This window comes from Nannobrachium achirus, assembly GCF_963921795.1.
Source record: "Nannobrachium achirus genome assembly, chromosome: 15".
In the NCBI taxonomy this organism is placed as follows: Eukaryota; Metazoa; Chordata; class Actinopteri; order Myctophiformes; family Myctophidae; genus Nannobrachium; species Nannobrachium achirus.
The window spans coordinates 57,989,315-58,061,403 of record NC_137822.1 but is presented as its reverse complement, the minus strand read 5'-3'; the positions used below and the strand labels follow the sequence as shown (position 1 = coordinate 58,061,403).

Below are 72,089 nucleotides of genomic sequence, written 5' to 3'. Positions count from 1 at the left end.
GTGGACAGACTTGTGTGTCTTCAAGGAACGTGAATGTCTGAAACTCTTGTTACAATGTTTACACTTGAAAGGTTTTTCTCCAGTGTGGACACGCTGGTGTGTCTTCAGGGAACCAGAATCACTGAAACTCTTGCCACAATGTTTACACTTGAAAGGTTTTTCTCCAGTGTGGACACGGTGGTGTGCCTTCAGGGAACTTGAGTGACTGAAACTCTTGCCACAATGTTTACATTTGAAAGGCTTTTCTCCAGTGTGGACACGCCGGTGTTTCTCCAGGTAACGTGACTGACTGAAACTCTTGCCGCAATATTCACAGCAGAAAGGTTTTTCTCCAGTGTGGACACGCTGGTGACGCTCCAGGCAACCTGACTGACTGAAACTCTTGTCGCAATGTTTACATTTAAAAGGTTTTTCTCCAGTGTGGACATACTGGTGTCTCTTCATGGAACCAGACTCACTGAAACTCTTGTCACAATGTTTACACTTGAACGGTTTTTCTCCAGTGTGAACACGCTGGTGTGTCTTCAGGGAACCAGACTCACTAAAACTCTTGTCGCAATGTTCACAGAGGAAAGGTTTTTCTCCAGTGTGGACACGCTGGTGTTTCTTCAGGTCATATCGTTTACTGAAACTCTTGTCACAATCTTTACACTGGAAAGGTTTTTCTCCAGTGTGGACAAACTGGTGTGCCTTCAGGGAACCTGACTGTCTGAAACTCTTGTTACAATGTTTACATTTGAAAGGTTTTTCTCCAGTGTGGACGCTCTGGTGTGTCTTCAGGGAACTTGACTGACTGAAATTCTTGCCGCAATATTCACAGTAGAAAGGTTTTTCTCCAATGTGGACATTCTTGTGTTTCTTCAGTTCATCTGATGAAATGAAACTCTTGTCACAATGTTTACATTTAAAAGATTTTTCTCCAGTGTGGACATGCTGGTGTCTTTTCAGGTCAGATGGTTTACTGAAACTCTTGTCACAATGTTTACACTGGAAAGATTTTTCTCCAGTGTGAACATACTGGTGTGCCTTCAGGGAACCTGACTGAGTGAAACTCTTGTCACAATGTTTACACTTGAAAGGTTTTTCTCCAGTGTGGACACGCTGGTGTGTCTTCAGGTTATATGATGAAAGTCCATCAGTGTCTCCTCGTTTCTGGCTGGTTGTTGAGCTGGTGGTTTTCTCACAGGCTGCTGGGTTGATGTGTCCATTCCTCTGCATTTGGCAGTGGAGGTCGTTGTGTTTATGGAGGAAGACCTGAGATGTGAGGGTGTATGGACTCTCAGAACATGAGAAGACCTTGGTCTGAGAAGGCTGGGACGTCACTCCTGAGAGAGAGAGACAGAGAGGGAGGGGAGGGGGAGGTTAAAATGGCGTGTTTTAAAAGATTCCATCATCAAAGAGGTCCCTTATTTAGGAGCCATACAGCTTCCCTGTTGATATTTCTCTTCTCTCTCGCTCTCTTATTTAAAGGGGAGAACCACCCCCCTCCCCTCCCTTCTGTGTTGCCTAGAACTGCAGGATTGATTTCGGAGTTTGGCTCGCAAAGTATACCGTGATGACATCATCACAGTGTACTTTGCAAGCCATTTCCACATAACTCAAACAAGTGCATACGCAGCGTTAGGCGGACAAAGGCCGCCTACCAACTGAGATCTGATCTAGCCGCAATTAGAAAATAGATGAGCTTTGCCGGATGTCACTCCCCATCTTCCCCCCCCCCCCACCCCATTTCCTGTCAGTCTACTGTCCTGTCAAATAAAGGCATAAAAGCCCAAAAGTCAAATAAAGGCATAAAAGCCCCAAAAAACAAATATTTAGAGAAATGGGTGGTTCTCCCCTTTAAGGCCAATTTTCCCCACACAAGTAGGTCATGTGTTTAACACTGACTAACCTCCACAGGTCTCCTCGCAATGATCACTGTCATCAGTGAATTCAGTGTCAGATTCAAGTTTAACTTCAACTTCAGCACAGTGTGAAGAGATGTCTTCGACATCGACTTGACTTTTCACTGCTAGTAATGTCAACATTGACCCATCAGGCTCCTCTGGTCCTTGAAGTAGCTCCTCTTGTTCTTCTTTAATGTGTGGAGGCACAGTCAGGATATCTAGGAGCATAAAAACAACATGACAGTCATCTCTGGATTCCTGAGTTTAAATACCATTTTCCATCCTCCATGTTCCGTAATCCGTGCACAAAATGAGGTATCATCTACTTAAGGTGCAATGCCACCAAAATATAAAATATCTTTCTAGAGCTTGAATCGTGTCATATTGGTTGCTGGGTGTTGTGATGGCAAAAAAACGTCTTCATTTGCGTGATCACCTAATCACCTCTCCATGCTGTCAATTACTAAACATACTATGCATGAAAACAGTAAAGTATTCTAATAAAGTTTTAATATAGCAGTTGTATGCCTGAAAATAAGAAAGCTTCAGCAAGAATAAAATATATACCGGTAGATTATTTCTTTACAACTTTAATGTGGAAAGGCTGAAGTGATGGAGAAGCGAACATTGCCTCAGTTGCCATTTTTCAGTTAGAGTGAAGAGTATCGAAGCGACAAAACGCTTCCTTCACCTCATTTGTACCACTTGATGCAACGCCACGCCGAGTCGCATATTTGCATTGACAGAACAACAATTTTAAAATCTGGCTTTAACATTTTAGGATGATTTTTAACTAAATACATCGAGTGTCAACACATCAAGAATTCAATTTCAATCATGAAATTATAAAACAATATTAAAACCAAATTTTTGACACGATGTTCCCCCCTGCATAGGGATGCTAGGGTTCAAGTGGTTAAACTTACTGAAGTGTTGGTGGTCTTCAGGTTCTTCCTGTTTAATAGAAATGTCCCTGGCTGAGTCTGGAGAGTTCATCTTCACCTGCAGTCTGGTCTCCACACACTGGTCTGAAATGAACAGAAGGAATTGAAATTGGACTTTTAATAACTTCACACAAGTGCTGTTAAGAATAAGCAAATAAGGATCTAAACTAAAAGTGAATGAGTTGAAAGTAGCCCATCTACTTTTAATGTTTCTGCAGCCATACAATCTTATATGTCCATACCACCCCACCAAAATATATACCCCCTACCCTTCTACCAAGTGTATATTACTATAAGGCTGTATTGACTTAAGTGCACTTTTAACCAAACCGATTCGGCCGCGAATCGGCGGCGGAAAGTGTCTGTTGCCGACAGGGAGCTCATTGTCAGGTTTTCGGCAGCGGGTCGGGAACGCTATCGACCAGTATCGACGGAAAACTGGAAAACTGGACTTGCTCAGTTTTGTTGAGTCGCCCCTGGCCGTCGGTAGGATTGAGGGAGTTGTAGAATGGACCATTACTTTGCTACAGCTGAAAAACCAAGCCAAGATAAGCCAGAGACATGTTCCTGTCACATATTTTTACTAAATACCATATTCTCAACTCTCAATTCCTATTCCAATCTGATCCAAAGCAAAGCTAGTAGTAGGCTAGTAATAGTGCTGCTGCTGTGAAGCAGCCTGTGTTGTTTGTTTTTTTTTTTTTTTTTTCTGCACGAACACGGAGTTTCTCCGGTGCCAGATTCTGTGAGTGAAATAAGCGACCAGGTCTATGAAAATAAGCCCAAAAGCAGTGACCAGTTTCACCTATCGAGCTCTATTACATTAGTTATTTTACAAAATAATGTTGAAAGCAAGGCCAAATAAGCAACTACACTTCAGAAACAAGCCCAAACAAAAGCAACACACAATAGCAACATTAAAGGAAGGCTGTTTGGTGTGAAGACACCTTTAGTAAAAGACCAACTTATTGATTACGGAAGTTGGTCGTTTGACGTGTCATTTGTTTTAGAAAGTATGTAAAACAGAGGAAGCATTGCAAGTAAGCATTACATTGCAAGTAAGTGTAGTTCAAACACCAGGCTGTGATCCAAAAAATATCCTCAAACTAACAAGTGTGGATAAAATATCATAATCGATCTCATACTGTAGCCAGCCTTTTTTGACCTGGCTGAAAAAAAAAGAAAAGAAAAAAATCCTATAAACTAAAACTCCATTTCAGCTGTGAGATATTTAGTTCTGAAGACAAAAGGTAAAACGAATGCATCTGTTTGTCAACACTTTGGTTTCAAAGAATAAATAATAATATAAACCAAAAGTAGTTCAGATCATTTATGCCATAATCGAGCAGCTCCAACCTTGTGTGAAACGTCATTATTTTTTATCTCATGGCGGCGCTAGATGGTAGGTCATTGGAACAGGTTAGGGTTAATCTTCCAGGAAGCATTAAAGCTTTCATGATGATCTGAATCTGCCCTTTACCCAGTGCCTATTTTTGAGACACCCTGTGTGAAAGTGGAGAGTTTGGCCAACAGATGGCGCCAGAGGAAAGGCCATTTGGGCATCCTCCATAAACACATTGCTACAGGAACAAAGCATGTTTATAGCACAGTTTAGCAGCTGTAATGTATAAACCAGGATTTCCCAAAGTGGGTGCAGAGATGCCAGTCCAGGGGTGCAGCAGAATAATTTGATAACATTTGGAATTCATCATTATCACTTCACTATGCTGTAAAACAGACCTGATTTGCACTGCACTTGATGAGTTCTTTTTCCATCTACAGCAAACTCTCTTCACCAAAATAAATTGCAGATCTACAAAGCTCACAACGTGTCACGCTGAGACGTGTTGTGAGCTTGTAGATCAGCTATTTTTGGTGAACCATCCCTGCAGAATAGGGATGCAGGGGTTCAAGCGGTTAAACGTCAAATATAAATATATTTTCAGTCAGTTCTGATGGAAACGGAAATGTCTCTGTGACATAGCCTACCGTATCTCAGGTGGATTGATTGATTGAATAATTTATTAGAAGTTTGCATAGAAAAAGTACAGTTTCATGACAAATCACTGGTACAAGGTCAACTAAAAGGAGATCCTAGTAGGCTTTTCAGCTTATTTACTCAGGAACCACTTATGCATCTCATATAACATTGAAAGACAAATGGATAGAACACAGTAGGTAAATTATCAGTAACAAAAGGGAAAAAATAAATAATAGAGAAATAGGAGATGTAAAAGGGGAGGTATAGGTATGGGCTTAGTCTATTACGAGGTTCGAGAAGCAGCCGTCTGATTTGCTTTAAGGCATGCGGTAGGGCGTTCCACATGTTGGTGGTATAGCAGACTGCAGGAGAACACATTATAGCCTTTTTTAGTTTTAAATCTGGGCTGAACATGATTTGTGGAGCTGCCTCTGGTCTGGTGTTGTGAAAAGAAAGATGTGCATATTTGCGTCATGTAACAATGTGAGCTAAAACATAAAATAAAACATTTACAGAATACTTCAGCCCTAACTCTGGATGAAAAGGTTTGAAAATCCCTGGTATAAACACCTTTGGAAAAAAGGGAAGAAGGAGAGAGACAGTGAAACTTACTGAGCTCTGGCTGGTGTTCAGGTTCCTCTTGTCTCACTTGCAGTCTGGACTCCACAGACTCTGGAATGAAACTAATAGAATAGAATACCAGAGTTTATCATCAGGATTTGTTAAGAAGAATAACACTTAAACTCAACTTCAACAATAACAGTATTCTTTTCTTCTTCTTTTTAATTTCAATGTGTGTTGCACAGTCTTTAATAGTAATTAATTTAAAATCGCCCTGAAAAAAAGAAGAAAAAAAAAAACACTTGTAACTGGTAAAAAAAAAACAAAAAAAACCTAGCCCAGTTTTATGTTCCCACTGACACTTCTTTGTAATTATCTACTGTATAGATATATTTTTTGCACTGTTAATTTATTTCATTATTTTTTTTCCTGACTAATCTACTGCATAGTAGGCTACTGTGTCCTATACGTCATTTAATGTTACTAGCCCTTACCCGTTCAAAGATATGAGCTCCAAAATGATGTGCAGTGTGTGGGTTATGGGATGTACACTGTGCACACAGTATATGAGGGATGGAAAGTAACTTTAACTGGTGCTTGCATGATGTAGGAGCATCAATGTAAGAAACCCGTTTCGTTTAATGGCTACAGAGATACTGTCCCCCCCCCCCCCCCCCCCCCAGCATACGATTTGTGAAAGTGACAAACGGGCTTCACAGTTATGTCAGGTGTGTTCATATGCTTATGGTGATGCGATTTCAGATCAATTGCTCCAGCCACTGAGGAGAAACGCTGTTTCAGACAGACAGACAGACAGACAGACACTCACTCACTCAGACAGACGTGAAAGTGACAAACGGGCTTCACAGTTATGTCAGGTGTGTTCATATGCTTATGGTGATGCGATTTCAGATCAATTGCTCCAGCCACTGAGGAGAAACGCTGTTTCAGACAGACAGACAGACACTCACTCACTCAGACAGACATTCGCAAAATTATAGTATAGATATGAGATACTTAAATCATTTCCTGCAAATATGCCAAGTGCTTTCTGTAGGATCTCCTTTTAGTTGACCTTACGTCATGAAGCTGTACCTTTTCCTAAGCAAACATCTAATAAAGTCTTCAATCAATCAATTAAGGAGCAAATATATAATTCTAGGTTCCTTAGCTTAGCATTAGCATTAGCCCGCACAAATCGGCACAATCAAACTGTCTTTAAACGTTCGTGGATTTCTCCCGTTTTCACAACGAGACAGCCTGTCACTCTTTACTCTCCGACACAAGTTACACAAAGGTTTGTGCACCGCAAACGTATAACACATACCTTTACTGTATCGTCGTGTTTGATACACGCTGTTCGTTCACCCCGCTGTTTGTGTTTTCGGTGTTTCAATCCGGACGAGAGAGGAGGACGGAAACGGTCCTCGTCCTTCTTCTTCTTCTTCTTCTGTTGGTTTCCGGCAGGCTGTACGCTGAAGCGTAATGCTGCCCTCCACAGGCCGACGATAGCTCATATTTATATTTTTACATATAGCCCAATTGAGTGAAGATATTTGAGCACTGCTTTACCCACAAGTTCTCTGTTCTGCTCTGTTCCGAATATTGTTTGTAAAGAAAATCTTGATAACCCCAGGTCAGACAACTCTAAAAACAGCTGTTGCCGTTCTGTTGTATAGTTCTTGCATGATAACATGACATGCCGTACCGTTTCTGGGCTGCCACACTGACATAAGCCATCTGGGTGTTTCCCAACCATCTTTAACCCAATGGCGAGCCCACAATGCCCGAGCCTCAGTCTTGTTAGGACAATGTCGTCCCTGCGACCTGAATTTAATCTACACCTCTTAGTTTTAATCGAGGTTTGTAAAGAGAAGAAATGACGGCCCTTATGCCCTTCTGCCCACTCTATTTGCCACTGGTATTCAAGCTTGTCTTTGCATACACTATAACATTCACATTTTCCAAATGGAATGTTCAGATCTATGGTTTCCCTCAACAGAGACTCCTTAGCTAGTATATCAGCTCTTTCATTACCCTCAACTCCTGAGTGACTGGGTACCCACACAAAACCCACGTGACCCCCTGACCTTTCAATTCTGAGCAGACAGCACAGACATTCCAACACAATGTCAGGCCGGGCCCTGGACATCCCATCTCTTAATGCCAGCAGAGCAGCCGCAGAATCAGAACATATAATGCTATTTAAAGGTTTTGCACTCTCCACCCACTCTAGTGCACACTGAATTGCCTTAAGCTCTGCAGTGAACACAGACAACTTGTCTGAAATGCGGATGCTCTCCTGGAATTGCCCCCCGGCCACATACACCCCTAAGCCTGTCTTGCCAGACTCTGGGTCCTTAGAGCCGTCTGTGAAAATATGCACATGCTCATTAAACTCATTAAGGAAAGTGTCCACCTGTTCTTTCGAGATGGTTTTGCTGTTCTCGAGGAGAGACAATTCAACCTCCGGCTCAGGGAGCTGCCAAAACGGCAGTGGGGACCAGACATGTCCACACACCCCAATATTACCCAGCCCAATGTCACCTGCTTTTTGTTTTATCAGGTGGAAGAAGTTGGTCTTCTTATCTTTTCCTGAGAACTCCCATGACTCCTCCAAAATACATTTAACTGCTGAGCTGTAAATGATGCCCCTTAACTTTGCCCAGTAGTGGAGCCCCAGTTTGTCTCTCCGGATTCTTAGAGGCATCTCCCCCATCTCGACCAAAAGAGCTGGGATAGGGGTCGTTCTAAAAGCTCCACAGCATACTCTCAAGGCCTTAGCCTGGATCTGATCAAGTTTCGAGAGAGTAGTCTTTGCAGCTGCCCCGAATATAACACACCCGTAGTCAAGGTTAGATCTTATCATGGCTTGGTAAATCATAAGTAGAGTATCCCTCTCAGCACCCCAGTCACTCCCAGCTAAACTCCGGAGGATATTAATTACTTTCTCACATTTGCCTGCGATTTTACCGACATGATGGCTCCATGTGAGCCTCTCATCCATCCATAAACCCAGGAATTTAAATTCCTTAACTCTCTCTAAGGGGCACCCATACATAGAGATACTTAGCTCTGGGATTTTCCTCTTGTACCCAAATATCATATAGTTGCTTTTGGCAGTGGATATCCTAAATCCCCATTTATTCGCCCACATGACCACCTGATCCACTGCCTCTTGCATCTGCCTAAACAGAAAGTGAATATTTCTCCCTCTCTTCCATACTGCTCCATCGTCTGCAAATAGTGACTTCCCAAAACTTGAGGGGACTTGTTGGAAAATGTCATTTATCATTACATTAAAGAGAACGGGTGAAATAACAGAGCCTTGAGGTGTACCATTTTCAATACCTACTGCCATAGAGAACTCCCCTCCCACTCTGACTTGAATGGACCTATTGTTAAGAAAATCTTTTATCCAGTGAAACATTCGGCCTCTAATACCTGCATCATGAAGCTTAATGAGCAGGCCATCCTTCCACATAGAATCATATGCTTTTTCTATGTCTAGAAACACACTTATCACACTTTCTTTGTTAATGATAGCTTTCCTAATGTCCTGATCCAACACTGCAATAGAGTCCATTGTATTTCTTCCTATTCGGAACCCATTTTGATAATTCACAAAGTAATTATTTGTTTCCAGAACATAAACTAACCTATTAGTGACCATTCTTTCCATCACTTTACATAGGACTGCTGTTAAAGCTATAGGCCGATAAGATGATGGAGCAGACGGGTCTTTCCCTGGCTTCAGGATTGGGATGACAACAGCATGTTTCCATTTTTCAGGCAATTTTCCTTCCTCCCAAATATAATTAAACATGAACAGAATTTCCAGTAAGGTAACCTCATCTAGGTGTTTGAGCATTTCATAGCTTATCCTATCCTGGCCAGGGGTAGTATTTGCTCCAGCGTGTATAGCACTCCTTAGCTCTTTTAAGGAAAAAAATAAATTATAAGAATGGTTTCCCTCATCTGTATCATTTAACTTCCACCCTTCTGCCCTCAGAGCTTCTTCTCTAGTTCTTATTCCCTCTTCCCCAAGAGACTTTGAATTATGAACCTCCTGAAAAACCCTAACACATATGTTTGCCTTTTCTATATTACTTACTGCCTCAATATCTTTGTCCTCGTCCTTCCCTCTATGTTGTCCGAGTTGAAACACACACTAAGCATGACATACGGCCGCCATGGATGAGAATTCACCTGCGTTGGCGGAGGCGATTTCGAAAGCCGATACAAACTACACAAACATTCAGATTTCGCAAAGAAGGTGTTTTTTAAAGTCTCAAACCTGTCTAAATACTGGCCGGCATTGTATAATTACCCGGAAACTCTGTGTTCTTTAATAAGAAGCCTTTTTATCCATTATTTTTCAGTTTTCCCATGCATTTCCCATGTATTTCCCCATCTCAGTGAACACTGAGATGTGGGCGTGGCCTTGCAAAAATGTGTCCGGAAATACATGGGAAAACAGAAAAATATCGGATAAAAGGGCTTCTTATTAATAACGGCCAGTATTTAGACAGGTTTGAGACTTTAGAAAGCACTTCGTTTGTGAAATCTGAATGTTTGTGTAGTTTGTATAGGCTGCCGAATTCGCCTCCACCAATGCAGGTGAATCCTCATCCATGACGTTCTTACGTCATGTATGTTATCAGCGACCCTCATGTTTTTGATTGATTGATTGATTGAAGACTTTATTAGAAGTTTGCATAGGAAAAGGTACAGTTTCATGACGGTACAGTTCACTGGTACAAGGTCTACTAAAAGGAGATCCATGAAAAGACTAAGCTTATTTCCACTGGAAACCATTGAAGTATCTCATATACCTAACATTGAATGACAGACAAATAGAACACAGTAGGCTACTATGCAGTAGATATGTAAAGAAAAACAAAAAAGAAGTCTAAACAAACAGTATAAAGAAGGGGCAGGGGAGGGTAGGTTTACCAGTTGCGAACGGCTGCTGCCTGTAAGTGGTTTTTCAGGGCAATTTTAAAGGATGCTAGTGATCCACACTCCTTTATGGCCTTCGGTAAGGCTTGCCACATTTTGGTGGTAGGCCTATAGCAGAAAAAAGAGTTTGACCCTTTGTTGGTTTTGACTCTGGGTTGAAAGTGATCTGTGGCGCTGCCTCTGGTGTTGTAATTATGGACATCCTTAATGTTTATAAAGTATTTTGACAGGTAGGTCTACTTGGGTATCATAGTGGTGTAGTGTATCTTGTACACCAGGCCCATTGCAAGTTGCTGTACTCTGTCATCTTCAGGGCTAATTTATATTATATGAGGACAACACAACAACAATCTATACTAATCAACATGGTGTCAGTTATCCACAGGGAAGCCACCCGTTACGATGAATTGAGTACAAACAAAGGACCAATTTGGATCTGATTTTTCATTAAAATCCTCTTAGCAGACCTTGTATTAAAACAAATATATTTCCTGTACTTTTTTTTTGTTGCAAAATACTAATAAATTATTCAATTAACCATTCATTACACTCCATTCTGTTTAATCTCATGTTCCGTTTACAATATATTGAGTGAAAGTGAGAGTAGGCCTACAGTAAGAGCGTCACATTCACATCAGTGATTTCAGTGAAGGTCTGGCCTCCTGAAGTCAGCTTGGTAGAAGGAAAGGTCGACCTAAAACAAAGTCGACCTCATTCGCAAGACCGCACGTTTCCCAACGGTTCTGTGGCCTTAAAGGACCAGGTCACCTCTGGGACAATCAGATCTTATTTTATTGTTGTTTGGGATATGATCAACACAATCCTATTAGTTGTAGCATGCTACAAGCATGCTGAAATCCTAAAATATCTAAAAACACAGATTGAACACAAAAAATACTTAGGATTGTGTTGATCGTGTCCCAAACAACAATAAAAAAAGATCTGGTTGTCCCAGAAGTGACCCGGTCCTTTAAGCTAGATGCAGAATAGACCAAAATCTAATCTTTGCTTCTGGGGGTCCCTGGAACAAAATAGGCCTATTTTGCGATGGGGGTCAGTGGCCAAATAGGCTACATATCATTCTGGGTTTGAGAAAAAATGATAGCAACATATATATATATTTTTTTTTTCAGAAAACTGTTAGGATTTAAAGACATTTGTAGAATGTGCCTATCAGTGGTTATTAAGGACGCCCAAAAGTGTTTTTGGCCGCAGACCCCCATCTCAGAATATTTTGTTTCACGGATGGACCTAGCCTAGCTCAGCTAGACACAATCCAACCATGTTAAAACAGTTATTTAGCTGCATTAGTACAGAGTCGGACTAAGCCAGGCTAGGATATGGACCCCATAATATTTTGTTCAAGGGACCCCCAGTAGCAAAGATTAGATTTTGGTCTATTCTGCATCTATCTTTAGGCCACAGACTCGTTGGGAAACGAGTTTGGGTCGAGTTTATATTAGGTTGATTTTAGCGTGGATGCTTAACAGTCACATACGTTGACTACCTGGTGTTGTAGTCGATGACGCCATTCACAGGTCTGACAAAGGTGTCGTAGAGAACCTGAAGGCTGGAGTTGACCAATGTTAAGGTCCATTCCCACTGAGCCAGATAACAAATAAAAAAACTCTTTCTCCAGATAAAAAAATATATTTCATATAAAAAAAAAAAAAAAAAAATATATATATATATATATATATATATATATATATATATATATATATATATATATATATCCACGAGTTTCCAACGCCCCATAGTGCATTGTGCAGACGTCTGTACCGAGCTTCCGGCGCCGATTTACAAGCTCACAGCGGGTTGCATCTGCGACGCGAGCTTGTATGTCTGCTGTTAATCCTGGAAGTTTGGTCCCGATAGTCTCCAGTAAGCTCCCGTGGAGATATCTGTCACAGATAAAAAAAATAAAAATAAAATATCTGGCTATCTTGCCATCCACTTGAATGGATTTTTTTCATCTGTTATCTGGCCCAGTGGGCATGGGCCTTTACGCTGGACAGCTCCACACCACGAGTGGTGTAACGCTGCAATTGGACAACACACACACAAGTAACCGGTAGAGTCGCCGGAATGAAGGTCGCCAGAAATCGTGGAAGAGTCGCCGAGGAAGTCTCACCAATTTCGGTGGAATTCTCGCCTGCCAGACTTGGTATTGTCGCCGACAGCTTTTACATGTCGCTGACAGTGTCGCCGATGTGTTTGGAATACTCGCCTATAAATCATAGCATGCCCGGAGGTCAAATGCCCTGAGGTCAGATGCCCAAAATAGACAACAAAGGGAGTGAGTGAGTAAGGTATTTATAGGTTACTGGTAATGTACATTCACCCTTAAAATCAGAGATGGGCACAAAATACAAAAAGGTATTTTGAAGAAAAAAAAAGAAGAAAAAAAGGATACTGTCACCACTATCCTGGTGACAGTATCCTGGTATTTTTTTCACATAGCATTTTTGAGCGGCATTAACCGCTCCTATAGACCGCTTTTTTACCAAAATTATGTCACAAATGATGACACAAGTCCGTGAAACACTTCGATTCTGTTGATCTGTCCATGATGTCATAGTTACATAGGCACCCGATTGGTTAACTCTGATTTAGAACGAGTTTAGGCCGCCTAATTACGTCATAAAAAATTATTGAGCGGTGCTAACCTTGAATTTCAAAATTGTATTAGATGAATATTCACTTATAAGCGATAAAATAACCACACTTTTAGACAGACTGTGGAAAATGTTACAGGTTATAAATGATAGCCAAATAATACAAGTTTAAAAAATACAAATAAACACAATATCCACTGGGTATCCACTGATTGCCCAGTTCTTCGGGCTCTTCGGGCCTAGCTTCTTGAAAGATTCAGTCAAGTCAGTGGTCTTGAACATAGCTGACAGCTGTTGTACTTGGCTGACAGCTGTTGTACTTGGTTGTATAGTTGTTGCTGCAAGGTTCCAAAAAAATTAAGATACAAATAAACAGCTTTTGGAAAAAAGAATTATGCTGTCACTAATGAGGGTAACATTATGTAGCAGGGGGGACTTTTAAGGGTAATAATATAAAATGCCTACTAGACAACGCCACCTTTTTCTAGAGGGAAGGTCCTCTTTAACAATACCATATACAATGCACAGGTTCGTGTAACCAAGTATGAGCATGGGAATAAGACAAGGAAGTTACAAAAAGGCTCTTTATTCTTTTGCCTTCAGTATTCATGTAGCATTATAAAAGCAATACACATTTATACATTCAAGTCTAAAACCCAACTATCATAAACAACATACAATACCATATGGGTTGTCGTGACAGAGGAGGAGAAGGAGCACCAGGATGGTATAAGGGCATCATTCTTACCATACATACTAAATCACCAGGCCAATATGCAGACAAATTTAGATAAGCCATGCCTTCCAGCTCTTGTCCTCCTCAGGCACGCCAACCTTACAGCAGCTAGGGGATCCCCTGAATGAAAGTCACACAGCCCTTTTAAACCCTCTCTGCCAATAAACCCCACCCTAAATTGAAACAAGGAGCACCTGGCTGGTGCTGCCATAGTAACAGGTCCACCTGGTTACACTTGCATCAAAGTGAATGATTCTTATGAAATTTGCCATTAATCTGCTCCGACTATATGCTGTATCACAAGAACCGTAATAGATATAGACATGTACTTGGTACCAAAACATCCGCAATATCCATCTTTATATTCAACTTCAATACATATATGGGTCTTAAAATTAATGCAACTCGAGTTATAAAGGAAAAACAAGATTTTTGGACAGACATCTTGGATTTCGGGGGCCGCCATATTGGAATTTTGCGTGGCCAGCGCTATTTTTGAAAAGAGAGGGATGTACCAAGTTTCACGCTTGTATCACAAAGTGAACGATTCTGATGAAATGACCCATTAATCTGCTTAGCTATATGCCCAAGGTTGGGCGATAGGCGTAAGTAAGTAAGTAAGAAAGTCTGGTTCCTCCTGTTCCTCTTTAATCTGTTGGGGCTCTGGTTCCTCCTGTTCCTCTTTAATGTGTGGAGGCTCTGGTTCCTCCTGTTCCTCTTTAATCTGTTGGGGCTCTGGTTCCTCCAGGAGCAGACTGGGGCTCCTCTCCTGTTCAGGAGAAACCTCCTCTTTACACACAACCATGTGCAGGATGTCTAGGAGCAGAAAAAGAACATGATAGTCAACAGGGCTTTTCCAGATCAGTTTTTACCTGTGGGCAGGCCAGAGTGGAATGGGCATGGGAGCTCAATTTGTTATTTTACCTTCATAAGTGACAAATCCACTGAGAAACGGACCTTTGCTCTCCACGGTCACGGAATTATCGGAAATGACCCAACTATGCATGCTTAAGAATAAACTAAATGTTTTGGAAAATAAACCTTCCGTAAAGGCTTAATTTGATGGCGTGACTAGTGTCACGCTAACTCTTGTCACAATGTTTACTGTGGAATGTTTTTTCCCCAGTGTGGACAAACAGACATAGTGGTCTGATTGCAATTAATCCAATATTAAATAGGTCTGTATGGTTGAAACCCCAAATAATTGATGGAAGAGATTTTTCAATGAATTATGTTAAAATTGGGTATGCTAAAAAGCTTAGGAAAAACAAACTACTGGAAAGGCATGATTTTCACGATGGTGTCCACAGGTTACCTGACTTTCGCCAGATGGTGGCAGCATTGCGTTGCATTGCTTTACCATCTGGGCTCGGTCCGCCAGAGTTCATAACACTTGTAAAGTCCCGGGCCGGACCAATCAGCGGCAGCTATGGGCGGGCTCTGAGCGGCTCTGAGCCAATAGAGTCTGATTGCAGCCCACGTGGAAACCCAGGAGGCGGATTCTGGGTGCAACGTCATGCAGACAGGCCAATATGAGTGGTTGGAGTTGGCACTCCCAGACTGTGATAGAAACGGCCACATCCAATCACCTGCTACAGAAATTCAAAAAATGGCCCGCCCCTTACATAGAGTCTGGCCGAGAGATCCCAGATGTAAGGCAGAGCGTTACGCACTGCTGCAACTATCTGGCGAAAGTCAGGTTAGTCCACAGGAGCTTAAAAAGCAAATAAATTGTCTTTCCAGTAGTTTGTTTTTCCTTAGCTTTTAGTATGTTATTTAACACTTTGTAAGCCACGGGGAGCCCCTTAATATTAAAACCGTACTATATCGGACTTCCTAGGGGGGGAGGGGCAGCCAATCGTCTTTTCCCGTACTTTCCCGTATTTACCGAAATAAATGATTTTCATCCGAAAATCGGCGATCGTCTAACCTTCCCTAGTCACCACTCGTGCATCGATAGCTCATAGCTGCCCTGACATGAAGCAGAGGTGACGTCAGCTCCTTTCCTTCTCCAAGGCACCTTCCAGCCATCCGTTTGCTGTCTGTACACTAGTACTGCTTCTACCGCAGCCATGCTTGGGGCTATGCTAGCGAAAATTTTCAGTTCTGCTCTTGAGTCACACATGGATTATTTGAGGGGACATTTACGTGAACGGATCGCGCACGCGAAACGCACGGGAACATGATGCGTTAGCCGAATCTCCCACTCTAAGCCAATGCAGATTGAGAATTTCACTGGGAACTGGGGTGAGTACAACAACAGCGATCGCGGAATGGTAATGGGGGATGAAGACCACGTGATATAGCGCTGGATGTCTGGTAAAATGAATGCGGTTCAGATGATAATATGTGTCCCAGCACCCCCAGCAGCCAGTCATCTCGGGGACTGTCATTATTCCCTGTAGCCAAAATGTTTTTTGTTTTTTTTTGCTCTCTAAAAAGATAATGCCACAACAGCATCTCATAATATCTAGGCTACATTTCACTTAAACGCCAGAGCTTAACTCTGCATGTAAATAAGACTTTTTTTAATTAATGTGAGAGATCGGTACATAATTCTGTTAGTCCTCCCAGTTTATATTAGCTAAAATGCTAACTAGCCAGCCTTTGTTAGCCGTTTGTAGCCAAATGCGGTAATATCGGGACTCCATTACTTAGCGATGCAACGCACAGTATTTATCCCATTAATTTAATGCCACGTGTGTTCCAAATGAACAATTATTAACCACGTAATGTATGATTTTGTGTATTATTATTTATTATTCTTCCGCCGTTCTTGACTTCCGCTGTTTCTTCTTCTACGCTGGTGAAATGATCCTGGAGCGGCCTGGAGACGTCTGTGACGTATGCTCCGGTGCGGAAGCTTCCTTTGTCACTGAGTTAGCTTAGCATTGAATAGATCAGTGTCGTCCTAAACTATCTAATTCTAACGTTCAGGGCGTTTGTTTTTTTGGACAATAAATTGACAGCCAAGAAAACATGGATGGAATGCAATCGTTCACTCGTTCATTCTGGTTGACTGGCTATGAGTGGCTAACGGCTAACGCTAGCTAGCGTTAGCTAGCGCTAGCTGCAGCGCTAGCTGCAGGCTATAAACAAATAAAACGTGACCCAACTCTATTGTTGCTCTCTTCTACAAGCTCACAACGCGAGGCGGTTAAGCCTGTAGATTGTGTTTTATTATCAGGTCAGATAATTCTTCTGACTGAAGTTACACAAACACTGATTATGCTACATTTAGCACAGTTAGCCCTGTTGCGCACGTAATACATTCACTTCAACCCCTATGCTTCACCCTCGTGTTGAGCAGTTAATCCTATTTGCTACGTACGTCTACAAAAACCTTCATATTTCAAAGATAACGTGCTTACTGAAGTCTCACAGATGTCACAGTATGGTACGCTCAAGCAGAATTACCCGTATCTTTCGTATTGTTTAATAAACTGCATTTTAATCCGATCAGATGCCATTTTCTGTTGTTTTTCAGCCATGCGACCCCATCGGTTGCGAGGTGTACTGCACTTAGATACATTAATACCTTTTTAAGGAAACGACGACCGATCGGATTAAAATGCTCCTCATACGGGACATTCTGCTGGAGCGTACCCTATGGTGACATCTGTGAGCCTTCACTAAGCAATTTATCTTTGTAATCTGACCGTTTGTGTAGACGTATGTAGCAAATTGGTTAAACTGCGTAACAGCAGATTGTGTTGAATTCACGGTTGGCGCAGCGTAGCGTCTTTACATTTAGCCCAATAATGCTTGAGATGCTGTTGTGGCATTATCTTTTTAGAGAGCAATAACTACATTTTAAAACATACATAAACCACTTTAGCCCTATGTTATACCAAGGCTATTTGAAAATAGCCGATCTACAAGCTCACAACGCATTGCGGTGCGACGCGTTGTGAGCTTGTAGATCTGCTATTTTCAAACATTTTGTACTTTTACTTTTGGTACTTTAAGTACATTTGGATACCAATACTTTTGTACTTTTACTCAAGTACATTTTTAATTCTGGACTTTTACTTGTAACAGAGTGATTCTACATTGCAGAATTGATACTTTTACTTAATTATAAAATGTTGGTACTTTTTCCACCACTGTGTAAACGTTTGTGTTCTCATGCCAATAAAGCTTCTTTGAATTGAAGATTGAATTGAAGATTGCTCCCCATGTGGCGGAGTCAGGTCATTGCAGGTTAGAAATGTATTTAAAACTTGAATATCTCAAAAGTCCTATTTCAGCATGGCATCATTCTATAAGCCATATCTTCAAAACTGTTGGGTCAATCTCCACAACCAATATATCATTTTGTAGCTATGATCCCCAGCTTTCAAATGAAATGAAAAAATGAAAATGAAAAAAATTGCAATGACTGCTGGGGGTGCTGGGACACATATAATAATAGAAATTTCACGGCTAATCTACCAACAACCATTCTATTTCGGACAGGGCAAAGGGTTAATATACCCAATAGTAAGATAATCCATTGCAAATTATCTTCAGACCCCTGGGGGGTGAGCCCAATTTAGAATGTTTTTTTTTTTTTTTAAACCTTATGCCTGGCCCCAGACCTAACACCATGCCTATCAAAACCTATCACAGAGTGCACAATTGCTGTTTTTTCCCCCATATTAAATCCCAGTGTATAGGCATTTTAAGGTCCCAGCAGCCATCATGGAAAATGCCATCTTGCCATCTTGAAAATGAAGCCTTTCCGGAAGGTTTATTTTCCTAGAACTTTAGTATGTTCTTAAGTAGCCTCGCGTAGCCAAGCTTACTCATCTCTGAAGAGAAAAGCCTGGTCAAGATATGAAGCAGAGAAAATTCAAAGAGGTGTCCCTGCAAACATATTCCCTGCTGAGAAAAAAAATCTGTTCTACTTCTCCCACTCCGTTGGTTGTGCTCGCAATAAACACAGACAAAAACACCAATTCGAACAACGTTACACCTATTAACCCTCTAAGGCCCGCATTAAGAAATACTTGAAATAAAAAATTGAAAAAAATCAGATGGCGTTGTAGGAGTCCTATTAACTCATTTAATGCCACCCTTTCACCACTAGAGGGGGCCAAGTGTGCCACAGACAATCCCATAGAGATATGCTGGTATATGCAGAAGCCCTGCAGCCATGACTTGCCTAAACACTTTCCTTTGTGCATGTACAGGAAGAGGATGAAGTTAGCTTGAAGTTAGCTATTGGCTACCAAGCATTTTAAAAGCCTTATTTTCGTCAACTTAGCCATGATTAAACCTTGCACACCTCATGCATGGGAAAAAAACAGAGAAGAATGAGCTCTAAAAAATCCAATGCAATCCTGGATTGCATTGTTGTGGGTTTGTGCAGTTTGTTCACAGCTTTCAAACAAAAAAATCTGATTGGAAATCCGTTCAGGCATTCTTGAGATAATAGCCATTATGTTTTACACTGTTGTGAGCTTGGAGGTCTGCTACCTGAGTTGTATGGGGGTTGTATGGGGGTTAAACATGCAAAATCGCGATTGAAATCATGTTCACTAGTTTTGATGGGGTCCAAAAAAAAAAATTCAAAAAAAAAATTTCAAAATTTTTTTTTTTCTGTGGGATGCGCTAATATATCACGTGTATACTCGTGATTGGCACAGAATGAGTTAAGAGGAAAATGTAATGTTTTTAAAAAAAAAATGTTTTTGTAAGATTTTATAGCCATAAATCAAAAATCATAAATCATGCTCTAATTTACATATGGGGGATATTTTTCACAATAATAACATATGTACATGTTCTAGACATTCTAATGATCACCAAAAAAAAATAGTACAGGCATTTTACTTATGTTTTTGTGAGGTATAGCTTCCATGAAAAAGTGAGATGTTGTTCGTCAAAACTCTGGAATTTCAGCGGGTGTGGCGGGTGTGAATGTCAGCCCCTGTGGGGGGTATTTATATGCAAATATTGTGGCCAATGGCATTGTAATACTAAACAATAGAATCCAATGGTGGTGTTTAGGTGGTAGGGGGAGCTAAAATAAAATGATTTAAACCTTTTTTTGGATAAAATACAAACGTTGTAATATTACAACCGTGGGCCTTAGAGGGTTAAGAGCAAGTTAAAAGCTAGGCTTGTGTTTGTTTCGCTGGGCAGTGTTAACACGCCGCGGGGGGCTGAAGCCATATCGAGCGCTACTCCCCGCCCGTTTGCATACATGCAATTGATGCAAATAGGCTATAGGAGCGCTCCGCGGGGTGCTGAAACCCCGTGGCACCCACAGACTTGGCGCCTATGCACTGCATGACGTAACTTCTGTTAATCGCAGCACTTCCGCCACTTCCGCTAGAAACAACCGCAAGTCATATCTTGCCCAGGGTGGTTCTTAAGCATGTCCAGAAGTACCAGAATCAGTTGAAAAGTCATTTGCAAAAAAAAAAAAATCATTCAGGAATCAGGATATAGCCATTTTAAGATCCCCGCAGGACGTGATCTTGAAAATGATGGCTTTCTGGGAGGTAGATTTTGGTAGACTTATGTTATAGAGTGTTATAGAGTATGTTATTTAGCATGCCGAATACTACCAGAATCCATTGAAAACCCTTTTGTGTAAATTTCTTTGGAGTTAAAGGCATATTTCACGTTGAAAAATGTTTTGGTCATTTTATCGTCTAATCTGGCTATTATGAACACCCTGAACAGTTTCTAATTTGCTTGATTCAATATTTAGATATTTGATGTAAATGGTACCAGGCCCTCCTCCTCCTCCAGGGCCTCTCCCCATACACACCCATTGTAACTTCAAGCTCCATTTTAACCGTGACTGATGATAGACGCCCATTATTTTTCCTGGTTGTCTCGTAATTACCGCTAAAATATAACGTTGCGTGATCCCGATCAAAGACGAGCAAAGTTGCCTTCTGTCACACACAGCAGAGCAGCCAGCCTGCTACTTAGAGATGGGACGTTCGTGAACGAATCGAGTCTTTTGAACGGCTCTTTGAAATGAACGTAACTATAGTAACTAGAATGAGCCAGTCTTTTGAACGGCTCTTTAAAAGGAACGGATCCCAGAGATCCGGCTCACTTCAAAGAGCCATAAATCCTACTGTAGCTGTTGATGCTGCTAACAGCGTTAGCTTCCAGAGATTGTTGACAACGGAGCGGAGCGCTGTTGCCCTGCCGTTCAGTATCCAATGTCACCCCGTGTCAGAATCAGAAAGTACAATAGACAAGTTATGTTCTTGAAGTTGGGGAAAGGTCCATTACTATACTGAGAGAAGGAGAGAAGACCCTGTCGGCTGTCGCTGTGTGTGTGTCTAGTGAACGAGAGAGAGGGGGGGCGGTCCTGTGTGTGTGTGTGTGCGTGCGTGCGTGCGTGTGTGCGTGCGTGCATGCGTGCGTGCGGAACGCATTCGGCAAATTTGTTTGTTGTAGATATTTAGAATCAACGTGTACTGTAGCCTATTGAGAATATGTATATCAAATGAGAAGCTGAGAATGGAGTGTCTCAGTGTCAGAGATGGATGGATTAGGGACCGACAGCTTAGCTAGCATGTAGTGGGCACTTCGATGTCAAATTTGGCAATTATTTTCCTAAATGTTGCATACATGATTAGAACATGATTGAACATTCCACAGTTAAGGTCTAATATTTCTATAATTGCTGTCCTATGCTTCTATCTTCTGTATAACTGACTAGCTGGAGCACGAATGTATACACAGTTTATAAATATGATGCAATTATGCCAGAATAAACCATTAGCCTTGGACCAAGAATATCATAGATGTATTTTATTTACATGTTTATATCATCTATAAAATACAGCTTTGATAGCCTTGATCCTATGCTAATTAACCCCAAATTAGGAGATCCTGGGAAGGCAGACAGACAGCTGTCAATCTGAGCTGGGGCCCTCACCAGTTAAACAGGCTACAGCTGGTGTTAAGAGTAGGCCTACATGTTATTGAATCAAATGAGTTGTTTTTATGGGGAATGATATTTTGAATGGCGAAAGGGACAGGACAGTACAGTTCACTCCTATGTCCTATGTACTCCATTCATAAAAAAAAAGAAAAGATGCTAGTATCGAGGATGAAGGAGGACGCAAGTTTTGCGCGCACACGCGTGTCAGGGCCAGTGATCATCAAAATCCAGGGCCAGTAGTAAATTTCCCTTAATGTCTACCCCTGCACGTATAGGAGACGGTGTGACCACCGCTCAAAAATAAATGAAAAATGTTATCGAAAGAACACGACCTGCTCATGTATTAGGAGGGTAGTACGAGTCACCAGAAAAAATAATGGGTGTTTTTAATGAATCTATCATCACTCTCCTCACCCGGCTTCCGAACATTTGCCAATTGTGTTCATATGAACTGAGCATCCATACGAACACAATTGGCCCATGTTCGAGGAAAGCCGGATGCACCACGGTCGATTCGAATCCACTACCTCCGGGGCTGCAGGTACTATACCACTGTGCCACCAGAGTGCCCTAAAAGATTAATTTTCTGAGATATTGTAATGATGGATATAGATATTATCATGATTATCCTATAGATAAGATATAGTGTCAGCCCTTGAGCCCTACAACAGAACTAAAAATGAGAAAGAGTGAGCACATGGAACTTACTGAGATGCTGGTGGTCTTCAGGTTCCTCCTGTTTAATAGAAATGTCCCTGGCTGAGTCTGGAGAGTTCATCTTCACCTGCATTCTGGACTCCACACACTGGTCTGAAATGAAGTAATTGAATAAGGGCTTTAATAACTGAAGACCCGACGGTGTAAAGAATAACAATAATATTTGAAAACATGCAAAGGCAAAATAGCCCATCTTGTTGCCACCATTTTGGCCTGATGAAGAATCAGGTCATTTGGACTCTGTTAGGATTCATTTCAAAATACTGTCCTGGATCTTTTTCTTAACATGTATTTACATTACTTTATTTTGATAACTACTGTTTCCTTTATATCCTACTACTACTTACTCCACAATGATGAAGCACTAGTGTGGACACGCTGGTGTGTCTTCAGGGAACGTGACTGACTGAAACTCTTGTCACAATGTTTACACTTGAATGTTTTTTCTCCAGTGTGGATACACCACTTGTGTGCCATCAGGTTACCTAACGTTCTGAAATTCTTGTTGCAATGTTGACAGTGGAAAGGTTTTTCTCCAGTGTGGATACGCTGGTGTGTCTTCAGGTTACCTAACGTTCTGAAATTCTTGTTGCAATGTTGACAGTGGAAAGGTTTTTCTGCAATGTGGACAAGCTGATGTTTCTTCAGTTCATCTGATGAAATGAAACTCTTGTCACAATGTTTACACTTGAAAGGTTTTTCTCCAGTGTGGACATGCTGGTGTGCCTTCAGGTCAGATGGTTTACTGAAACTCTTGTCACAATGTTTACACTGGAAAGGTGTTTCTCCAGTGTGGACAAACTGGTGTGTCTTCAGGGAACGTGACTGACTGAAACTCTTGTCACAATGTTTACACTTGAAAGGTTTTTCTCCAGTGTGGACAAGTTGGTGTCTCTCCAGGTTATTTGAGCAAGTGAAACTTTTGTCACAATGTTTACACTTGAAAGGTTTTTCTCCAGTGTGGGTACGCTGGTGTGTCTTCAGGTTACCTAACGTTCTGAAATTCTTGTTGCAATGTTCACAGTGGAAAGGTTTTTCTCCAGTGTGGACAAGCTGGTGTGCCTTCATGTGAATTGACTGAGTGAAACTCTTGTCACAATGTTTACACTTGAATGGTTTTTCTCCAGTGTGGGTACGCTGGTGTGTCTTCAGGTTACCTAACGTTCTGAAATTCTTGTTGCAATGTTCACAGTGGAAATGTTTTTCTGCAATGTGGACAAGCTGATGTTTCTTCAGTTCATATGGTGAAATGAAACTCTTGTTGCAATGTTTACATTGAAAAGGTTTTTCTCCAGTGTGGACAAACTGGTGTGTCTTCAGGGAACGAGACTCACTGAAACTCTTGTTACAATGTTTACACTTGAAAGGTTTTTCTCCAGTGTGGACACGTTGGTGTAACTTCAGGTCAGATGGCCAACGGAATCTCTTGTCACAGTTCAGGCAGTCTATGTAAGCCTTGAGTTCTTCAGGTTGCTTATGTCGATGATGACCAGAGGATCTCAGTCCATTAGTGTCTCCTTGTTTCTGTCTGGTTGTTGAGCTGGTGGTTTTCTCACAGGCTGCTGGGTTGATGTGTCCATTCCTCTGCATTTGGCCGTGGAGGTCGTTGTGTTTATGGAGGAGGATCTGAGATGTGAGGGTGTATGGACTCTCAGAACAGGAGAAGACCTTGGTCTGAGAAGGCTGGGACGTCACTCCTGAGAGAGAGAGAGAGACAGAGAGGGAGGGGAAGTTAAAATGATGTGTACAGATAGAGATTTAAAAGATTCCATCATCAAAGAAGTCCCTTATTGAGGAGCCATACAGTTTCCCTGTTGATATTTTTCTCTCTCTCTCTCTCTCTCTCAAAGGGGAGAACCACCCATTTTCAATGTTGACCCCCCCCCCCCCCCCCCCCTCCCTTCTGTGTTGACTAGAACTGCAGGATTGATTTTGGGGTTTGGCTCGCAAAGTATAGCGTGATGACATCATCACAGGGTACTTTGCAAGCCATTTCCACATAACTCAAACAGGTGCGTACGCAGCATTAGGCGGACTAGGTGACCGCCTACCAACTGAGATCTGATCTAGCCGAAATTAGAAAATAGATGACCTTTGCCGGATGTCACTCCCCATCTTTCCCCCCATTTGCTGTCAGTCTACTGTCCTATCAAATAAAGGCATAAAAGCCCAAAAAACAAATCTTTAGAAAATGGGTGGTTCTCCCCTTTAAGGCCAATTTTCCCCACACAAGTAGGTCATGTGTTTAACAGTGACTAACCTCCACAGGTCTCCTCACAATGATCACTGTCATCAGTGAATTCAGTGTCAGATTCAAGTTTTACTTCAACTTCAGCACAGTGTGAAGAGATGTCTTCAACATCGCCTTCACTTTTCACTGCTAGTGTCAACATTGACCCATCAGGCTCCTCTGGTCCTTGCAGTAGCTCCTCCTGTTCTTCTTTAATGTGTGGAGGCACAATCAGGATATCTAGGAGCATAAAAACAACATGACAGTCAACTCTGGATTCCTGAGTTTAAATACCATTTTCCATCCTCCATGTTCCGTAATCCGTGCACAAAATGAGGCATCGTCTACTTAAGGTGCACTGCCACCGAAATGTAAAATATCTTTCTAGAGCTTGAATCGTGTCATATTAGTCGCTGGGTTTTGTGATGGCAAAAAACGTCTTCATTTGCGTAATCACCTGTCAATTACTACACATGCAATGCATGAAAACTGTAAAGTATTCTAATAAAGTTTTAATACCAGTAAGACTCCCTAGAAGCGAACATTGCCTCAGTTGCCATTTTTCAGTTGGCGTGAATAGTACCGAAGCGACAAAACGCTTCCTTCGCCTCAATTGTACCACTTGATGCAACGCCACGCCAAGTCGCGTCTACTATTTCATTTTCTGTGGGAACGCACCTTTAGAATGACTAAACAAGTAAAGTTACTAGTTAAAGGTTATTACGGGTGTTTTTAAAATTGGGCTTTAACGTTTTAGGATGATTTTTTAACTAAATACATATAATGTCAACACAGCAAGAATTCAATTTCAATCATGAAATTATAAAACAGTATTAAAACAATTTTTGACACGTTGTGAGCTTGTGACACAATGTTCCCCCCTGCATAGGGATGCTAGGGTTCAAGTGGTTAAACTTACTGAAGTGTTGGTGGTCTTCAGGGTCTTCCTGTTTAATAGAAATGTCCCTGGCTGAGTCTGGAGAGTTCATCTTCACCTGCAGTCTGGACTCTGGTCTGAAATGAACAGAAGGAATTGAATTTGGACTTTTAATAACTTCACACAAGCGGTGTTAAGAATAAGCAAATAATGATCTAAACTAAAGTGAATGAGGTGAAAGTAGCCCATCTGCTTTTAATGTTTCTGCAGCCATACTTTCTTATATGTCTATCCCACCCCACCAAAATATACCCCCCTACCCTTCTACCAAGTGTATATTACTACCAGTAAGACTCCCTAATCGGGAGATAAGCGACCGTTGGTCGCTTATCTCCACAGGCCAAAAATGTGTAGATGGGACAGATGCGTTTTGATTACATGACTGTAGAGATACTGTGCGATTTGCGTGATTTTAGGGCAAAATCTGTAGGAGCAGTGTCCAAAGATGTGTTTAAAAAAATCGGCCTGAAGGTGGCGCTAAATGGGACAGATCCATGTTGATGAGATGTGTGTAGACATACTGTGTACCGATTTGCGTGATTTTAGGGCAGAATCTGTAGGAGCAGTGTCCAAAAATATATTAAAAAAAATCGGCCTGAAGGTGGCGCTATATGGGACAGATCCATGTTGATGAGATGAGTGTACATACTGTGTAGCGATTTGCGTGATTTTAGGGCAAAAATTGTAGGAGCAGTGTCCAAAAATGCGTTTTAAAAAATCGGCCTGAAGGTGGCGCTATATGGGACAGATCCAAGTTGATGACATGAGTGTAGACATACTGTGTACCGATTTGCGTGATTTTAGGGCAGAAATTGTAGGAGCAGTGTCCAAAAATGTGTTTTGCAAGAATTGGCCTCATGGTGGCGCTAGAAGAGGGCCATGTGAGAAATGAGGGGTGGGGTCTCCGCACCGCCGAGGCGGACGAATAGGTCCTGGCCCCGGCTCTCCCGGTCGCTCCTAGCCCGAGTTACGGCATTTTATGTGCGCTGCAGTGTGGGGGGTCCTCCACTGGGGGCGCCACCACTTTGCATCCGTTCTGGAGCACCAGGAGTCGGTGGTCCCCGGGAATTCCCCGTGAGCAGCCCAGTTGGGGTGGTCATTTGGTCATTGTTGCACATTTGGTAATTTTTTTACACCTGGGGGTCCCCCAGGGACCTGGGGGTCCCTGGAACTCCGGGGGTCCTTGGAGGTTGTAGTTTGGCAGGCAAGGAGTTTGTGTGGAAATGTTGGCATGGATCGGGCCAACGGTGGCCGAGATATGAGTAGGGGGAAAGTGTGACGTGTGACGAGTGACGTGACGGAGGGACAGACGGACTGACGGACTGACAGCCGGTGGAGGTTTGGATAGTATAGAAGTAACTGCGACCTACGGTCGCAATAAGGCTGTATAGACTTCGTAAAAGACCAACTTCTGGATTACGGAAGTTGGTTGTTTGGCGTGTCATTAGTTTTAGAAATTATGTAAAACAGAGGAAACATTGCAAGTACAGTATTTTCTGGACTATAAGGCGCACCTGACTATAAGGCGCACTGTCAATGAATGGTCTATTTTCAAACTGTTTTCATATATAAGGCGCACCTGACTATAAGGCGCACATAATAGACGCTACCGTTGCGTTATGCATCCAAAAGATGGAGCTGTGCTAAAGGGAATGTCAATGTCAATGAATGATCCATATATAAGGCGCACTGGACTATAAGGCGCACTGTAGTTTTTTGAGAAAATTAAAGGCTTTTAAGTGCGCCTTATAGTCCGGAAAATACGGTAAGCATTATATTGCAATTAAGAGCAGTTCAAACTAGAGCATTAACGAAAAAGTCGACAAGTCGACTTCATTACACAAGTCGACTCCCACCAGAGAAAGTCTAAGTTGAAAAAAAGAAAAAAACTTTCTATTGTGAAAATAGCAGAGCTACATGCTCACAGCGCCTCACAATGTGAGGCGTTGCATGTAGATCGGCTATTTTCACAATTTCTGCCTCTATATATTTGACAATTTGGACAATGTTTAATTTGCCATTTTAGAGGTATTAAAAAGTCCTTAAATTGGCACTTTTGAAATGTGAAGATAAGATACCCTAGTCTATACACTTAAACTTTATGTTGGTTGGTTTACAGTTGAGTGAGAAAACAATGTTTGACATTAAGTTATTCATCTGGGGACCCCCCAAAATAATTGGGGGGTCGTGTGTGATGTGATAACGTCATCAAACGATAAAGTCGACTTCAACTCAACTTTTTACTGAGTCGAGTCGACTTCCAAAAAGAACAAGTCGTTAATGCCCAAGTTCAAACACCAGGCTGTGATCCAAAAAATATCCTAAAACTAACAAGTGTGGATAAAATATCGTAATCGATCTCATACTGTAGCCAGCCTTTTTTTACCTGGCACTTCCACTTACTAAAATCCTAAAAAACTAAAATATCTCAGCTGTGAGATATTTAGTTCTGAAGAAAAAAGCTAAAACCAATGCATCAGTTTGTCAACACTTTTGGTTTCAAGGAGTAAATAATCATATAAACCAAGTAGTTTGGATCATTTATGCCATAATCGAGCAGCCCCAACCTTGTGTGAAACGTCATTATTTTTTATCTGATGGTGGTGCTAGATGGTAGGTCATTGGAACAGGTTAGGGTTAATCTTCCAGGAAGCATTAAAGCCCTGATCAAGTTTCATAATGATCTGAATCTGCCCATTCCATTTTTGAGACACCCTGTGTGCAAGTGGAGAGTTTGGGCAAAAGATGGCGCCAGAGGAAAGGCCATTTGGGCATCAGATCAGTAGTAAGTATTAAATAGCTCCCTATAGTAATTGCCTTCATGCCCTCTTGTCTCAGGTATTGCTTCCTAAACACATTGCTACAGGAACAAAGCATGTTTATAGCACAGTATAGCAGCTGTAATGTATAAACCAGGATTTCCCAAAGAGGGTGCAGAGATGCCAGTCCAGGGGTGCAGCAGAATAATTTGATAACATTTGGAATTCATCACTATCACTTCACTATGCTGTAAAACAGACCTGATTTGCACTGCACTTGATGAGTTATTTTTCTATCTACAGCAAACTCTCTTCACCCAAAAAAAAAATGCAGATCTACAAAGCTCACAACGTGTCACCTTGAGACGCGTTGTGAGCTTGTAGATCAGCTATTTTTTGGTGGACCTTCTCCACAGAATAGGGATGCAGGGGTTCAAGTGGTTAAACAAAGATATTTTCAGTCAGTTCTGATGGAAACATAAATGTCTCTGTGACATAGCCTACCGTATCTCAGGTGGATTGATTGATTTCCAGAATTTATTAGAAGTTTGCATAGAAAAAGTACAGTTTCATGACAAATCACTGGTACAAGGTCAACTAAAAGGAGATCCTAGACAGATAGATATCCGTAACAAGAGGGGGGAAAAAGCAGGCATAAAAAATCAACAAGGGGAAAAAGAAATAATAGAGAAATAGGAGATATTTACAATGGAAAGCAGCCGGGGCTGAACATAATTTGTGGAGCTGCCTCTGGTGTTGTGAAAAGAATGATGTGCATATTTGCGTCATGTAAGGATGTGAGCTAGAAAATTAAATTAAACATGTGCAGAATACTTCAGCCCTAGCCGCAAATTGCAACACTAGATTTTTTTATACTCGGATGAATCTAGGGTTGCAATACCACCCATAGGGATTCAATGCATGAAAACAGTTTTTTTGCTAACTGATTGTATTAAACGACTTCAAACTCACCAATATTGTGGCTCTATGGAAAGCTTGGAATTTACTCTTGCTAACTGCAAAGTGTTTGTTTCTGAAAAATCCACCGAAGAATTGTTATGATTTATTTTCTGTTAATAAAATCCGAGCAGCCATGTTTTTTTTCTAAGTCTTGAATTTAGGAAGCGCTAGTCTTCTATAACACCACGTCCCGCTGCCTCCTGCATTAGGCTATGTGACAGAACCAGCTGGTACACAGGACTGCTGAGTGACTTCCCAGGAGCGCTTCCAAACTCCAGCACTTAGAAAAAATAATCACCCGAACTGAACTTCTTGACAGAAAATAAAATCATAACAATTCCACGGTGGAATTTTCAGAAACAAACACTTTGCAGTTAGCAAGAGTAAATTCCAAGCTTTCCATAGAGCCACAATATTGGTGAGTTTGAAGTCGTTTAATACAATCAGTTAGCAAAAAACTGTTTTCATGCATTGAATCCCTATGGGTGGTATTGCAACCCTAGATTCATCCGAGTATAAAAAAATCTAGTGTTGCAATTTGCGGCTACTTCAGCCCTAACTCTGGATGAAAACGTTAGCCTATTTACAGGGGTGCCCGGAGTAAAACAAAAGTTTGAAAATCCTTATAAACACCTTTGGAAAAAAGGTAAGGAGGAGAGATGAAACAATTAACTTACTCAGCTCTGGCTGGTGTCCAGGTTCCTCTTTTTTCACCGTTTCTAGGATAATAATTCGAGAGAGGGAAAAGGAAGGAAAAATAGGGTTTTATCTCTGGCTCCTGCCTCCTATAAACAATATTTGTCCCCAAATCACCAGAAAAAGTAGCTAGATTTGTCTCTAGAAGCTTTTCACTAATTAAGTCTCTAGGGGGGTCAGGAAAGTAGCTAAATCTAGCTACAAATCGCCTATTTTGGCAACACTGGACTGCAGGTGTTCACTCTGTGGTCAGTACAATGAAACCACGACTCCCTTCATACACATCTATATAAAACAAACGTTAAAATTAATTAGATATGCCTACGTCACGTCAGAAATCAAACAGAGTGAGCTAATATTTAATGAGTGGCGCCAAATATTTTCTACCCTGAAAACTGTCTGGAAGAACACAGAAATCGCTACAGAGACAGCAGAAAGCTCTGAATCAACAAGCCTATGGGCAAACTGAACCATATCATATTGGTCCCTATCACAAGTGACTCAGTGATATAACATATATTTATAGAAAAAGTGAATTTGTATTTCATGACTCTTTAAGGGGAAACTATATAATTATAGGTTCCATAGCTTAGCATTAGCCCGCACAAACAAACTGTCTTTAAACTTTCGTGAATTTCTCCCGTTTTCACAACGAGACAGCCTGTCACTCTTTACTCTCCGACACAAGTTACACAAAGGTTTGTGCACAGCAAACTTATAACACAGACCTTTACTGTATTGTCATGTTCGTTACCCTGCTGTTTTCTTTTCGGTGTTTCAATCCGGACGAGAGAGAAGGATAGAAACGGTCCGGCTATGTTCCGTGAACAAATTTAGTGTCAGCAAATACAAGACTTCCGGTGTCGATCTCTTCAGAATAAGAGTACCCCGAACGCCATTGAAAAACGATTAATTTGTATATGATATACACATTAAAAATATAGATTAAGCATTTAATTGAAGCTATACAACGAAAATTATGTTTCTGTGTAAAAATAACGTTTTAATGACAAAAAATATATGTGGGTCAGTGACGTGACGCCCCAAAAAACATGTTTTTAAAAAAACTTTAAATAGCAGGCATAAAAATTATTTACTTTTGTTCTACTCACTCTCAACTTTATGGAAACACATTTTGTTTTTAGATATTTTATTGGAATCAGACTTTATTGAGCAGTTTGTTGTAGGCCTACTTGTGCCTAAAACCGTCATCTGGTGTGACATGACAATAATTGTTCATAAAATGAAAATGGAGTACACCTTTCTTAAGTTACTCACTTTATCAAAGTCCTTTATCATAACTAACCTGTGATCCACTATAGTTTTGTGAAAATTAATTTAATCTGTATATTTTTTTCATAATCAACACTCTGTGTGAGGCCCATGTTGTCGATCTTTCAACATATTTTAATTTTATTCTGACAAAAACCTTCTTTAAAATTACACAAATATTTGTGACTCTTCCTGATACTATTTTCTATGTAAACCATACACATTTTTTCGGTTTCATCATTAATAAAGGTATGATTTCTCACTATTTGGAATGTCACACCAGATGACTTAGTGTCACACCAGATGACCATATCTTCATGTGTCAAAGCAAACTGTGTTTTAACCTACCTATTAGTGAGTACTGAACTTTACTGATTGATTAAACAATTACCCAGGAAAAACAGCAACAGTAAAATTGCTTTAACATTAAATAACATGGCCTTAATATTTCTGAACAGGATAGTATTGTTGGGCCTTAACATAGGATAACAAAGAATTGTAGTAGTAGATGGATGATGAGGATGTGCACAGGAATGCTACGCACACCTAAGTCTTCTGCCGGCCCACGGCAGAAGGATCTTAAAGAGACAATAAGGTGCATAGCCACACTGGGAGCCAAGGCAACATTTTATTAACACCAACTAGAAAAAAGCCCCCTGCGGGGGCCTGGCCCCTTTCCTATGTGAAAGTCCCCTGTACCCAGAGATGGATACAGTCCAGTGGGCAGCTAAGCAATACAAATGTAGGATAGCTCAACATTAAATATGCTGTTTTTTCCAAAATGCAAAATAGTGTAAATGGCAATCCATCCATCCATCCACATCCATCCATCCATCCATCCATCCATCCACATCCATCCATCCATCCACATCCATCCATCCATCCATCCATGCATCCATCCATCCACATCCATCCATCCATCCATCCATCCATCCATCCACATCCATCCATCCATCCATCCACATCCATCCATCCATCCATCCATCCATCCATCCATCCATGCATCCATCCATCCACATCCATCCATCCATCCACATCCATCCATCCATCCATCCACATCCATCCATCCACATCCATCCATCCATCCATCCATCCATCCATCCATCCATCCACATGCATCAATCCATCCATCCATCCACATCCATCCATCCATCCATCCATCCATCCATCCATCCACATCCATCCACATCCATCCATCCATCCATCCACATCCATCCATCCATCCATCCATCCATGCATCCATCCACATCCATCCATCCATCCATCCATCCATCCATCCACATCCATCCATCCATCCATCCATCCACATCCATCCATCCACATCCATCCATCCACATCCATCCACATCCATCCATCCTCTACTGTACCTTACCGTACCTTACTGTACTGTACTCTACTGTAATCTACTGTACTTTACCTTACTGTACTGTACTTTGCTGTACTCTACTGTACCTTGCTGTACTCTACTGTACCTTGCTGTACTCTACCTTGCTGTACTGTACTGTACATATTCTGTGTTCTATATCTATGAATTCTATGTGTTCTAGAACTATGAATTCTGTGTTCTAGATCTATGTTTTTGATTCTTGTTCTAGATCCCCCCCCCCCCTCTCTCTCTCTCTCTCTCTCTCTCTCTCTCTCTCTCTCTCTCTCTTGTGTGTGTGTGTGTGTGTGTGCGTGCATCTGCCCCCCCCCCCTTCCCTCTTGTAACCTGAGACCTGGTGATGATAATGACACTTCGCTCCCAACTATGGATTGCGCAATATGCCGCCTACAGGCCAAAATGTGGGGAAAAATTGTAAACATTTTGGGATTATGAGAAGTAGAGACACATCTGAAGGTGATAAAGTTGATGTTGGGCAAGGTACATGCGTTATTGATTTTTGTATTATGTTTTTTAGACAATTGAACAACTGCTGAACGTGGAGTTACAGATGGAAACACACACACGCATTTTTTTGGGGCGATTCTGATTATGTAGTGGGATTATTGGAAACAACTCAGCATTAATTCAGGTGTATTACTTTTTTCCGAAGTCTCCTGAACTTGAACACAGCATTTTGAGTTGAACAAATTTATTTACGAATCATGTCGTTACACCACATCTCCACTAGCTAAAGAGTGCTGGGTTGTGCAACTCCGAAAATAGCTGATCTACAAGCTCTCGCAGCACAATGCGTTGAGAGCTTGTAGATCAGCTATTTTCGCTATGTTTGTCTCGGGTCCTACCTTACCTCATTGTCCAGTCCAGTGAGTGAAAGTACAAAAGTATTAGATTAGATTAGAATAGACATTTAGACTGCATTGTACATCAGCCAGTCACATTTGGTGAGGGTATAGACATTTAGACTGTATTGTACATCAGCCAGTCACATTTGGTATTGTATTTTGGAAATAATAAAATCACATTTTCTGTACCACCCATTTTCTGTTGTCAAGTGTCTTATATTAACTGCTTATAACGGATAGTTATTATAAAGTGTTACCACAATATAAGGTTTAGGTTTCTGTGAAGGGGTTTCTGCTCTGTCTGATGAATTTGCTGTATCACCGAATGAAGCTAAATTAAATTATGTAAAAATGTTCAAAACGTTGTTTTAAACATGTTAAAATGTTTTAAATGGACAAAAGAAACATGGGACTTGTTATTTATTGTTATGTCTGTAGGAAAATACAGTATATATCATCTGGTGTGACAATCAAGTCATCTGGCGTGACAAGCAGATATGTCACACCAGATGACGAAGTGTCACACCAGATGACGTTTTCTGCATTTAGGACTACCTTGAGGCTACCAGGTACACATTAGCATGCTAACAACATGCTAGCTATAACAAAACAACCTAGATTTACATGTAATTATGACCAAAGTTTCAAATAACTTTTGCTTTATTAATGAAAAAGGTGTCACACCAGATGACATCCAGAAGTGCCACACTTGTCAAAGTTTCAACAAGATGGCATTTCATGAAAATGTTAAAATCATAACTCACCTCAGACACCTGTCTTGCAGTTGTGCTGGGAGTGCTGAATAGCCTTACAGAAGAAGGACCTCTCTAGCCCAGTAGGTGTCCAAATTATTGCCTGTTTAATTTTTCCAAACTAGTGTCACACCAGATGATTTTGGTTTGGGGGACAAAATCTTTTTGATCAGAAATGACTGAAAACATTATGCTTGGACTTTGAAAAGATATAGGCTCACAAATAGACATTTTTTTTTGCCTAAATTCATTTTTAAATGAATTTTAGCAATTCTTTTTCTTAGTTTTATTCAAGTTCCCACTTTGAGAAACAAGGTCGGGACAGTCACACCAGATGACATTTACCATGTTTGGTTGAAGATGCTGAAGAAATGAGGAATGAAATGTTTTAATCTTGAGTAAGTTCACATAAAGCTTAATGTCCTGCACAATATTCAGAAGGTTTTTGACAAATATATTTTTTATTTATACATGTTTGACACCGAGGACAGCGAAAACGCTACGTCACGTCACCCACCCATATAGGTCTACAACTAGATAATTGCTCTTCAATGGAGTGCATAGCCTTTACAAATTGGACACTGGAGAGGAGACGGCTCTTCGTGTCGGCACTTTTGACACACACACGCGTTCACAGAGACCTCCTCTATCACACCACACTCTCCGCTAAGCGGGAGAGGCGGCATTGCAAAATTTGATGGCCGTCCAGTGGGGCCAGGTGCCAAAAAAAGTCCTCAAATGGCACCGATTTCCGACTCTAGTGGGCGCTGGAGAGGAGACGGCTTTTCGTGTCGGCACTTTTGACACACGCACGCGTTCACAGAGACCTCCTCTACCACACCACACTCTCCGCTAAGCGGGAGAGGCGGCATTGCAAAATTTGCAAGCCTACATTTTTGTTTGGCTTTAGGCTTTGAAGTTGCACATGGCAGATAGGTTTGAAGTGAACATAAATTCCACTTTGACTGTAACTTCAGTTCAAAACAACCTTGGAAAATTTCAAATGTGTATGAATGTGGGAAATGTGTTGTGTGTGATCTATCTAAGAGCCAGCGTGTGCACGGCTTTGCTCGTGAATATTGACACTTCATATTGAATCAGTACGGTACACTTGAACAGAGTTAAATCAAATGTAGCTAATGTGAACTTGGGTGAAGTGGAGGATGATCCCACAAGCTAATTGTACAGCCCATTTTATCATGATGTATGAACACACTCGCTGTTACTTTCTGGATATAAAATCCCCTGTGTCAGTGCCTCATGCTTGCAAGTGGCAGATAAACATGCATAATTGAGAGTATCAAATCTTCGACTCGGTGAAACTCCCAGACAATGCATATGATACCAGCCTCCACAGAGATCACATGCAATCATAGCTTTTTTGGGGTCATTTGGTGTTTGACAAATGCAGAAGAGAGCTCTTTTACTTGGCCTCAGCCACTCATCACCTAAAGGATCTTTGCCTTTCTTTTGGCCAGACGTGTTTTGATGGGTGTAGCAGATGTGTAAACTTGTAGCATCTCTGCACCAGTTTACCTTGTCAGCGCTATCTGTTGTCAAGGTATCATCAACAATTGGACATTCACTAGTGTCATCCATATCCTGTATGTCTCCCTCCTGTATGTCTCCCTCATCTAATAGATTAAAAAGGCCTCTCACATCACCTCTATTCTCTAGCCAAATGGAACGGAGTTTTTTAACAGAATTCATCTCTCTATTTCTTTTTGTAATGGGCAACTCAAGTTTTCTTGCAACCTCTTTCCAGAAGCTAACATTGAATTCTGTGTGTAGTTGTTTTACTGCATGCATGGCTTTAGCAATGAGTAGATAATTAACATTATGTTTACCCTTGTCTTTCACTGCCAAATCTTTGCTGCCACCACATAATTGTGGGCTCGAGCACACTTTAGATATTGTCATTATTGTGGGCTCGCCTGTAAGGCGAGCACACTTTAGATATTTGTGGGCTCGCCTGTAAGGCGAGCACACTTTAGATATTGTCATTATTTATCTATCAGTCAGTCAGTCAGTAGACGGGAACCTCGGTTCCTTTCTACTCCTACATAATTAGTGAGAAAATGAAAATAAAAACATCAATGTGTTCAGCTTACAGTGGCGAAGTGTGCTATTACTTTTTTACAGCAATCGGCCGAATGGTGGCGCTGTAGGAAGCCTTCGAAAGTGCGAACTTTGAACAGTTATAGCTCATGCTGTGTTTGAGGTCCAGCCATGAAACCTGTATACACGTATGCGTCTCCTCATGCCGAACAACTTTTACGCTCTGACTTTTGACCTTTAGATCCCCCAAAATTTTGAATTATATGAAAAACAGTAAAAATCTATCTCCTCCTCTATCTCCGCCTCTCCCGCTTAGCGGAGAGTGTGGTGTGGTAGAGGAGGTCTCTGTGAACACGTGTGTGTGTCAAAAGTGCCGACACGAAGAGCCGTCTCCTCTCCAGCGCCCACTAGAGTCTGAAATTTGTACTTTTTCTATGTCTAGCCGCACTGGAAGGCCATCAAAAAAAAAATTACACCTCTCTGGCTTAGCGGAGAGTGTGATGTGGTAGAGGAAGTCTCCCCGAACGCGTGTGTGTGTTCAAAGTGCCGACGCAAATAGCCGTCTACTGTCCAGTGTCCAATTTGTAAAGGCTATGCACTACAGTGAACAGCACTTATCTATTTAGATATATGTTTTGTTATTAAAACTTTTTTTTTTACACATAAACATATTTTTTGTTATATGGCTTTGTTCTAATGCCTAATTTATATTTTTAATGAGCATATCATTTGCAAATTCAACGTTTTTCAATGGAATTCATTACAAGCATTTTATTTTGAAGGCGAATGCTTCAAACCGGAAGTCTTATATTTGCCAGCTCTGACACCGGAAGTTCTATATTTGCTCAGTTCACGGACCTAAACGGTCCTCGTCCTTCCCTCTATCTTGTCCGAGTTGAAAGTTGAAACACACACTAGTGACACTCACTAAAGCTGGCCGCACATTACCAGACGATTACACAGACACACAGTAAATAGAGCTTGAACAGGAGGGAAATAATTGTGTTATGTTATAGCTAAGCTACCCTTATATACAGAAGATAATATGATTTCTATTGGTATAGCTACACTTTTTTATACACAGATTATTGCTATAGCTACCCTTAATTATATAAAGAATATGCTTTCTATTGTTGCGACCGTCAGGTCGCAGTTACTATCAAAACCTTGACCAGCTGTCTGTTTGTCTGTCTGTCAGTCTCTCACACGTCACACTTTTGCCCTGCTCATATCTCTGCAACCGTTGCCCCGATCCATGCCAAATTTTGCACAAATTTTCCACCCATTAATTCACACATGACCAGGGCTGCCAACTTTCAGGAAAACCTAAGAGTGAGATTTTTCTGCGGGGGGTGGGGGGGATTTTATCGACCCTTGGAGTCACTATTACACCAACCAGGTACAGTATGTTGCACTGGGTGGGTGTTAATTAATTCTCCAAATCTAACCCGCAATAATAGACTATAATTTTGAGGCAGAAACGTGGTTAATAGCCTCCTATACTGTGGATCATTTTGGTGGGGGGTCTGGGGGTCCTCCCCCAGAAAAAAAATTAAAGAGTAGATGTTATTTCCTGTATTCTGTTGCATTTTACAGGGAGTTTGATACTTTTATCAGGCTTTACTAGGATGAGAAAATTATGGATACATTTTTACATTAAGCTGCAAGTAACACGTCTTTTGCTTGAAGATCTGTTCTTTTTGCACACCACGCATCCATGCAAAAGTCCCTCCTCATTTAAACTGCCTGCTAGTAATTAAGCAATGGGATTTTGGACGTGTTGAATTAATGTTGTAGATCCTCCTGTCGATCTTACTGTAGAGAATGATGTGCGCAGGAACGTGCACGCAGCGTTCCTCACACCAGACGCTCACGCACACACAGCGACGCATCTAATCATTACTTACTTCAGAATCAGATACAGTATTTTAAGCCCTTTAATTGCTCAAATCGCGGCCGAAGTGGATGTCTCAGTGACACTTGAGTTGACGCAGTTTTCCACTTTGTGACGGCTGGTGATATGACGGCGTGAGAAATACGATGTGTGGCGTGAGAGCGTGAGAAGAGGGTCATTTGCGTGAGTCTCACGCTCATTGCGTGAGGGTTGGCAGCTCTGCACATGACCTAGCCTCTTCTACCGCCACCACGCAAATCGGTACACAGTATGTCTCATGTCATCAACATGGATCTGTCCCATTGATTTAGCGCTACCTTCAGGAAGATTTTTTTAAAACACATTTTGTGGACATTGCTCCTACAGATTTCTCCCTAAAATCATGCAAATCGGTACACAGTATGTCTACACTCATGTCATCAACATGGATCTGTCCCATTTAGCGCCACCTTCAGGCCGATTTTTTAAAACACATTTTTGGACACTGCTCCTACAGATTTTGCCCTAAAATCATGCAAATCGGTACACAGTATAGGCGCATTTCCACTGCAGGGCCAAGCCAGAACCAGAACCAGAACTTTCCAGAACCAAGAACTTTCAAGAACCTGTGAAGTTCCAGAACCAAGTTCTGCTTTTGTTTCCATATAACCAGACCCAACTGGGAAGCTCCACTGGTAGCTTGATTTGGCTGAGACAAAACACAGCTGGTCATTTGAACAGCAGCACATTCGGGAATCTAAAGTCTAATAACAGCTCAGCTGTAGTAAGAAATACGTCTGGATAAAAAAATATATAACAATAGAACGTTCAAACAAGCTGCTATTATAACTGTACTGAGCGTTTGCTCGGTACGCTGCCTGTGCTCTAGGGAGAAGCACCTCCTTGCTCCCGTGTGTGTGTGTGCGTGTGCGTGCGTGTGTGTCCACAGTGTGTGTACACGACAGCGCGAGCCGCTGTTTCCACCGCGTGGTCCACGTTGAGCTTTGCAATCCCTTTATTTTAGTCCTATTTTCATTGAACGGAGTGAGCGCATATCACACTCGTAAAGATTATTAAATAATTAATGCAATGCGATGCAATGCAAACAGCGTCTCTCTCTCGCACGCGCGCGCACACACACTGTGTAGTGACACAAGGAAACAGGCATGTCCTGAGCTCGTCTGCGGGCTGCCTTGCGAGTCGTGCGAATGAATGTAGAAGTGTAGACTGGCGTCGCGTCCATACTGTTTGTGTGTTTCTGTCTGTCGGACTCGGAATAGGATTTTAAAAATGACAGTGTTGTGTTGTGAGAGATTTGGGATTTCTCCCAGTTCTCCTCTGTGTTGTGCAGTCTCCGCTCGAGCGGCTCGGCTCAACCAATCAAGAGCAGGAGCGCTGCTAGCCCTGCCCATAGGTTCCCAGAACTCAAGTTTAGTTCTACCTCAGGAGCAGGACCGAAAAAAGGTTCCAGGAGGTTCCAGGAACCTCGTCTGGAACCGGGCCGTTCGCAATGGAAACAAAACCAGAACCAAAAAAATAGGTTCTGGTTCCTGAAAGTTCTGGTTCCACCTTGCAGTGGAAAAGCGCCTCATGTCTACACTCATGTCATCAACATGGATCTGTCCCATATAGCGCCACCATCAGGCCGATTTTTTCAAATGTATTTTTGGACACTGCTCCTACACATTTTGCTCTAAAATCACGCTGCGACCTGACAGTCGCTTGTCTCCCGATTAGGGAGTCTTACTGGTAGATATATGTTATATGTTATAGTTATCTTTAATAGTGGCCGTTGGCCGGTGGGAATGACGCTTTAGACCAACACTAATACTAAATCTAAACGTCTAAAAAAAACAGAGTGGTGTAAGCCGGTGGTACTTATCAAAGTGGGGTCCGGGGACCCCGGCCTAGGGGTCCTTGAGAGGTGTGTGTGTGTGTGTGTGTGTGTGTGTGTGTGTGTGTGTGTGTGTGTGTGTGTGTGTGTGTGTGTGTGTGTGTGTGTGTGTGTGTGTTATTATTATTAGTACCACAACCAATAATAATTATAGCAGTAGCCTATAATTTGTATAACCTGATAAATAGTTTTTAGTATTGTCACTGTAAAAAAAAAGGAAAGAAATATATTAATATATATATATATGTTTTTAACAATATATTTATTGAGTTTTCTTTTTTTTAACAGAGAATATCAAACATATTTTTGCCGCTAGCCAGCAAGCCATTCTACTCTGTCCGACGATATCCATTGAAAATGGTTTAAAATAAAGTTTAGACCCCCCCAATGTTCACCCAATGTTCATTGTAGGCGGCGCGACGTATTCCAGGGTGCCTATCCCGAACTAGTCCGGGATATTTAATGAAATGAATAAAAATGATAGGAGGCCTTCTGAAGCCTGGCCTGATTTTTGTGGGAAGCGCTCACTATCCCGACTATCCGCTGTTCCGACATGGTCGGCAGGTTAGTTACTTAGCGTCGGCAGGTTAGTTACTTAGCGTAAGGCAGGTTAGTTACTTAGCGTAAGGCAGGTTAGTTACTTAGCGTCGGCAGGTTAGTTACTGAGGTAAGGTTTACTGAGGTTAGGTTTAGGGTTGGGGGTAGAGTTAGGGTGTTAGTTTTAGTGTCGGAATACCGGCCCGTCGGAACACTGATGTGGACCCGATTTTTGTAGCTACTAGCCGAAAGCTAGCAACGTCCCGGCCGGACGTTATTTGCGAACGAAATCGCCAATCTCCGCCTAATCCAATGAAAGACCGCATCTTTGAAGGCTTATATCTCTGGATTGTGTCTTTAGGGAAGCGGCGCGAGGTTTATTTACGGCGAAATCGCCCAAAAATGATCTTTTAGATGACAAAATGGGAATAGCCATTCTGTTAGCATTATCATCCGGGACATTTCCATGACGTGCATGAACGTGAGCACGTGAGGTCCTGGAAGGTTAGGTCCTGGAAGCTAAAGCGCTCGCCTATGAGAGATGCGCTGGCATTCTTTGGCCCCTAGAGGGCGCTGGCACTCAATGAGTTAAGGCCGCAATCAGACATACGAGTGAGACATCTTCTCGTTTGAGAATGAGGGGGGGAGAGAGTCCAATGCATTTTCTATCTAAGTCACGTGGTTTCATGTCGTTGCCGTGTCTCTTGTTCAACCGAAGGCTGTCTTTTGGCCAAGAGACACGGCAACAACAAAAAAACATGTGACCTTCATTGACAATATGAATTGAACTTCCCCTTCTCCCCTCATTCTCAGACAATACGGACACGATAGCTCTCGCAACTGTCTGTAGCGCTCCTAACTATTTGTTAACAACAAATAAAACAATGTGAGCATGGAAACATCAGCAGCTAGAAGTTGCTCATATATCTACTTACAGCTAACTGAAATTACGACAATTAATATTAACATTAATTAATTAACTCGCCCCAGGAGGGTCCAGTGGAAAAATCCGCCTAAAATGTATGCCCAAATTGGAACAGTTGTGGACACAAAACTACAATGATTGTGGCTACTCTTGACCCACCAAATGTAAGCTAACCCCTGGGAAAATTCACAAATGCAGTGTAAAACATCACATTTCTCTTACCAAATTGTCCTGCTGTGATTATTTAGCGAGGAAAAGATGATTGAAAAAGACCTCCGCCTATGGAAAATGTGCCTTCTGAATAGTGAATGAGCCTCAAGACCTCATTGAAAAAACATATATAGTGAATAGAGAAATTGTTCACCAAGGTGTCAGCAATTGATAGGCAAAATTGTATGAATATATTCCAAACTATGTAAACTCTACAGATGTTTTAGTGAGAGTAGTGCTGTAATATTAGTAATGTTAAAGTATAGGGTGAAAAATAATAATTAACAATACGTAGTAATAATACTAATATGCTAAAAATTAATGCTCCAATATCGTATGGTCAATTTAATAACATGCTTTTAAATCTCCCTACCTCAGTATGCAATTGTTTTTAACCTACTATTTCCTTATGATGTTTTATTTTATTTTTTGTTGTCGTTGTGTATTTGTATGTCTTAATTGTTGATTTTTGTATTGTAATCTCGTCAGCATTGCAAATGAGGGTGAACCTCAATGCTCTTTTCGAGAATAAATAAAGGTTTCAATCAAATACTGTAATATGAGTAATGTATGGATGAAAAGTACAATGGCAGCTGATTACTATGCTGTAGGACCACTGTAACAATAATCAACAAATACATTGTAGTTTGATTTGGTCTCTAATCTCTATTGATTTATTGACAGCTGTTCAGAGGTCAACATCTTTTGCCCCCGCCGGCAAAAGCGCCACATAAGTTGTTAGAATGCAAGTTAATTGTGTTAGATGGATTCATGATTAACATGCAAAAGAAAAATCACAATACAGTAAGTTAATATGATGGCGGAGCAAGCACTGCACAGACACTGTAGCAAGTATTGGTACACAGTAATGTTGCAACCGAACTTACCTTGAACAGAACTAATGTTTTGGGACCATCGCTCCATTGTTTGCAATGGTTTGTATTAATGCAGGCTCAGAGTGTTGCCACCTCATGTGGTCATGTGATCCAAGATGGCCGCAGTGTGAATATGGTCAATGGTCAAATGATAAAGCACCTTTGGCAGAGAACTTAAAGCTCTATTATTCTATTAGTCACCGCTGAGTGTTTGTTCAGTAACATGGGTCTCAACATGGGCCCCCGGTGCACCCCACTTTTCCCACCGGGGCCCCACTTTGTAGACTATTGTGCTATACTAGAGGTTCGCGGCCCTTCGGGCCGCTCACATCTAGAGTCCACGCCCGCTTCTTTACTAAAAAACTTTTTTTTTTTTCAAAAAAAAAAAAAAAAAAAACACCGGGGCCCCACTTTGTAGACTATTGTGCTATATATGTACCAAGTGTATCCTGTACATTTAACATGAAGTGTAACCATGCAGGTGTGACCAGGCTGATCCTTAAAGGTGGCACCAACCCATGCCAGGGTTACATTGAAATATATCTTGACTATGAATGGGGCCTCGTTGGTCCTGACAACTGGACCCAGAACAATGAAGATGTGGTGTGTAGGAGCGTTGGCTGTGGACAGGCTGTGAATGGATCTTCATTCATAATGAAACACAATATAACCAATATACCTGACAAGGTGAGTATCAATGATGGGAATTATATCTACACGTATATTAGAGATAAGGTGTACCGCTTTGCGTGATTTTAGTCCAACATCTGTAGGAGCAGTGTTCAAAAATGTGTTTTGCAAAAATCCGCCTGATGGTGGCGCTAGAGGAGGGCCATGTGAGAAATGAGGAGGAAGTTGTGATTTGGCAGCCAAGGAGTGTGTGTGCAAAGTTTGGCATGGATAGGGGCAATGGTGGCGTAGATATGAGTAGGGCAAACGTGTGATGGACAGACGGACATACAGGCTGACAGCCGTTGGAGGTTTTGATAGTAACTGCGACCTGTCGCAATAAAAAATATTCCTGATAAGGTCTGGATCAGTGGTGTGAATTGTACACATAACGAAACACAATATAACTAATATCCCTGATAGGTCTGGATCAATGGTGTGAACTGTAACAGGACAGAGGATCAGCTGTGGAACTGCCAGAACTTCAGTGACAGTGACTGGGGGGTCAATGAATCCACTCAGGACTCAGTTAAATGGATCACCTGTTCAGGTAAGAACACAAGAACACACCTCAGCATCAACATCATCACTCTGCGAAATTGTGCACCGCACGTACACTCCCTCGACACCAGAGCAGAACCTCTGCCCCAAACTGTAAAATATTTAAATTCCAGTTCATTAACATTCTCGAACAACATAACTTATTTTCTCGGAATGAAGTTGTGGTGAGTGATGGACATCATATAACTCTTATCCAACGTTTTTCTTTCTTTCTTTCTTTCTTTCTTTCTTTCTTTCTTTCTTTCTTTCTTTCTTTCTAACTTGTAGATAAAGTTGAAATAAGTTTGGATGGTTTTAAATGTGCCGGAGCTGTCCAGTTCAACACAACGTCAAATGTGAATAATTCACATCACTATGTTTGTTCTGAGAACTGGGGTAAGAGTTATACTACCTTGATTGAACAGCATGCAATTATTCCCTTTCCCACTTGATTTTCAGAATTTTGTTCAGTCTGGGCTTTTATTATTAGAATTATTATTAGTATTATTATTATTATTAAAGGTTTATTTAAAAGATTTTATTTCAGAAATAGTTGGTTTTGTTGTTGTTAGAACATTTTGGTTTCATTTTCTTTCAAATTGATTTCTTAAGCACTATATTTCATTTCATATTTTTCCTAATATTGATTTCATGTTTCATGCAAGTTTTTTTGTTTGACTGATTTATTGTTGTCGTTGTTGATGACAATGAATATATTCTTCAATCTTCACTGTCTTCTTTACAGCCTCCTCCACATTGACATTTTGACACTATGCTGTGCACTATAAGGAGGCTTTTTTGCATTTATTTGCAGCCTTTCTTGCAGCCACAACTCAAGAGCTCAAGAGCTTGGCTTGCCTGTGGAAGAATTGACCACAATGGTCTCCAATTAAGTGGGTACGTCCAACCCCAGTCTGTTGGAGATGGTATATCTGGTGCCACCTCAAATGTTTGTCCCCAACAGTGTACTCCTTGGTACACTGTTCTTTTGAGGTGCTGCACCAGTGCATCCTTAGTTGGGGGTATATGCCCCATCACTCTTCCTTTTTTGTGAATAATTCAAGATGAGCTTGATTGATGTCAAGTTGGCTGCTGGTGCGATCGTAGGCGAGAATTGTGTAGCGTTCCATAACTGAAATGACTTGCTCTGTAATTGGTTTTAAAGCCTTTGACAGAGCCACGAAGGCCTCTGTTGCCATGTCAAAGGCATTCCAGGTTTCCCATGCTTTCTTCTTTCCCCTGGTTGCAAATGCAGATACTGTGTCACAGCCAGCAAAGGCATGGAACACAGGAAGAGCCATGGATTTGTCAGGAGTGGACCCATAGTTTTGGCAATCTCATGGGCAGGTATAGTGTCTGAAGTGTTTTTTTTTTTTTACAGTCCCAAATGCCACCCAGCAAGCTTGGTCTTGAGTTATTCACAAAAAAGGAAGAGGAGAGCAACTAAGCCCCCAAATAAGGATGCACTGGTGCAACAACTCAAAAGAGCAGTGTACCAAGGAGTACACTGTTGGGGACAAGCATTTGAGGTGGCACCAGAAATGCCATCTCCAACAGACTGGGGTTGGACAAACCCACTTGATTGGAGACCATTGTGGTCAATTCTTCCACATGCAAGCCAATCTCTCCTTCAGCTCTTACGTTGTGGCTGCAAGAAAGGCTGGCAGGGACATTACAAATGCAAAATATATATATATATCCTAATAGTACACAGCATAGTGTCAATGTGGAGGAGGCTGTGAAGGAGACAGTGAAGATTGAAGAATAGATTCATCATCAGCATCATCATCATCAACAACGACAACAATCAATCAATCAATCAATCAATCAATCAATCAATCAATCAATCAATCAATCAGTCAGTCAAACAAAAAACATGCATGAAACTTGAAATCAATACTAGCAAAAAAAAAACATGAAATATATGTGCTTAAGAAATAAAGACAATGAAACCAAATGTATGCAACAGACGCAAAATATTGTGATTTCCTTCTCACATCACTGAATTGACTATTAAATATTCAGCTGGACAGTTTATGATGTTGTACACATTATCAATGGAATCATTGACCATCAAAACAGGTGTTGAAATCACATATTCTGTATTATTATGTATGGTTCTGGAGATAAGACGCAAAATACATTATCTGGTAATGGCGGATATTAAAATGCCCACCATGGCCACCAGGGAGCTTTTTTGCGATGGCTCCATATCTGACAATGTCCAGGGTCCCAAACTATACAAGTGTACCAAGTTTAATACTTTTATTAAAAAGTGAAAAATGTTCGGACAAAACCAGCGGACTACCTCACAACATCACCGAATTGACCATTAACTATTCACCTGAACAGTTTATGATGTTGTGCTATCAATGGAATCCTTGACCATCAAAACATAGGTCTAGACATCATCTATTCTGTATTATCATTTTTTGTTTAGGAGTTATGATGCTATACATTAATTGGTAATGGTGAAAAGTAAAATGGCTGCCATGGCCACCAGGGGGCGTTTTTGCGATGGCTCCATATCTGAAAATGTTCAGGGCCCCAAACTGTACAAGTGTACCAGGTTTCATACTTTTATGATAAAGTGAAAACAGTTTGGACAAACATTCGGACAAAACCATTGGACTACCTCACAACATCACCAAATTAATCATTAACTATTTTTCTGAACGGTTTATGATGTTGTACATGGTATTATTGTAATCATTGACCATCAAAACATAGGTGTAGACATCATCTATTCTGTATTATCATGTTTGGTTCAGGAGTTATGATGCTAAATACATTAATTGGTAATGGTAGAAAGTAAAATGGCTGCCATGGCCACCAGGGGGCGTTTTTGCGATGGCTCCATATCTGAAAATGTTCAGGGCCCCAAACTGTACAAGCGTACCAAATTTCACGCTTGTATGAAAAAGTGAACGATTCTCGTCACTATCCTCCAGACTATTTATAGTTAGGAACCAAATAGACCCTTACAGAGTACAAATGGAACCAAAATGTAAACCATTTTATACACTCTCAAGGTTAAATTTACATGGTTCCATTTGTACACTCATTTGGACCTCTGGTGGGTCCAGGACCAGAGGTTGATACACCTTTAAGAAAGGTTCTATAAAGAACCAAAAAGAGGTTCCTCGACTATGAGTGAAAGAACACTTACTGTATACTGCTATTTAGCACCTCTTCAGTCAGACACAAGGCAGTATGTAAAGTACAATAACACTAATAAGTCATATTATAACTTACACAAAATATGGACTCAAGCAGCAGAACAAGCAAAGGAATCTTTGAATGTTTAAAGTTTAGAGGTAAGAACCTCAAACACCCTCTTTAGTAGGAGTCTAGTGCCCTCTGGTGTAGTGAGGGTGGCACTGTTTCCGCACCTGTGCAAGACACCAGTCATGTTGCCATACCACAGCAACAGGCATGATACATTTATCGGAACCTGGGAATATACCATTTTGTCAAAATGGGGAGAATAAAAGTGTGGAGAATGTGGAGAATATAATTATAATACCTTGTTGAAGCGACCATTTAGTTAAATTTTGCATTTGTAGTTATTTTACTGTAATTTAACAACATAATAACAAGCACAGATAGACAAAGAGACACTCATGGATTTATATTTAAAAGTATCTTTTATTTTCCCCCCTGGACCCAGGGTATGGCAGCTGCATACCCCTGCCATACCCAATTGACGACCCTGTTGACATCTACTGCTGAGATGAAATGATCGTTCCACCCTTCCTATAGGCAGAGAGAGAGGACCCTACTGAGCATGTGCAGAAGAAGTCTCTTCCCTCTAGCTGGTTTCTGATTAGAGTTATTGAGAGTGTTACTTTTGCCCCCTGTCACGCTGCGTCATCAAAAGGGCCTTTCTGTGTGGAGTCTGCATGTTCTCCCCGTGTCCCCTAGGGTAGATACCCTCACAAAGACATGCAGTGATCCTGGTCTCTATACTGCCTCCCCCTAGCCAGCCGAGGCTCCCCAGGCATGGTATAGGGAAGGCCAGAAACCAGGATGGTATTATTATTATTAAAAAAAAAGAAAAGAAAAAAAAACTTTTATAAAACTAATAAGATACTATACTTCTCTTCTGGGTCTGGAGCATAAGGTTTGAAAACCGCTGATTTATAATATCTGATGTTAATATAATATATGTTATCTACAAGCTAGTTGTTATTAATCTACAAGCTCACAGCACATTGTGAGTTTGTAGATCAGCTAGATCAGTCTTGAGCTGAAAAGTTTGAAAGCCAGAGGTCAAATTATGTTAAATGACCCAGAAAATATGTCCATAATATAAGTGTCAAATGACCCAAACATTATGTCATTAAGATAAGTGTTAAATGACCCAGCTAGTATGTCCATAAGATAAGTGTTAAATGACCCAGACATTATGTCATTAAGGTAAGTGTTAAATGACCCAAACGTTATGTCATTAAGATAAGTGCATCAACTGGATGAGACAACGTTACATTGATGATTATTCAACAAATCCCATATTAATATAGTGTGATACATATGCATGTCTTTTTTTCTCATAATAGTCTACTGCATGTGCCATATAGCCTATGGATAAAAAACACATCATAATTGGTTTCTAGGTTAATTACATTTTAAAATATATACATATAAAATAAAATAAATAGAAACTGACAACAGTGATTAAGCTTTGGATTATGAGTTTATTGAGAGATGATTATGAACATTATGGGAGATCTAAAGTAATGGTACCAGTAGTGATACATATAATACTCTATAAAGTAATGGTATCAGTAGTGTTACATAATGAAAAAAAAAAATCACGAGGATGCAACTGGGACGTATCATCAGTGATGTAGCCTGGGGTCGACGGGTGTTTCGGGTCTCGCAACATCATACACCCTCGCCCAGGTGACCCAGCCGGGGTTGATCAAGTCCCGACTTACGTCCCAGTAGCTATCCACGATCAGTCCTATTAGGGTAAGACCAGGGTCACTCAATGTGCGCACCGGAACTACTCTGCTGGGATTGGGGGCACCATTCTGGCATAGCATACACTCTATAAAGTAATGGCATCAGTAGTGTTACATAGGATAGATCAGAACACCACTGAATGTGTTGTCATTGCCTAAGCTACCATAGAGCCTGCGATCAGTCATCATGTAAACTCTGTCTCCCTGCTGCAGCTCTAGGATCATTCCATTAGACACGTATGTATGATCGTTATCATTATTCTTTGAACGGTTATTAATGAGCAGCTGGTCATTTTTATACATGTGGACCCACACATAATTTGAAGTCCCCCAGTTCATTGCAGTGAATCTGAACAGATAGACTCCTCTGGATGGAGCAACAAACTGACCTGAAACACACTCACACACACACACACACACACACACACACACACACACACACACACACACACACACACACACACACACACACACACACAAACATGCAGACACGCACACACATCACCACGCACATGCATGCACAGTGAACACACACACACACACACACACACACACACACACACACACACACACACACACACACACACACACACACACACACACACACACACACACTATGTTATACCTTCTTGCTGTATGAAACACCTGCTGTTTGCATTTATGACTAAACTATTCAATCAATCAATCAATCTTGAGGGAATAAGTCAGTGATTTCATCCAATATTACTTCATTGATCATGATGACACTTTTTAAACATTGTTTTAAAAAATGTTATTGAAGTCCTACGATCCTGCATATTAATGTCAGTGAGAATTACACAGTTGAAGATTTATTTAGATTACTGGTCATTTATTTATACCTGATAGCGTGATAGATATGTGCTGTAATTAGTTAATGAACATGATTTAATCTCCACCTACCTGTGGATGGATTGTATGCGTTGCCGATGTTAGTGTGGACATTCCTGTAGACCACAGTGGTCATAGAACTGGGTCCAACCGTTGCACTCAACCCAGCAGAGAAGGCCACCTTTGGTGTGTCTGTCAACACAGGATCATTATTATATTGTTTATAATATTATAAAAGCATAATAATACGATTAACACTGCTGGAATAAACTGTCGCACTTAGAATAACGGACTCACTCGCTAGCTTTCGCCGTGGACTGAAGACTCACCTTTTTAGACTTCACCTTAACCCATAGCACTACTGAAACACTCAATGACCATACATGAAGCTAGTTGGTATTTGTTTTTAGGTTTTTTAGAATCTTTTTTTCTTTACCGATTATAGTGGGTTTTTTTTTAATTGATATTCATATGCATTTGTTATATTGTTGTTGATATTCTGACATGCTATCTTGTTTATTATAGTGATGTATTATCTGCTTATCGTAAATCGCTTTGGATTAAAAGCGTCTCATAAATGCCTAAACTGTAAACTCACAACACAATTCACTGTGAGCTTGTAGATCTGCTATTTTTCAGTATGTTTGTATGTTTGCCCACCCCCCCCCCCCCCCCCCCCCCAAATAAATAAATGAGACAAAAAATAAATAATAAATAATCTAGACAAATAAATAATTATAATTATAATAATACTAACCAGTATGACGCCTAAGGGCTAAAGGCAACCTTGCCCTAAAGGGCCATTCACCGTCCGTTATGCGACAGTGTCACGTGCAGACCTCCAAGCTCAGAACGGTTGCATTGGTGACGCCACGTGAGCTTGTATATCGGCTACTCTTGACGTGCAACACCATTGCGCAATGAAGGATATATGTCTCGATAAGGGTGCACCCACAACACACACGAGGAGGTTGAATGAGCTGAGACCAGGCACAGAGCTCCGCCTCACTCGCACACACTCAGGGGCGAAATTAGATCTTATTCTGCATGGGTTTTCAGATCAAAAGGGCCCTGTACTGCTGTGAGGGGGGCCCATAGATTAGGAGATTAGAGACCCCTAATATATTGGAAATGGCTAAATACATATCGGCGTTGTCGGGTGTAAACCTCGTACCTCCAAGTTTCAAATTTGTACGTTCTTTCGCAAAGCAAAGCCCTGCTTCATCAGACAAGGCCATCGCACAAAAGTAGTGAAAACAGCAGATCTACAAGCACACAACGCCTCGCGGTGCGAGGCGTAGTGTGCTTGTAGATCGGCTGTTTTCACTAGTTTAAATCATTTTTTAAATGAAAAATGCAAAATGAACGGTTTTGGACATACAAGGTTTTCACCCGACAACGGCGATATAATAGCCTATGAATTACTGTCCCCCTACGGTCACCAATAGGGGGGCCCTTGGGTTTATTAAACCCATCAACCCTATACAAATTACGCTTGTGCACACACTGCATTGTGTCATCACATGACAAAATAAACACATTTTCAAATGTTACTCTATGTATGGACTAAAGCTGCATTGCTTTTATTTTGAAGTTTTGTATTCACGTACATAAGGACGCAATGCGTACATCAGCATGTGTGTGTGATCATTGGATGTTGTCTCAATAACAAGCAGGTGGTCAGACTGGTCACACGTCAAGACAAACCTACCTTACCTTCCAAAAAAAAGAAAAAGGCTAAAGTGGCTAAAAAAAAAAAAAAAAGTCGATGCCGAATGCCGGGTTTTCAACAAAAAATTGGACTGCTAAGTATTTATTTACTAAAGTCGGAGGTAAAGCTGTGTGTTTAGTTTGCGGGGAGCACATCTTGCGGGGAGCACTGCCTTTTGGCCCGGCCCTCCACAATGTTTTCTGTTGTTCATAGCATCATATATACCACTATTTATTTATATTTTAATTGCAGTTTTATAAGAAAAATATTGTTGTCGGGTAAAGGGGGTACTTGGATTCAGAAATCATGGAAAGAGGGTACTCAAGCCAAAAAAGATGAATATAAGAAACACTGCTCTAAAGGGTAGAGACGTTTTGTCCCTGTGGTTGGAGTAGGGTGCTGTCCTTCTAACTCCAAGTTATCAAATACTGTATTATCGTTAGCCAATAGTTTCTGTATATATACAGGAACTATTGGCTAAAAACAGTACTTACCCCTCAGTTCCTGTACTTGGGCCTGTAGGGTGGCCATCTGAGCAAGGTAGTCTGAAATCAATACAACATTCATATTGAATCCTTCATGAATTCTGGGGATCCTCTCGAAAAGGAGATAATACATCTCAAGGGGTTACATCCTTTCAATAAAACGTATTATATATATATATATATATATATATATATATATACACACACACACACACACACACACACACACACACACACACATACACATACATACCGGTATATATGTGTGTATATATGTATATATATATCAGCTCTTGTCAACACTCTCCTTTAATAGTCCAGTCATTTTAGGGTTAGACCTCAGACAAATTGCAATAGTAGCAAACTCAACTGATTTTGTGTCCTCATTATGTCCTTAGTGAGGGAAAAAAAGTCCCAAGGAATCCCACCGGGGCAAAGTTTTGAAAACGACCTACCTACCTTCAATTACTATACACTACAATATAACGGAAAAAAATGACTGAAAAAAATCTGCTTTAAGTGGGATATGAGGGGTCAAACTAGGTGTTTTTAATTATTCTGAATCCATTGCAAGCATTTGTTTTGCATGAAAAACATTCCTTGGGCTAAAAACGGACCCCAAAAGACTGAAAATTGATGAAAATTGTTGAAAATTGACGTTTTGAGCGGCCATTTCTGGCCCAAGGAATGTTTTTCGTGCAAAACAAATGCTTGCAATGGATTCAGAATAATTAAAAACCCCTAGTTTGACCCCTCACATCCCACTTAAAGCAGATTTTTTTTTCAGTCATTTTTTCCTTTATATTGTAGTGTATAGTAAGTGAAGGTAGATAGGTCGTTTTCAAAACTTTGCCCCGGTGGGATTCCTTGGGACTTTTTTTTCCCTCACTAAGGACATATTGAGGATACAAAATCAGTTGAGTTTGCTACTATTGCAATTTGCTCCAGGTTTGGCCTAATTTTGGCCTAAAATGACTGGACTATAAGGTTCCATTTGGTTTAAAGTATACACTCTCAGAGTTACATTGTTACGACGTGAGTTTGACCCAAATGCACGGCAAAGGAGGAGGCAGTAGAAGATTAAAGGAGTAGTTCACCCCCAAAATGACTTTTTTTCTATTGATTACTCATGCCATGGAGACTTGAGTTCAATAATATTTCTTGTTTTTGTCACATTCCTAAGGCAAAAATGTCATTACAATAAATGTACCCCCATTGATTCATGATGGGGACCGAATGCATTTGGGTCCCCATCCAGAATCAATGGGGCTAAAAGGAATGCGACAAATAAAATAAAAAAAAATAATAATAAAATATATATATATATATATATATATATATATATATATATATATATATAATATATTATATTGTTCATTATTATTCATTATTTGCACAGGTAGAGAGCCATTTCAACCAATCAGATTGCTTCATCAGAACTACCGGTTGTATAATGATCAGTGTGTGTGTGTGTGTGTGTGTGTGTGTGTGTGTGTGTGTGTGTGTGTGTGTGTGTGTGTGTGTGTGTGTGTGTGTGTGTGTGTGTGTGTGTGTGTGTGAACTTACCTTGACTTTCTTTCTTCAACTCCAACACCTGGTTTTCACTGGCATTTAATCTGCTCTGCAGGTCTGACACCTTCTCTTCAGAAGCACTCAATTTGGAGGCCATTTCTGAAGACAGATCAATCAATCAATCAATCAATCAATCAATCAATCAGTACATACTGTATAGACTGTTTTCCTGAGCGTTCCCCAGTAGGTGCCTGGCGCCGCCACCATTGCTGTGGTGTAAACAGCTTTGTAAAGTAACTAGTAGCCTACATTTACTTAGGTACTGTACTTAAGAACAATTTTGAGTATTTAAGCACTTTACTTGAGTATTTCCCATTTTCAATCATTGTACTTCTATTACACCACTGGCTGCTGTTTACACCACAGCAATGGCACCGGCGCTCTGTACAATCAGAAGAAAGCCTTAAAATGGACACATCATGCTACAGGGTTTGGGGTGTCGTCAGATTGTTAGAACTTGGGTCTCCCTGCGTTGTCTACGACCTGACTGGACGCTGTAGCACTTTGAAAGGCCTGCAGATGAATGACCGATAATCCAAGAGCTGATAAAAGGCATTGTTAAAATGCTGTTCTATCTGTGATAATTGGCAGTGGCCATATGGAGGAGGCAATGCTTCCTGTATACATGATCTGTACCATGAAATAATGTTGATGAGTTTCTCAAGCTTGCATGTGGAGGAACAAATGTCACCCTTTTAACACTGCCCTGCCACCAGGAGGCAGATGTTTTGTTATATTATTCCAACAAATTCACGCCAATCGGTACACATTATCGCTATAGTCAACTTTAAAAGCATTCATTTTCACAAGCTAACCATGTTACTAACCTGCATTTTGTTTGGCCAGTCCTTGCATCTTATGCTTGGTGACGTTCAGCTCCTTCCGAATATCGTCCTCAAAGATCTCCCTCCACTCGTCCTCCAGTATCTCGTTAATTTTGCTTGTGACGGCGATCATTCTGAACTCCAGGCGCGTCAGCCTATCTTCCATGGTGGGGACCCTCTGTTTCTCTCCCTGAACCCCAGACTCACACACACACAACAGGAGGATCAGCAACGCTCCACACGTCTTCATGATGACACCCAGACACTGTAGGCAGATAGACAGATGGACAGACAGATAGACAGACATTAACACAGAGACGAAACTCAGCTCTGTGTAGCAGGCCTGGAATTTCGTCATTTTAGGGGCAAGAATCGTGAGCGCTACCTCTTTTTATGGGTTTATGAGGGAAAGTATAAAGGTCGCGGGTGCAAGAGGCCGAAATGGGTTTCCTCAGACGGGTGGCTGGTATCTCCCTTAAGAGATAGGGTGAGAAGTTCAGTCACCCGAGAGAGACTTGGAGTAGAACCGCTGCTCCTACACTTGGAAAGGAGTCAGCTTAGGTGGTTCGGGCATTTAGTACGGATGCCCCCTGAGCACCTTCCTAGCACGCCAAGGATTCCATTCATAATGTGTACAACATCATAAACAGTTCATTGGAATAGTTAATAGTAAATTCAGTGAGGATTGCATGAAATAGATGAGATTATGCAGAATTACATTTCAAGCATATTTCATGCCATCCCGCTAGCTGGGGCCTAGTTATGTTACTTATTAGTGTCCACAATAAGTCTTTCTTTTGGTTGAAGCTTTCAGGAAGGACTCTGCAACTCGCTATGTTCGCTTGGACAATGGCTTCCATCCAACCACTACCTTCTAGCCAGTCCCCCAGTATCTTGAAAGCCGCCATCTCAATATGCAGTCCGCCTAAGACAATCACAAAATGATCTTCTCCTTCGAGACCCCGTGGCAGACCAAAGACCAGATGGAGGGATTATATCTCCAAACTGGCTTGGGAACGCCTCGGTATACTCCCTGAGGGAGTGGAGGAAGTTGCTCGGGATAAGGAAATCTGGAGGTCTCAGTTGGAACTGTTACCCCCGCGACCTGATTCCAACGGTTGAAGATGGATGGATGGATGGAGTCCATTTAGACATTACTTTGAAGAGTCGAGAACTTTCGAATTCAAGGTTGTATCCCAGTGCACAACTCACCTCAGGAAAACATAAATGAGGATTACACAACTAGACTTGACTTACAGATAACATGTACGCACGCACGCGCACCCACACACACACACCCACCCACACCCACCCACACACACACACACACACACACACACACACACACACACACACACACACACACACACACACACACACACAAAAATCTGGTGCAAAAGCTGTAAATGTTACTTGTGAAGATACTGTAAGCCTAATGGTTCTCTGTTTAGCCTTCCAAAACACATCCCTTGCCCTATCTACCGAGAGGGAAAATTAAAAATTACCTTTCCATTCCATATACAGTAGCCCCGGTTAAAATATGATTATTTGGGGGGTTGTGAAAAGGTTGAGAACCACTGGTGTAGTTAAAATATAAATTAGGCTTTCAAAGTGACAGTACATGCAGTACATATACATTGCCTTTGCCTTATCCCCAAGAACTTGATAGATAGACCATCATGTTTATCAACAACTACTACCAATAATAGAAAAGGATCAATAGTGGATCGATAAGGAAGGATCGATAAGGAAGCATTGATATGGGTATGGACATGGTTACATAATAGCTCTCCTTACGGTACCCAGATGTACTTAGTCAGCACTGCTCCTAACGAGAACCAGTCTTAAACTATAAACACTTGAAGCTTCATTTCAACTCAGAAAACAACACCAGTCTTACCTTCATAGTTGTGGAGAAAGAGAAAAACACCAGTCTTACCTGGTTCTGGAAGTGAAGCGAAGAAACCAGGAGAAAACAAAGCTGCAGTTAAAGTCAGACAGAGTTCCACCAAACGCCCAAACTCACTCACTGAGAGAGAGAGAGGGGGGGGGGGGGGGGGGGGGGCACACACACACACACACACACACACACACACACACACACACACACACACACACACACACACACACACACACACACACGCACGACTCCAGAGTTTATCATACTGTCCATATCCTGGTTACCATGGTTACCATTGACATGTCACATCCTGTAATCCAAATTTACAGTTGGGACCTGCACGGCCCATCCTGTCCTCCTATCGTCTATCTGGGGGAAGGGCCGCTGTGGCTACAGTATGTTTCTCAGCTATGCTCCTATATCATTAAAGTATCTTATATGAGATACTTTAATGGTTTCCAGTGGAAATAAGCTTAGTCTTTTCATGGATCTCCTTTTAGTAGACCTTGTACCAGTGAACTGTACCGTCATGAAACTGTACCTTTTCCTATGCAAACTTCTAATAAAGTCTTCAATCAATCAATATGATCTCTGTAGACTCAGGGGTATTCAACTAAATTGTCCAGGGGGCCACATTTCAGAAACCCCCAGGGGCCAGGGGGCCGGACTAACGTATATAGCCTACATGGTATAAAGCTTTTTGAAACAAATAGCAGCAATCTTTTGCAGTCACAGTTCAGATGAAATCATCTCCAAAGACCGGATGCTTGATCGCTTTGATTGATGGAATACTTTATTAACCGTTTGCTAAAAAGTACAGTTATACAATAACTTGGGGTGTCCCACTGTCCCCAGTTCAATTATGATTATTTATTGGGTGGTCCCCAGTTAAAATATGATTATTTTATTTTGGGTGGTCCCAGTTCAAATTATGATTATTTTTGGGGGTCCCCTGTTCAAATATTATTATTTGGGGGGTAATCATCAGTTCAAATATGATTATTATCATCTTTTTTTTAAAGGTTGAGAACCCTACACCTCTACAGCATTGATACTCAAACGTGACCGGCCCACCAATCAATCAATGCATCAATGAATCAATCAAAACAATTATAATCTTTAGCCTATAATTGCATTACTATTACATGAATAATCATCCAGCAACTGTGTGCACTCATTCACAGCAGCGGCAAAGATGAGCCTCAGCAAGTGGTGAAAGGTTGATGCAGAGAACTAGCACTTTCATTTTACCATCTCATGCAAATTCAAATTCAATATGACTATGTTTAATTTGCCAGAAAACAGTGTCAGTTGTTAAGACCGACAGTATATGGTGCCAATGAAAGACAGAAGTTATCAAGTATCATTATTATTATTTTATCAACCGGCCCTTGCCATTTTTGCGACCGTAGGTCGCATTTACTATCAAACCCTGCACAAAGTGTAAGTCCGTCCGTCAGTCCGTCCGTCAGTCAGTCTGTCTGTCACACCTCACACGTCACACTTTTGCCCTGCTCATATCTCCGCAACCGTTGCCCCGATCCATGCCAAATTTTGCACACACGTTCCTTACCTGCCAAACTACAACCTCCAAGGACCCCCGGAGCTCCAGGGACCCCCAGGTCCCTGGGGGACCCCCAGATGTAAAAAATGACCAAATGTGCTAAACTGACCAAATGACCACCCCAACGGGGCTGCTCACGGGGAATTCCCGGGGACCACCCACTCCTGGTGCTCCAGAACGGATGCAAAAGTGGTGGCGCCCCCAGTGGAGGACCCCCTACACTGCAGCTCACATAAAATGCCGTAACTCCGGCTAGGAGCGACCGGGACAGCCGGGGCCGGTACCTATTCGTCCGCCTTGCCGGCGCGGAGACCCCACCCCTCATTTCTCACATGGCCCTCTTCTAGCGCCACCATGAGGCCGATTCTTGCAAAACACATTTTTGGACACTGCTCCTACAATTTTTGCCCTAAAATCACGCAAATCGGTACACAGTATGTCTACACTCATCCCATCAACATGAATCTCTCCCATATAGCGCCACCTCCAGGCCCATTTTTAAAAACACATTTTTGGACACTGCTCCTACAGATTTTGCCCTAAAATCACGAAAATCACTACACAGTATGTCTACACTCATGTCATCAACATGGATCAGGAAGATTTTGGCAAAACACATTTTTGCCCTATTTGTGGAGATAAGTGACCTACGGTCGCTTATCTCCCGATTAGGGAGTCTTACTGGTTGTAATGTGGCCCAGTTTCAGCCATTTGATTATCCCTGCTGTACAGTAACATTTACAGAGGGAAGAGCAGGAATCCAGTGAAAATAGAGTGGTGGTTATGATTATCTAATACTAGAAAATTGGCCAAACTGATCAAATTTGTGTCCGGCATCGAGTGACAGAATCACTCTTCTGCTGGTGCTGCTGTCATTTGAGACTCACCACCAGCAATATGGAATCATCAGGGCCTGTCGTACTGATGAATGAATTGCAATAAAGGAGCACAATGGAATCTAGAAAGATGCAATTGGAAATTGCAAGTGTGGTTGCCGTGACGCAGGTCACACTTGCAAATGAATTCTGTCTTACCATTTGATTTTCCCCATTCAAGTCTATGCAGAAAATGTATTCACTAATACATTAATGGCCATAATGGAGATCTCTGTGTTAGTCCTGGACACACAGACACACGCATAGAGATACATGTAATGTATGGCCCGGCCCGTATGGCCTACTTATGTGCGCCTTGTACTTTATATCAGTGACGTCATCACCAGTCCTCAATTTAAATTTGCTATTAGGAGTGACAATTAAGTTTGGATTTAGAGTTTTGAAATTATTTTACCCTCTTTACTGTATACGTGTACATTTTGACCTGTAACACTACATATGTCATTATTGTTAATAATGTTAAAGATTTTAAAGTTAAAAAAACAGTAATTTATTTTTGTAAATGTGTTTTAGTATTAGTCTATTATAGCCAGATCATCATTATCTATTGTCCTCAAAGTTCATTATAGGACATGTAATGGGTGAATTTTAACATTTTATTAATTGAAAATTAGCTATATTGAAGGATCAAACCCTAACCCAACATAATATTTTAAATAGTGTTTACTTGGATATGAATGCATAACAAGTCAGCTAAGAGGTGGGGGAGAAAGAAAATATGAAAATATTTAGTAGTTTGGGTTAAATCACGGGTCAAATTTGACCAGCTAACACCAGGTTTCTCACACAATGCAAGGGTTAATATTGGTTGTATTCTTAGTAATACCTATCTATTTGTCACCATTCTCTTACTAATTTCTCACATCACCATTGTTGGCCTTGTATTTCATTTTCTTTTCAATGCAGGTTTCATCAAAGGAACAATCCTCACTCACAAAATAACCGCAGCAGAAGTCATGAAACTGATGCGTTTCGACCCCTCAGGCCTTCAGCAAACATCAATCCATTTCATGATTGCTGCTGTGGCACATTGAGAAGCTTTGAAACTTAACACAACTTTATTATGAACTATAGACCTCTTGAAACAAACTAGCCAGACTACTATGGATGGGGATGGCTCAGGGGAGAGAATAGAGTGCAGTACAGCAACAAAGACCTGCAAAGACACACTCACATAACGTAAGTTACAGTAGTCAAGCTACTGAAGATGAACGTATACTATAGATATATGTAGGCCTACTGTAATGGATGTATAAATATACAGTATGTAAAGACACCGTGTTACAGTGCAGTCAAGTCATTTGACAATTATTCAAGATCTTGCTGACCCAGCAGAATCTTGAAAACATGTTTGAATTAACTACATGCTGAGTCATAATGTGGTTAATGTGGCTGTTTACCGTAAATGTTGCTAGTTTAATTTAAGGAAGGAAGGAAGAGTAAGAACAAGTTTGCGGTGTGTGTGTGTGTGTGTGTATGTGTGTGTGTGTGTGTGTGTGTGTGTGTGTGTGTGTGTGCGTGTGCGTGCGTGCGTGCGTGCGTGTGTGCGTGAAAAAAAGTATTTTGGGGGGTGAACTATCCCTTTAAGGGCTTATTTGAATACTACAGCTGAATGAGAGCGTGTCACTGAATGCAGTCAAGTCGAATACAGGAAGTTCCTCTTGATTATGCCGTAGCAGCAGGTTCTTTTTTTGAATGGTGTATGTCTGTGTCTGTGTTTAAGAGTTGTCGTAAAAGGATCCTAATAAAACAAGACTATTGTCTAAATTCTTTAATAACAGTCTGTGTTCAACCATGACAGTTGTCAGCGGAAATGCCCTGGAGATGATGCTGGAGGTAACATTCAACTATTGCTAGTGGTACATTCAGCTAAATGGTAGAGTACGTTTAGCTTTAATACATTTGCCAAAATGATGGTACAGTAGCTAACATAACAACCTAATTCAGTGGGAATTTGGAAGTTATTCCATCAGTCAATGTATCTATACATTATTATATAACCCTGTCATGATTCAATGGGTTGAAACACTTGTCCAAAGGTTCCAATGTATGTAGTTATTATTAAGCAACAATCTCCTGTTAATATTATTTATACAACCCACAGACAGCACAAATATTACAAAAATAGCAGCTATTTTTGCTACTTTAGTGTGACACTGTTGTATGAGTGTGTGCGTGTGCATGTGCGCACGTGCGTGTGTACTGTATGTGAGCGTGTGTGTGTGTGTGTGTGTGTGTGTGTGTGTGTGTGTGTGTGTGTGTGTGTGTGTGTGTGTGTGTGTGTGTGTGTGTGTGTGTGTTTGCTTTAGAATTACAATTTTAAAGTAGAACCACAGACCAAGTTGGCCAGGAAATAAATGGATGAATGGGCCTCTCTTTGTAGATCTATGCAATTAGTGCTGTGTAAACCTCTATAGTTACAACTGCATTTCTTCTTTTAATAGCGATACAGATACAAAGATGAAACTCGTCACGGCGTAAGAGATGTCATCTCCGACGACCTGACGCCTGTTATGGATGCATATGGTAAATCCTATTTAATTTATACCACAAGCTTGGTTATAATGTTCTGTGTTTGGTTGTGTTCTACTTGTGATGGGACATTTGTGTCTTTCAGTGTTCAATGATGGTTCCACAAGAGACCTGATGAAACTGACAGGAACTATTCCAGTCTGCTATGATGGTATGGATAAAAAAGTATTTGTAACACTCTAGAACTTTAGATACAGTATTTCAGTTATACAAGTTAATATACAGATCCTTTACCATGTGCGTCCTCAAAACACACAGGCAAGTGCATGCTCATCATGCAGTTATTAAGAATTTGACTTGTGCCAGGAAGAGACAAACATTCAGGCAGTTATTAAGAATTTGACTTGTGCCAGGAAGAGACAAACATTCAGGCAGTTATTAAGAATTTGACTTGTGCCAGGAAGAGACAAACATTCAGGCAGTTATTAAGAATTTGACTTGTGCCAGGAAGAGACAAACATTCAGGCAGTTATTAAGAATTTGACTTGTGCCAGGAAGAGACAAACATTCAGAAAGGCGTATGCAAAGCTAGAAGTCTAAGTAGAAAAACAAAGACAGTGAAGAAAACTATAGTATGGGAATGTGCTCCCTACCTCTGTTGGCCTCAGATATGAGGGAATGCAAGTATTTAGAATGAAGGGATGTTTTCAAATCAGACCATTGAGAAAACATATAGATAGAGTCTAGGAGCTGGAATCCACTGCTGTACGTCAGCATCAAGCTTGGCCCCATGCAGTGTCTACCAATACAGGTTTAGAGAATATCAGGCAGGAGGTGCTGCATTAGAGACGAACATACTCGCACCTGTCGGCTGGGAGGATTTGAACGGGAGGACTAGATCAGAGGCGTCTTCCTGTGCTCCTCGTGGTCAGAGACAATAGGAGTGGCAACACAGAATATGAGGTGTGACGCAAGAGTGAGGACTAGCCAACACAAACGAGGGACTCCAGAATTGCTTTCAACACCCTCCTATCTAGCATTTAGCATAATTACTTTAATGGAAGATAAGGTCTAAAAGAGTGATTACTCTAAATTTGAAGAAGCAGACTAGAGCGTATGCATCATATGCCACTCATCTAGACTGAGTGGCAAAACATAAAGCAGCATCGAAGCATTGGAGTTTGGAAGCGCTCGTTGGGAAACACCTTTTGACTCCTCCTCACTCCTACCTACGCCTCATGACTCCTGCTGACTCCTACTGACTCTGCTTTTGCCACTCAGTAGGCAGGTACAATGCATACCCTCTATAATAATAATAATATTAATACAAATGAACTTATTTCTCCCATAGGTACTGTGTATCACATCCCGGTCTGTCTGTGGCTGCTGGATTTACACCCCTATGATCCCCCTGTCTGTTTTGTGAAGCCTACAAGCGGCATGCGACTAAATACTGGCAAGCACATCGATGCCAGCGGCAAGATCCACCTGCCTTATTTACATGAGTGGAAACATGTAAGTCTGCTGCTCATCAATTATTAACTCATGACCATGTATTAAGCCTGATGTAATACTCAGACAGTCATACCAATGTTTCCTTTGCCAGTTCTTGATGCGTTGTTGGTAAATTTTTGCAAGCACTGAGCAGATCTACAAGCTCGAAGAGCCGCATTTTGAGCTTTGTAGATCTGCTACTTTTGATACTTTTGAGTGACACTGTAGTATCATGAAGTAGGGCATTCATGTATGGTTCAAACAGCAACCATGGTGTTGTGTCACTGTTACAGCCAGTATCAGATCTGTGCGGTCTGATCCAGGCGATGACCGTGGTGTTTGGAGAGGAGCCTCCTGTGTTGTCCTGGCCCAAGGAGCCTCCTGTGTTGTCTTGGCCCACAACTACATGCATGGCCTACAACTTGTACCCATACCAAGTCCCATACCAAGTCCCATATCCGGTCTTTCAGGTAGCCGGACCCCCTACAAGTGAGTGGCACAGCTTTTTGTTAAAGATGGGGTGCCATGATATTTGTCCCCCCTAAAACATGATGATCAGGTATTATGATTATACTAGGAGGAAGATTGTTTCCAAAAAAGTGTACAGAAAGTGTTAACATTATGTTATGTGACCCACCTGTTCATTAAGTATGCCTGGTTGTCAGGTGGGTGGTGACACAGCTGAAGTTAGCCACACCCACAGTGTTGGGTGTATGCCAAGGGGAGGATATGAGTTTATGATGTCATTAACTCAGTGTTTTTCACAGTAGGGGCGAGATCATTTAGCGACCTACAACTGGGTTGCAACCTGGTCGGTAGTTTTCACCGACTGGGTCGCTAAATCTACCGACTGGGTTGCTAAATCTACCGACTGGGTCGCTAATCTACCGACTGGGTCGCTAAATCTACCGACTGGGTTGCTAAATCTACCGACAGGGGCACTAAATCTACCGACTGGGTTGCTACCCGCTCGCTAATCTACCGACTGGGTCGCTACTCTCGTTTTTCATTTGGGCCCTTTCACTCATTGGCTTTCACCCACTGAGCACGCTGCACGCCGTCTAAAAGTGGTCTAATAGTGGTATAGATTTGAAAGTTTTTTAGTTGTCTAAACTTAGACTAGACGACTAATAGACTTCTAATAGTCGTCTAAATATAGACCGTCTACATTTAGACGACTATTAGAAGTCTATTAGTCGTCTAGTCTAAGTTTAGACAACTAAAAAACTTTCAAATATATACCACTATTAGACCACTTTTAGACAGCGTGCTTAGTGGGCAGCTTTCAGGAAGTAACCAAAATGCACAGGGATGGCAGATTTGCACATTATAACCCCACCCAATGGTTTATTAGAGTAATGTTAATTCCATAGGCATATACAAAACAGAAAAAGTACAAAACTATGGTAACACCTCTATTATAAATTTGCGTGTATGGGGACGGCCGGTGCACGACTAAACACGGGCGGGTGACATTTTATTGTGACAATCAGACAACTGTTTCTGCCTAAACAACGTCACTGGAGCTCACACAGTGTGCAGCAGGACAGAACCACCACGGCAAGCTAATCTAAAATACCGCAATAAAGATTGGCAGCCGACCTGGCGTTTATATAAATACTGTATGTTGCGTCGCAAACACCAAGTACGGCGTGCATGGACGATTGAGGGCAATGCCATTTGGGAAGCACGTTGCCTATACGGCTGTAGGCTATTTACTTTACTGCATGTAATCACGGGTAGCGGGGCGGGGTGGATCTGGTTTAGATTTTTATATAATTGCGGGTAACAGATCAGTCCACGGATCTGATTAATGACGGGCGGGGCGGGCGTGGGTTGTCAAAATTAGACCCGTGCAGGACTCTGGCGTAGGGCACCCAAATGGTTAGCAGCGGCGATGCATACTCTGCAAAACCATACATTACATAATAGACTGTCTGATAAATGTGATGCCTTATTGAGCTAACAAACACACACACACACGCACGCACGCACGCACGCTCTCTCTCTCTCTCTCTCTCTCTCTCTCTCTCTCTCTCTCTCTCTCTCTCTTAGTTTCCCCGAGGTTATGGGGAAACTGAGGTCTAGTCACATTTTGCTTAGTCAGTTACAGCACAATGTGGTTGATGTTCATGTCAAACTGGAACGATAATGGCTGGGTTTCTCCCAAAGCGATTTTAGCCCTTCGTAGCTCACTCATGGTCATAGAGACCAAGCCCTGGCCGTAATGTTCCCGGGTTTACATGGGTTCAGGCAGAGCGACTTGTTTAGACTACACCAACATTCAGATTTCACAAAAAGTGCTTAATAAAGTCTCACACCTGTCCACCATTTTCATTCCCCTCATCTTCAGCAAAACACTTTGTGGACAAACACCGTGTTGAACTGACCAAGAGAGTGAAAATGGTTGACGCCATCCTGGATGTGCTCGTTGCTGAGGACGTCATCCCCCCTGAGGGCTACAGTGCAGTGAGGGCTAAGCCCACCAGCGTCGAAAAGATGAGGGAACTCTATGATAATCACCTGGGTACCAAAATAGCCAAAGACACTTTCTACAAAGGTCTTGAGGAAAATGAGATGTGTCTTCTCAATGAGCTTCATTTTGGGCCAAAACTCTGTATTAGTACAAGATAATAGAAAGAAAGAAAGAAAGAAAGAAAGAAAGAAAGAAAGAAAGAAAGAAAGAAAGAAAGAAAGAAAGAAAGCAAGAAAGAAAGCAAGAAAGAAAGAAAGCTATATGGCCATGCAGATTTACATTTATTTCCTAGATTTTCTTTGTATATTGTATTCCTTTTTATTCCTTTTTTATTTCATATACATTTATTTTTAATCATTGGTTGCATGTATGTGTTTTCTGTTCTATTATTTGTGCTCATGAAATAAAGACTGAAGGTTAAAGTGTACGCACCATGCAATTTACCTTGCAAAACTGCTGATGTCTCTAAAATAAAAAGTATTTTTAACATATATTTGAGCCATATTACTTTGGAAATACATACCGGTAGTTAAATTTGAGGTTTATAAACCAATAAGAACAACTGCGGCCATTTTGGGAAATAACTTCGGAATTAGAGTTGTCGAGGGTGCTTGATTCAGTGTTTATATATTTTGATATTCATTTTACCATACATGCCCCTTTTATCAGACAAGCCCCTTGTTCAACCTGTCTGTTTTTTTCATGTGAGCCAAGGCTTGCGCCCCCCAAGAACATATTGCAAATTTGCAACCCTCCCCCCTCTGCCCTTCTCCCCACCATGTAGGACTGACTGTGACCTCTGATCAGGTGAAGAACAAACTGAGGAAGAAGCAACAGGGCAAGTGCGTAGAACAGCTGGCACCATGACCGCGGTCATTTACAGCTTGGGGTGTTGGGCTAGGCTCCCCACGTACGCGATTTTCGGGTTTTGTTCGTTTTATTTGGAGTGGGGATTCTACAGTTAATATTTGTTTACCAAAATGTAACACAATCAAGAACGACACTTTCCCTTTCTCTATCCACATGCTGTGGACAGGACAATCAAATAGCCTAAATGAGTCACACACAGTGGCCCATTCTATGCTGTTCCATGTTCTATATGCTGTTCTATGCTGATGGCCACGCCAGCAGCATAGTAGTAGGCTACTGCCCCTCATCACCAGCGTCAAAACAACTATGGACACCCAGAAGCCATGACTGCACAGGGAGGGCCTCAGAGACGTCATTACCATGGCTACTGCGCTGCCCTGTGTAGTAACTACATTTTCGGACACACCGACTTGTTGCCCAAAGGTCAAATTAGCCTTCATGATATTGGGGGATGAAGAATTAGCTCAAGAACAGATATACAATCAGTGTAATATCACTTTAATGCCTTTATCTAATTTGGCTGATCAGCGGTAACACTTCTAAACCCATTTTTAGTGAAATTCTTGTACGTAGTCACTGCATTCTGCCTTTGTGGGGCAGCGGCTTTTGAGATGGATAACTATCTGTCAGGCCTGGTCTTAAAGGCAGTACACAGTTGACCTTTTAACATTTACCGTTAAGATTAACTGACCAGACCAGAATCAGGCAGCATAGTTATCTTGAGCTATTTTTCCTTGGCCTCTCTAGGGAGTGAGCATACAGTTCTACACTGATCTGTGGGGTTATAAGTAAAAACACAAATTGGCCATCCATGAGGCTGATGTCTTTGCTAAAAACGGCCTCATGGTTAGCGCAAGAAGATTTAAAAATGTTGGGCAATAATGAAAAGATAATGATAATAATACAATAAAATAAAACACTGCTCCAACGCTTTTATTGAAGTATAATGATGTTTATTATTCTGTATTGTATGTGTTATTTAGCAACATTCTATGCTTTCTCTGTACTCGCCAGTCAAGGTTATTCATATAAATCCCACGATGCAAACAGAGCCGTTAAGGACTATCCCTCCCTTGTTCTTTTTTCCCCTCCATTTTATTCTCCCATGCACGCATTCGTAAGCTGTACTCCTTCCATTCCAGCAGTAGATAACATATCAAAGCAGACGTGAAGGAACCCCAATATGGTACTGGTATGTATTTGGCCACGGACCCCCATCTCGAAATATTTTGTTTGTATCCCATACAAATGTTCGCTTAAAAAATACACATATTCAAAGATTTGCACACAGTTGCACGACTTTTCAAAAATAGCAGATCTACAAGCTCGCTTTGAGCTTGTATATCTGCTATTTTTCAATATCTAAAGTATAAAATAATTAAGGCCGCCCCCTCCACCTTGGGCCCTAGTAACTCAGTCCCACTTTTCCCCCCTTGTGACGCCCCTGCCTGTAGCTTCTGCATCTCCAGTCCAAGCTCTGTGGTCTGGAGAGAAAGAGCAAAACAGAATAACCAGGGGTTAATTTTCTGTAATTAATTAATCGCAATTAATCAGTTAAAATCCCAGCCTTAAAAAAAAAAAAAAAATATATATATATATATATATATATATATATATATATATATATACATACATACATACATACATACATACATACATACATACATATATATATATATATATATATATATATACACACACACACACAGTATATATATATATATATATATATATATATATATATATATATATATATATATATATATATATATATATATTTAAAAAATGAGCGTATAGTAAAAAGATTCACAGGTTCGTCCATTGTTACTTCATGCCTCGTTGGCCCCAAAATGACGTCGCCTACAAAATTACGTCAGACTTAAGAGCCAGGATGACAGAGGGTAGCATGAATGATGTCTAAAAAGGGGTGGGATCAGGTGAGAGTGGGTAATTTTTACCACCAGTGGAGGTAATGAAGTCATGTTCCTTCCCCTGAGAAAACAGCGAATGCTGATTAAAGACAAGCTTAATTTCATCCTATTTGTAATGAAAATAAAAGTTAAGACAAGGCAAAACTATAGATGAATGACACCAAAATAAATCAAGTAACTTGGTACAAAATGCTTAGGGATCATAATGGATGACAAACTTGTTTGGGAAAAATGAAAACAATAAAAGAAAACAATGATATAAAACACTGGCAAACTAAAATCAGGTGGCCTAATTAATTAGGCGGGTGTATGTAGTGTATACAGTACATTTCACTGTCAGATTTTACAAACACAGGGACATTCTCTATAAGCATTTAGGCCTCTACCGGTACATGTCCCCTGCACAATATGGGTATATAATATTTCCGTCAGTTTCCAACTTTTCTGTTCAGATAAATACAACCAAAAAGGAATAAAGATACAAAAAAAATATAACTTGAAGTGACTGCATGGGAGAATGGTTTTACAAAAAGGGAGTTAGCAGGTCCTTATCAAATAGCCTAGGCTCCGTGCGCATTGTGGGATTCATATGAAATGGCCTTGACTGGTGCACAAAGTGAAGTTAGAGTACAATATTTACCTCTGGATCAGTGTTGGTTCAATTACTTTGAAATGTAATTTGCCATGGCAGTAATTTGATCCAATTACATGATTACCCCTGGAGAAATGTAATTTGCTAAATTACTGTAACATTTTAAAAAGTAATCAAATTACTTTCAATTACTTTTTTTTTAGAATGTGCATGTGCTGTGTATGAAACAAAATATAATGTCCCACCAAAAAGTCACATGCCTGCAGAAATATGCCTTTGACATGAGTTTTAATTAAACAAAAGGGGGCCTAGTTACTAGTTCTATCTCTGCCACATTGGGCAGGCCATGTGCTTTATGTATGACATATGATATAATTGGCTACTAATAAAAACAAACTGTATGACATTTGATCGTCAATCTCAGTGTAGTCTACCACCAGTATTTACTATATACGCGAAACCAAAATGTACCGTATGTATAATTGCGACCGAAGGTCACAGTTTAGTATGTGGAACGGCACATCATGTCTCCGTCCGTCCGTCTGTCTGTCTGGACGTGTACGCTTTTTTACGGTCTATGGGTTTGCCGCTCTAACATCACACTCAGGGCCGGTTATTGCTATAAGCAATCTAAGTGGTTACTTAGGGCCACAACCACTAGAGGGGCCACATCAGAGGATGGTTGCTGGGAGTGTTAGGTATAACTGTGCCAAAATGCAGTTTTCTATGCATTTTGGGGAGTTTGACCCCCTAAAGATTTTCGGCCGTGGATATACAGTATGGATAGGTTTGCGCACCTGGATGAAGTATTTTTGCTTTTATGTAGATCAGGGGTCTTCAACATTTTCTGGCCAAGGACCCTATAGCTGATAGAGATGAAGCACGGACCCCATACTGTATACCGGTATTCGTATTTCTTAGAATGCTTTCTATTCTGTCATACAGAGACATGAATGATGCTTGCATTACAGCCTTCCATAGAACCTTAACATTCTGTGCAGCCCAGACATCGTCATTGAAATTGTCAGCCAGCTCTGCAGTTAATTTGGAGAAGTAAAAACTCCTGACTAGATACATAATTTAATTTGGAGAAGTAAAAACTCCTGACTAGATACATAACTTAAAAATGTGTGAATATGTAAAATCCATCGAGCCTCAGAATGGTGAAGTAGAGCAGTGTGTTCTTCACAGCTTCTTCACAGCTTTAATGACATCTGACAATTCAGCACTAATTTATTTGGCGACTGACTCCCTGTATAGTCCCTGTGTAGCATGCAGTTTAACGTTGACCTGTGTAGCATGCATTGCCTACATCAGGTGCACATATTGTAGGGGATTTAATGGATCCCCATTAGCTGACATCGGAGTGACAGCTAATTTTCATGGGGTCCATATAAGATACATACAAATATCCTATACAAACATGTAAATACATGATTACAATGCATAATAAAAATAATCAATGTCGGTCTTGTTTAACCACAGTTGCTCTCCACCCTGTTCTCATTCAATACAATGTACTGTATGTATACTAGGTTGCTTTGTTTTCTCATTCTTAGTCTGAAAACGTTTTAGCTGAGCATGGCAGTCTCCATGTTTCTTGTTAAAACCAGAGGGCACGAATATATCAAATTAGGTTTTCAGAAGGCTACTGGCTATGCAACACTTGCAAACACGCAGCAGAAGAAGGAAATGTTAACGTTTCTCAGACATATTTGGGTGTGAAGTGTGGTTTACATAGGATATTATGCAAGTAACGCTCAGAATGTGTGAACTTGCTACTGTAGGTTCTTTTAACAGGCTTTTTAACAGATTAAACTATCAAAATTATTAGGGCTTATCTGTGGATCACTATCATTCATTTTCATATTTCATGATTTTTATCCAGCCGCGGCCAAGAGGTGTCCCATAATATCATATCCGGGAGTTCCCGGCAAGAACTTCAAGCCACTTTAACCCCTGGTTTTGGGAGGCCACCAAAATAAATCTAGCTTAGGGCAACCAGAATCCTAGAACCGAACCTGATCACGCTCTGACATCACTGTGATGTCAGGGGAACCACACAAACAGTATCCCTTTTATGCCCATATGGAGATCCCTGATGTCATCAATATTAAGCCCATATCTAAAAGGATCGGAATGCCCATATATGGAGGCCATATTACCACACTAACAGAATCCATATATGGCCAAGACAGATAGCCAAGACAGCTTATATCTGTGTGGCTGGTTTTACAGCCAGGGATCTCCATGTATGGGCATAAAAGAGATTGTATGTACAGTATGATGTCAGATGTCACTGACATCATACATACATAGGACTATCACATAACAAATAACTGAGTAAGCATGTTTGGGCTCTCACAGCATATCTCCATATACAATACATCTCCATACAGTATATGGGTACCAGGCGTCTCCATACCGGTATATGGGTAACTGGTCTGATATTCAAAGATTTGCACACAGTTGCACGACTTTTCAAAAATAGCAGATCTACAAGCTCGCTTTGAGCTTGTATATCTGCTATTTTTCAATATATCTAAAGTATAAAATAATTAAGGCCGCCCCCTCCACCTTGGGCCCTAGTAACTCAGTCCCACTTTTCCCCCCTTGTGATGCCCCTGCCTGTAGCTTCTGCATCTCCAGTCCAAGCTCTGTGGTCTGGAGAGAAAGAGCAAAACAGAATAACCAGGGGTTAATTTTCTGTAATTAATTAATCGCAATTAATCAGTTAAAATCCCAGCCTTAATAAATATATATATATATATATATATATATATATATATATATATATATATATACATACATACATACATACACACACACACACACACACACACACACACACACACACACACACACACACACACACACACATATATATATATATATATATATACACACACATACACACAGTATATATATATATATATATATATATATATATATATATATATATATATATTAAAAAAAATGAGCGTATAGTAAAAAGATTCACAGGTTCGTCCATTGTTACTTCATGCCTCGTTGGCCCCAAAATGACGTCGCCTACAAAATTACGTCAGACTTAAGAGCCAGGATGACAGAGGGTAGCATGAATGATGTCTAAAAAGGGGTGGGATCAGCCAGGTGAGAGTGGGTCATTTTTACCACCAGTGGAGGTAATGAAGTCATATTCCTTCCCCTGAGAAAACAGCGAAGGCTGATTAAAGACAAGCTTAATTTCATCCTATTTGTAATGAAAATAAAAGTTAAGACAAGGCAAAACTATAGATGAATGACACCAAAATAAATCAAGTAACTTGGTACAAAATGCTTAGGGATCATAATGGATGACAAACTTGTTTGGGAAAAATGAAAACAATAAAAGAAAACAATGATATAAAACACTGGCAAACTAAAATCAGGTGGCCTAATTAATTAGGCGGGTGTATGTAGTGTATACAGTACATTTCACTGTCAGATTTTACAAACACAGGGACATTCTCTATAAGCATTTAGGCCTCTACCGGTACATGTCCCCTGCACAATATGGGTATATAATATTTCCGTCAGTTTCCAACTTTTCTGTTCAGATAAATACAACCAAAAAGGAATAAAGATACAAAAAAAATATAACTTGAAGTGACTACATGGGAGAATGGTTTTACAAAAAGGGAGTTAGCAGGTCCTTATCAAATAGCCTAGGCTCCGTGCGCATTGTGGGATTCATATGAAATGGCCTTGACTGGTGCACAAAGTGAAGTTAGAGTACAATATTTA

General features: G+C 41.0%; 1 protein-coding gene across 1 annotated transcript; it reads right to left on the bottom strand.

Annotated features, from left to right (window-relative positions):
• Positions 1-22,250: 22,250 nt before the first annotated feature.
• Positions 22,251-56,167, bottom strand: LOC308299984 (uncharacterized protein; the record flags this gene model as incomplete). Its single annotated transcript, XM_080743751.1, has 8 exons — positions 56,060-56,167; positions 54,133-54,394; positions 53,300-53,404; positions 51,743-51,793; positions 49,610-49,729; positions 48,853-49,077; positions 23,862-24,002; positions 22,251-22,261 (listed from the first exon to the last, which is right to left on the bottom strand). Exons 2-8 carry the CDS (start codon positions 54,377-54,379, stop codon positions 22,251-22,253), a joined length of 900 nt encoding a protein of 299 aa, XP_080599877.1. The 5' UTR covers positions 54,380-54,394; positions 56,060-56,167.
• Between the last annotated feature and the right edge of the window lie 15,922 nt (positions 56,168-72,089).